The 71,879-nt window shown below is 45.1% G+C and overlaps 1 protein-coding gene across 1 annotated transcript; it reads right to left on the bottom strand.

Annotated features, from left to right (window-relative positions):
* Positions 1 to 22,088: 22,088 nt before the first annotated feature.
* On the bottom strand, positions 22,089 to 52,718 carry NOX5 (NADPH oxidase 5). The gene is made up of 17 exons (XM_039865196.1): positions 52,582 to 52,718; positions 49,175 to 49,298; positions 47,449 to 47,599; positions 43,630 to 43,840; positions 42,339 to 42,573; positions 40,889 to 41,042; positions 40,484 to 40,662; positions 39,596 to 39,778; positions 37,981 to 38,113; positions 34,807 to 34,949; positions 32,783 to 32,977; positions 31,107 to 31,151; positions 30,625 to 30,749; positions 30,246 to 30,330; positions 29,464 to 29,563; positions 23,883 to 24,049; positions 22,089 to 22,800 (listed from the first exon to the last, which is right to left on the bottom strand). Exons 1-17 carry the CDS (start codon positions 52,629 to 52,631, stop codon positions 22,669 to 22,671), a joined length of 2,412 nt encoding a protein of 803 aa, XP_039721130.1. The 5' UTR covers positions 52,632 to 52,718; the 3' UTR covers positions 22,089 to 22,668.
* Positions 52,719 to 71,879: the final 19,161 nt, after the last annotated feature.

The following is a 71,879-nucleotide window of genomic DNA, read 5'->3' on the forward strand; positions in this document are numbered from 1 at the left end:
AGGAGGTCCATGGGGAAGGAAAAACATCAATGATGAGTAATCCATACTACGATATGACCCCAAAAAAGAAGAAAAAATAATAATCAGCAGGCAAAAAGATGAATCAAAAAATGTTGCATGGAGCAGATGAAAATTCTAACCCCAAAATTTAAAAAACATTTAAATTGCCCCTGTGAAGAAAATGCACACGTTAGACATCAGGAAACAATGGGAGGAAACAAATCCTGAGCTGGCAGAACTCAGGGAAGGAGTGGAAGAAAAAAAAGACAGTAGTCCAAACGTCATTCTTAATATAAAAATCTAAAATCTGAAGGAGCAAAAGAGAGAATAAACACTGCTAAAAACTCAGCAAGAGATAAAAGAATATCAGTAAATTAAATAGAAATAAACGTTTAGAGAGAAAATGATGGATATAAAAGACAAAGATCTGTTCGTATATGCATTAAATATCTCTGCAAGGGCACACAAGAAATTGATAGTACGGTTTGCTTCTAGGAAGGGAAATTGGGTGGGTGTGTGGAGGGCAGGGTGGAAGAAAGAATTTTCACTTTTTCGTCTTTTAAATTTTTGACTTGTATGAACATATTAGCTCATCAAAAAAGTTCTAATTAAGGAATTCCCCCCAGCACACAGACACATTCACAAATCTGATTGTTACTCTCCTCGCTTAAAATCTTGAATCGTTTTCATTGCTGTTAGTATATAGAGCACACATCTTAAAATGGTTTAGTAGTAGGGCAATCATAGAAATTATTGTCCAACAGGGCACTTTTGAGGTTGAAAGCAGGTGCTACAGACTAAATTGGGATGAATGTCACTTCCTTAGAAGACTGGTCCTGATCTGGCCTCACCTTTTACCTTCTAGCCCAGGGACCCTCACCCCAACCATGCTCCAGCCTCTCAGCACACACTGCTTCCTCTGCACTGAGCATATATCCCCTCCTCCACCTCCCTCCCCCAGTCCTACATTTTGGCTTATTCTGCCAAATGTCCTTTGGGTCTGAGTTTAACTCTCAGCACTTAACATGTTTTATCACTTCCAAAATGCACATTCCTCCCACCCCATTTTCACATCTGAAATTAAAATAGGTCTTTTCCTATCACATTTTTCTTAGTGGCACATAAATTAATGGTACATCTTACATTACAGCAAAAAGTATCTTAGATTTGGTGACACATGTTATCACACTGTACTGTAACTATCTAGTTCCATGGCTAGCTTTCCCCTAACTGAGATATCTTTGAAGACAGGACTGTGTATTATTTTTCTTTGAATGCCCAGTGGCACTTACCAGAAAACAGTAGTTATACAATAAATAAATTCTGCAATACAACAGAAATTTTTAGGAAAAAAATTGGCTAGGAATAGGAGATTTTTCTCTTGAAAATTTCTGAAAGTTTTTTCCCTCAGGAACATTTCTACCTTTCTCTGGGTCTTCAAATCTCCAAATATCCGAACTTGACGATTAAATGAAGGAAATTAAGTTCCATATTAAAAAAACAAAACAAAACATTTTTAAGTTTCTAACGAAGGGACTTTAGATCTATAAAGGAAAATGAAATAAAATATTGTATATATTTCCATTTTCTTTCAGTTTCCATTTCATGCTTGACTTGGTTCACAAGGTAGAAGTGACAAAACACAAAAAACACATTCATTCATTTAACAAACATCGAGTCCCCAAGATTTGCCTGCACTCCTCTCCGTTCTGAGAACAACACAGTTAACAAGACGAAGTCCCTTCTCCCTTAGAGCTTACAATCTAACGATGGATGCAAAACAATAACACACTCACAAAAAGATAACATGTCAGAAGTGGTGATTACAATGATCATATGAGAATATAGCATTTTATTGCAGTTGTGGGCCTCCAAGCTTATCTGATCATAATAACCACCAGGGAGCTCGTTAAAAACACAGATTCACTGGCCCATGCCAGGCCCACTGAATCAAGATCTATGGGAGAGAGGCCTAGGTCTTTGGAGGATTTTTTCCAGCTGATTCTTGTGATCATTGGATACCTAAGTTGTATCAGAAGTTTTGAACTTCCGCTGCCTGGTAGAATCACATGGAGAGCTTTAAAGCACGTAATGCTCAAGTCCCGCCCTGACAGATTCTGATTTAATCCACCTGGGGTGAGTCCTGAGCTTTTGTATTTATTTAAAAGCTTACCAGATAACATTGGTAAGCAGCCAGAGCTGAGAGCCCAAGGCTAAACTGTCTCAGGGATGATTGGAGATCAAAATTAGGAACATTTTGCTCCTGGCCTATCCACCTCCATCCAGGAATCAGGAATTAGGCTCTTGCATACATGCCTGCCTGTGTCTAAAATTAAATGTCTCAGATCTACACTCACGGACAGACTGACGGCTGACTCAGGAAATGTGTATTTTGCACCTGGTTTTATACTTTCGCTTTGGCTCCTCCTTGGATATAATTCCTGTATAGAGCCAAGTCTGAGAGGTGACCCTACTATAATGTTTCAGCCTTGCCTGGCCTCAATATGGTCTGCGCACAGCTGCGACAACCTGGAACAAGGCTTCCAGTCACCCAGCACAAGCCACTTGCTCTCTATTAGCACTTTCTTTGGAAAGTCCGCAGTGACTAATTTCCATTAGTAACTTCGTTTTGAAATCCCATCAAATCTAGCAGGTGCAATGCTGGGAACCCAATAAACAAACACCCTAACAGCTCCTTCCTTTAAAAAAAAATGTTTTCCTCCTTCAGCTCAAAATTTCCAAAATCATTACATCCCTACACCTGGCCTCTGAGGGAAATTGAAGAGGGAGAAGAAAAGATGGGAGCCCCAAGCACTCCCGGCATGAGGAGCACAGCAATGCTCTTTTCCTGTGACTAGCCTCTGAAGTTCTTCCCACTCTGACATGAGGTTGAAGGAAAGCCCCCCTCCCCACCCCAAGTGGCCGCAGCTGGAGATATCTGACATCTGTGAGACTTGGTTTCTCCGTCTGTGTTTGTAAGGCTCGGTGGTGATGTAACTGAAGCAGCAATTACCGCACCTTGCACGTAGTAGGCAGTTGTTATGACCTCTTTTCTGCCTTCTGGTGTTTTTCTTCTAGAGAACTGATTGTGTTGGGACATTTTTATGTCATTGCACAATGAGCTGGAAATGGCAGCCCTGCTGATTAGAATGCTGGTTTGCAGGGAATGGAGTGGTAGTGTTGACATTTGCAAAAAGCTTTCTTGCTAAACTTTAAACACTTTGCAGATCTACTCCTACTGGCATTGCCTGTTAGTGATATTTCTACGGCTACGACGGACACACTGAGCTCAATGAGACACCTGGGGAAAGGGCAGAATAATTGCTTTCCCTTAGGGTTCCAGCAAAGGTAGGTGGACACCAAGTCTATTTTCGCATGAGAAAAACTAACAAGTGTTGAGTGTCACCTGTCTGGCCCATAGGAGGAGCTCAATAAATATTGACAAGCTGAACAATGTGAAAGAATGAATTAATTAATTGCATGTGCCAGAATGAACTGTGCATTTTTATTCTGTACTATTTGTTTTGCTATGTATAAATGGCTCATTTCAAGTATTGACGTATTTTTTTTTTAGCACAATGGGTGTGTCAGGCACCATGCTAGGTTCTGGGGATATAACTGTAAACAAAACAGAGACCTCTCAGTGCAGAGAGGGTGACAGAAAAGAACCAGGACTGTTACCAGTATTAGTCAGTTTAGGCTGCCATAACAAAGGCCCATAGACTAGGTGGCTTAAACAACAGAAATTTATTTTCTCAAGGTTATGGAAACTGGAAGCCCAAGATCAAATTCCAGCTGATTTGGTTTCTGGTGAGAGCTCTCTTCTTGGCTTGCAGATGGCTGCCTTCTTGCTATGATCTTTCCTCAGTGTGTGCAAGAAAGAGGATGGAGGGCGGAGAGCAAGTGAGCAAGCACTCAGGTGTCCTTAAAAAACACTAGTGCTACTGGATCAGGGCCCCATCCTGTGACCTCATTTAATCTAAATTACTTCCTTATTCCAAATATGGTCACGTGGTGGGGTAGGGCTTCAATATATGAATTTGAGGGGTGGGGGACCACAAACATTCAGGCCATAACATTAAATCCCACTATCAAAAAAGCACTGGAGGCAGCTAACCCAGCCTGGATGGGAAGCTGGGAAGGGGAAAATCAGGAAGGCCGCTGGATGAATGAAAGCGCAGGCTGGCTGGGAAGGTTAAGTGAAAGTTAGGTAAGTGGAGAGGGAGGAGCTTGCAAGGCAATGAGAACTCCTTAGGACAGGCCTGGAGGCAGGGAGGAGCTGAACCTCTGAGGAGCTAGAAACTGGTTAGTAAGACTGGTGTAGGAAACAGAGAGGAGGCAAGATGGAGAGAGGTGGGGGATACCCCAACTGTCTTTGCAAGCCTTGCCGGGTCATCTGATGGGCAGGCAAGTGAGCTACAAGGCAAGGGAAAAATGTGTTGTTGTCGTTGTTGTTGTTGAAATTATTCGATGGGGGGGATCAGCTTTTTGCTAAAGTTCCATTTGAGTATTGCTTTTATTTTAAATCACATCCGTGGTGGTTCCCATTAGCTATACAATGTTTAGGGCCTCTAAAGATCTTAATGAGGCTCTGATTGTGACCTCCTTAAGGCCACCGGAGCTACTGAAGAGTTTAAGCAAGGAAATAGTAACAGTAAGGCCACCTTTCTGCTTGTTCTATCTCCGGTGCGGTGCGGGAGAAGTTGGTTCAGGAAGCCTGAATGGGTGTGGCTGCGGATGCGGGCCCAGCCAGCCCAGAAGGAGACGGAGAGAAGTTGAGTGCTGGATTCTCCCTGGATTCAGCCCACCAAGGTGCCTCAGGTGGGCCCAGATGGGGTGGAGAGAAACAAGCAAGGCGACTAGGCGTCAGAATCTCAGAGAAAAAGGCCCGCTTCTCGTCCACTGTTGTCACGGCCTCATAAGGGTGCACACTGCCTCGATCCTCTCTGTGCTCCCTCCTCCAGTCTCTGTTTGGGCCCAGAACCCCAATTCTTCTCAAGGCCTTTATGCAGAATCTGCTGGGACTCCGGGGCGTGCCACTGTCACCACAGGGCATGTATAGAAGAACTCCCAGGGCAGCCGGGGCTCCGGGACACCCGCCCTGCTCCATCCAGGCTCACTGTACCAACCCTCCTCCCTCTCCCCCGGCCACTCTCCTGGGCCACTCTGCGCGCCTTCAGCCCTGCCCGCTAGGGTGTGGACATCCTTCCCACCCCAATACCCCCTCTCTACCCCAAACTCTACAAGAGGAACGCAGGGTCCCCGGGGAAAGGCGCGATCAAATCAAGCAATTAGCATCCTCCTGTCCTCAACAGTCACCCAACAGCCCTGTTGGCCTAGCAAGTGCAAGGTCACAGAGAGGCAGTTTCTTTATGTTGTTTTTAAATTAGGGACCTGTAGTAACAACTCAATGAATTGTCAAACGACTGTCCCATCCCTCACTCCCCACTACATACTCCTTCCTTCTATCTTCTCTACCTGCCTGCCCCTCTTTCTCTTAGGATCCTCCTTGTTTTACCACATAGGGAATACACAAATGCATTTTTGCTGTGAGAGGCTGAAACAATAAACGCATGAGATTAGGAAGCAAAATGTCATCATATTGCACTTCTGCGTGCTGCACCCCCCAGCAATTTCCACTTCCTTCCTCCCAGGTAGAATCCCTGCCAGCAGTTTGCTATGTACCATTTCATCCTTGCTCAAACATATATGAATATAAGCCACATATGCGAATATGGCTTTATTACAGATGTACATATACATGTGTGTATGTACAACTTTTTTGTATTTTTATGTAATTAAGGCCACGCCATAAGTGTTTCGCAATTTTCTATTTTCACATAATAATATGTTTTAGGGAGCTGTCAATGACAGAACATGTGGCACTTTTGCATATAGCCCTATCTCATTCTAACAGCTGCAAGCTCCAAACTATGGAAATCTCATGTTTTATTTAACCTCTCATCATTACCGTTTCTGGTGTTCCTAATTTTTTTTGCTATTACAAATAAAGAAGCAATGACTGTCGTATTAGTTATCTGTTGCCTAACACATTACCCCAAAACTTGGTGTCATAAAACTATAATAAATATTTATTATTGCTCACGGTTTTTGCTGGTCAGCAAGTTGGGAGCTGCTTTGCTGGGTGGCTTTGGGCTCAGTGATTTTTACAAGGATGCAGTCAAGTTATTGGCTGGGCTATAGTCACTGAGGTGTGACTAGGGCTGGAGGGTTCACCTGCTCATGGGCTGGCCCCTGGGTGTTCGCTGATGGTGGGAACCTTAGTTCCTCCCCACGTGGGCCTTTCTACCAGGCTGATTAAGTGTCTTCACAACGTGGTGGCTGGTCTCCCCCAGAGTAGGTCACTCAAGAGAGAACACAGCTGAAACAGCAGTGTCTTTTATGATCTAACCTCAAAAGTCACACATTGTCACTTGTGCCACATTCTATTCATTAGAAGTGAGTCACTAGGTCCAGCTCTTTTGAAGGGAGGCATATCAAAGAATTTGCGAACATATTTTAAAACCACCAGTACTGCCCTTACACATAATCTTTATGTACTTGTGTGAATATTTCCTTAGATTTCTAGAACTAGGATTGCTAGGCCAAGTGATATATGCACTTTTAAATTTGATAATTCTTGTTAGGTCAGAAACTGTTAATTGTCCCCCAATAGTCGTTGTCTCTCTTCTTCCTTTTGGCAATAGATCTCCTGAATTTTCGCTGGGCACAGCTCGAGAATATATTTCCCAGCCTCTCTTGTTGCTGCATGGGGACATGTAAGTACATTCTGGCCAATGCGAAATATTGGTGAAACTTCTGGGCCATGCCCTACTTCCTTTTTCACCCTGGAGAATGCTGTTTGGAGAACAGATGTGGTGAGAGCCAGCTTCCACCCTGTGATGAAGACTGCACCCTTGGGGATGGTGGGACGACACAAAGAAAGAACTCGGGTCCTTGGATGATCTTGTGGAACTGAGCAACCCTCTTCCCAGGACTTCCTACTAGCTCAGGCTTTTGTATGAGAGAAAAATTAAAATTCTGTCTTATTTAAGCCTCTGTTATTTACAGATTTGCCCTTTAAAAAGGCCTCGCCAACAATGTAAGAGTATCTCTTTCCCCCCATCCTTGACACACTAGATATTATCAGTCTTTAAAAACTGACCAATCTGATGGGTTCCCCCTTCACTTATGGCTTTATAATCTCTCTCATGTGCTGCTGTACAAAATGGTAGGGGCAGGATGAAGGATGTTGATAAGAAATTCAAGAGAAACTACCATAATCTGTGTTAAAACACAAAGATATAATGTTGCTTTTGAATAAGAAACTCCTACAACTCTAAAAGTACATATCCGTCACCAAAGTAGGCTTTGCAGAGATGCTGTGCCTGCCCTGCAAGACATTGCAGCCTAACTGGGGAGAAGAAACATCTGGAAAGAGACAACTAGAGTGCAAAGCGAAATGATCTGGCTGTCCATTTATTGATGCTGACCCGGGGACCTCGAGAAGAGAGCTATGAAGGAGGACATTAGCCTCCTAAAGGCAGCAGTTCCCAAATTTCTTATGCCGCTCTGGCGAGAAGTGGGGAGGAGGGAGTGGATGACCTAGGAGAAAGTTATGGCAAATGGCTAAGAGTGCAGATTCTGGGATTAGACTGCCTGCATTCATGTCCCGTCTCTGCCACTTCACTGTGTGACACACATTTACTGAGTGCTTCCTATGAGTCAGGCCCTATTTACGGTGCTGGGAATCCCATGAGAAAGTCCGCTGTATCCAGAGCTTTTTACTTTCAAAGGGCTGAGATGGACAACAAGCCAGGCTGGGTTGTAGTTCCCTCACCTAGAGTAGAGACAATACCAGCATGGAACTCTCAGGGCTGTACTAAAGACTGAATCAAATTATATATGTATCAGATTGTGCCCACAGCACCTAGATGTAGCAAATGCTCAGTACAGGCAGCTGTTATAATTAAGAAAAGCCATGAAGGAAAGTCTCCAGGACCCCCGCCCACCCTGCGAATTTCCTCTCTGTACCCTTTTGTCTCCTCACTGGTAACTCCCATAAACTTTGTTTTAAGGCCATTCTCCCTCTCCCAAAAAACCCTGCTTTTGTAAAAGATCTTATAATTCTCACCAAAGTGAAATGGTTGGTATAGTTTTATGCACTACTTCTCCTGTTATGTTTACACTTTAGTGCGGGACATACTGTGTTTGATTAAATCTCAGGAATGGAAGTTTTATTATGAATTTTCAGGCATCAGCAAAGCTAAATGGTGGAGCATTTGACTCAACTGTGAATGCTTCACTGATGATGTTGAAATCATAATTTTTAGGAAGCTAGTCCCAATCTCTTTTTCTCCCGGCCCACCTCTCTCTCCTCTCCTCCCCTCACCTCTCCTCCTCTCTCTTCTCCTCTCCTCAGTATTTTTTTTTTCTGTCTTTTCCTTGCTTAAATGGCCATCTGAGTCCCTGATGACTCAACGTGATTATGTTTCCATAGGCAGGTGTGTGTCTTGTTTAGTCACATTAAGAATAAATCACTTGGCCACACACAGTTGATGCATCAATTTGTTACATTCCTCTGCTTTCCAAGAACAGATCCAAAAAGCAAACGCTGTTGGGTGAAATTTGAGCAGGGAAAGGAGTGAGATGAAAGTGAACAGAGCCCTTGCAAGCTTGTACTTCAGACTTCCCACCAATCAGAAAGGGAATTAGTTCTGCTTACAATTATGCCAATCGCACATGCTGCATTCTTGGGACCAATGACAGTGAGCTGTGGAAGAATAAGGTTTGAGAGGAAAGGTGGGGCTTGTGTTTACTAAACACCTACCTACTATGTGCCAGGCCCTGTGCTTGCTTTTGCATCTGTTCCCTTGTAAAGGAGATCAGGACCCTGGCTAAGGGACCCTGGACAATTTTGCCTTTTAGAGTCTCGTTTCTTCAGAGACACATTACCTCATTCTCTAATAATTCTTTTTGGTATGATGGAGAAGTCTCAGTGTGAGACAGACATTAGCTCCACCACCGTGGGCAGATTACTTAATGACTCTGAGCCTCAGTTTCTTCATCTCTAAAATAGAAAAGGAGATCAGGATCAAATGAGATAATGTGCTTAACATACCCTATAAATAGGCAGGTAAAAAATGATGGTGTTTAATCTTTCCTTCATAACATACACACAAATTCACCCTCTTAAAGATTTTGTAATTTTACAGATTGAGGCAGCAATGTTCCATGAGCACTGTGTGTGCCGGTGTGTGTAGGGGGGCGGCGGGGAGGCGCAGGGCTTCTTATTCTTGGTGAAAACAGTCTGAGGGAGAGAAAGCCAAGTCCTTTGTAGAAATCTTAACCCTTCAGAAAAGCAGACTTGCCTCAATAAGACACTGTTGAGATTCGGTCAGGGAGTAGTGAGTGTTAGAGACATTCCCAAGTGAGCCAGCCTCCCCACCTCCCCACAGTCCCAACCGGTGTGGTCTCCTTCCACATTGGATCTGGGCTGGCCTGTGACTTGTTTTAACCAATAAAATGTGGTGGAAGTGACATTGGATCAGTTCTGGACCTAAGCCTTAAGAAGCCCAAGAAGCTTACATTTTTGTGCTTTGGGGGGTCTTGAGCCAATATGTACAAAATTTGCTCTCTGTGTTACACTGTAGAGAGAGAACACATAGGAAAAGAAAATATATGGCAAAAGAGAGTCCCAGCTGTCCTAGTGTCCCAACTGAGCCTGGCCTTCCAGCCACCCCTCCAAGACACCAGCCACATGAATGACCCATCCTGGATGCTCTAGCTCAAGTCAAATGGCTGTGTGTCCAGCAGGTATCATGTGCAACCGAAGAACTGCTCAGCTGATCCCAGTCAACCTATGGACTCATGATAGTCCTCAATGATTCCCTTAAGCTATTAACTTTTGGAGTGTTATAGTACTCAGCAATAGATCATTGAAACAGATAGCAATATTTTCAAACTTTCTCTGTGTACCAAACCATGAACTTTCATTGTGAGAGATACAGAGGAACTTAGTTTGGACAAGGAGATTGTACATAGGCAAGTATAAAGATTTGAGGCATTTACTAATCCACATTTAAGTGTATGCTTAGAAGCACGATGCAAACAAACTATTTAGGGAGGGTGAGGCAGGGAATACTTTCTAGACAAAAAGGGTTTTGATCTGGATTTTGAAGAAAACGGCAGATGACATTTCTGAGAATGGGGGTGGCATTGCTAACAACATGGCAAGGAAATTAGGAGCATGGGAAGGAGTGGGGAAATTTCACGTTTGATATTAACTGGATATCAAAGTAATGAGGCTAAAAAGAGATCTCACCAAGTCAGTTTCTAGGCCTACAGTGGGGACTGCAGGAAAGCAGGTTATTTCATGATCTTTACTGTCTCCTTCCCATTCGGTAAACATCTAACTTGTGAATGGCAGCATCTCTTCCCTGTTGAATTATACATGCTCATGCTGGCAATTGTGGAGTCTCTTGAGGGTAAAGTTTCTTTTCAGCACCTACAGAAAAGAGCTTAGGAGGACGTGCAGAATCTGTTTACAGAGAATTCTTTAGGTCTCTCCCAAGAACAGCTTGGGAGAGAGGGGCAGGAAGTGAGGTTGGCAAGGCCCCTCTGAGTAGCTGAGGAACAGGAAACTTAAAAGTCTGTGAAAGCAGCAGCCTCAACCAGAGCTAATTGTTTGGTAATTAGCAGGTTAACAGCACACTTCAGGGATACTGTAAGGCCGGAGCCATGTGGCAGGAAATGACTTTAAAGTGTCCCCTCTTTCTTCCTTCCCCTCTTGGTGTTTGGTGGGACTTTGACACTCTTTTACCTGGGAAGAGCTGGGTCCTGTTTGCCTCCTCAGCTCGGGGAGTCAGGGCCAGGCCAGATGGCTAGCACTAAGAAACAGTAACTCCTAAGAAAATGAGAGACTCTGCCTTTCTCTAGAGAGACAGGGAGAGGTGAAAGTGCAAGTTTGAGTGGTGAGAAGGGCAAGTGTTCCCCGCTCTGGGCAAAAAAAGACTGATGGTTAGGGGACCAGGTGACTCATCACAGCATCTCTTCAGATTTTAGGGTGGCACCTGAGTTTGTGGGTCTGCCCAGTTTATTCCATTTATAATCTTAGCATACACTGTTATTAGTTTTTACAGATACTGAGTGAATCAGTTAGGAATGCATTTAGTTGTAAGTAACGTGTTAGTTAGGTAGCTCATGAGACGTGAGTGACGGGGGGAACAAAAGAATGGCGGCCCAGCCCAAAGACCGCCCAGAGAACACCCTATTGGTACTTAGAGAATTCCTCCTGCATCCTCAGAGACACAGGAAAGGAGGATCATAGTCTTAGCTGGCCTAATCCAGCTACAGATGCCTGTGCAGAAGGTACTACCCTAATCTGCCTACAATTTAAGCTTCATTATAGTAGTATGTTTATGCCTAGAAGTTCATGAATCTAATTGTGACAGACTGCATTCTGGGTATGCACATGCGCACTAGACAAAGAGTTATAGAACAGCCAGGTGTCAATCAGAATGACCTCACTTGCCAATCACCTAGGAATGCCTTTGGAACCACCCATCGTGACCCAGATATAATGCAGACATTCCTACTTCTGAGCCCTCTTTTTCGTGGCCTTTTTGTGTTGGTTATAGCACTGAGACCATGTGTCTCCTTGGGGCATGCTTTGTCTTTCTAAAATATACTTTTAATAAATCTTCTCTAAATTTTAATGACCTATGATTCTTCACTGCCTCACTTGAGGAAGAATGGAGGGAAAATGCTAACTACACTTCTCCCTCCCTCCTGCCATTGGGGAGATGCTGAACTCCTATGGGCCCCAACGGTAACAAACACATCTCCCAACTAATGGTGGCCTAAGTAATACAGACGTTCCCTCAATGTGCAAAGAATTATTGAGAGGTGATCATGTGCCACGCACTGCAGCCCAGGTGAAGGCAGGGGCTTGACACCTCCCTGAATGCCTGAATGATCTGTCTTTCGCCTCCATGCATCCTGTGTATTGGCTTCTGCCTCACAGCCATTGGATCATTTAGGATGTCCAGGAATCTTGGTCAAGACAGGAAGCAGGAGATAGAAGTGACATCAGTCCCACCTGTTCCTTTACCAGGAAAACAAAGCTTTCCCAGAACCCTCAGCAGATTCTCCCTTACCATCACAGGCGTGGCTATATCAGAATTTTTATGACTATTAATTTGGTCCTTATTTATCACCTGGGGTTGCCCAAAACAAAGTCAACGTTCAAGTTTGCACAGGAGAGGGAGGAAAGATAGTGGGGTCAGGTGGCCTTGCTTCCTCCCAGACACTGACAGAGGGGAAAACGCCATGGGCAAATACCTGACTACAAATCTTAAGTAAATAGTGAAACTACTTGATAATTACATTAGATACAATCCAAGATTGGGCAAAGAGTCTTTATTGAGTGCCTACTGTTTACTCCTTTTCAAGTGCTCAGTAGGAAATGTGCAGGGGGAAGAAAGGACCCAGCCTCAGAACCAGGCCAGCCAGAGATGACACATGCAACATATAAAACAACCTGTGACCATGAAAGAGTGAAAAAGGCTTTAGTTGGACTTGGAAGCATAGGCATTAAATAGAGGCCCAAGTAAAGGCAGTCGTAAGAGGCATTCTCATGCCCTGTCCTGCTCACACCCCTTCTAGAGAATACGTCACAGCTCCTAAAGGGGTAATTCTATGATATCCAGGCCACGTCCTACCCAGCCATGGCTGTAGGACCTAACATGGACCCTGAGCTACAGGTAGCCAGTCTGATGCAGGACAGGGCAAATTTCCCCAAGTTGGGGGAGACTAAATCCTGCATCGAAAGAAGGGGGTTCTTTGGTGGAGTATAGAAAGAATTCAACACACACGCCAAAGTTAGAGTCAAAAGGAAAGTTTATTGGAGAAGGGGTAACATTCCATAGAGTGTGGTGTCCTCTCAGAGGCAGAGTGAGAGAGCCTGAGAGAGACTCAGAGGGACAGAGACAATAGAGATGAGGACAGTGAGAGAGATGGAGAGAAAGACCCTGAGGAGGACCCCTAGTGTCGGCGAGACTCAGTTTATATATCATTCTTCCGTTTCTGTGAGTTATAAAGACTTTGTTTACCCATTTTCTTTGATATGGACATACGGTGAGGAAGGGGAAGGGGAAGAGTATGTAATGAAAAGACAAGAATATGTAGTATGAAAAGCCTGCTGGTAGTTCCCAGCCTTGAATCCACAGGTTCCCTAAGGTTTTGGAAAGAGTTTTGTGTCTCAGCCATAGAGAATGAATAATTTTATTTTGTGTAAGGCAGCCACTTAAAGACTCTGTTTTTCCTGTTTCCCCTTCACAGGTGTGGGAAATGGGTTGTTAGCAATCCCAGCGGAAATCTTCCTTTGTTCTGCTGGTGTCTTCCTGGCCTGGCTGCAGGGCTGGTCAACATATTGCAGTCTCTGAATGTAGCTTTCTTTAATACTTTAGTTTTCTTGCCTGCTCTCTACATTAAATCCGCTGTTGGCAGGCAGCAAGGAGGTGAATCGAGCCACTCAGATGCTGTCTCTTGAAAATCTGCAGTAAGAGACACAGACTACTATTCCAGTGTGAAAGGTCCTGGTACTATGTGGGGCCGTATCAAGAGGCCACACATGTCCTCAAGAAGGAAAGGACAGCCTCACTTCCGACTTGGGTCCATCCTGTCCTGGGGTTGTGGGTTGCGCATTCCATCCTGACCATCAACTTTTCTTTTCCTAGAGCTGATTGGAAAGAGTTTTGTGTCTCAGCTTGAATAGTCTTGGTGTAGGAAGACTTTCTCCTCCCCTCTCCGCCCTCCCCCTCCCAAGTCCAGGTCTTCTTCCCCCAACAGCTCTCCCTGCGTTTGCTCTCCCTCTCCAATTTATTTCCCACATCTTTCTAACATGTCACACCCTTGCTTTAAGCCTTTGAGTGGCTCCTCATAACTCAGCCTCCAGGCGTATCTCCCACAGCTAGTCTCCTGACCCACTCTCCAGCTACGTCAAGATAAACAGTCATATCTCTCTGCCTGTGCAATGTCCGGACTCCTATGCACAAATACTGGCCCCCCTACACACGCATACTCCTGTTTCCCACTCCTTCAAGACCAAGGTCAGAAGTCATCTCATTCCCATCCTGACCTTGACTCTCCCCTCCTTTGGCCATCACCACACGTTGTGAAGCCTCACACTGGCATCTACCTTATTGTACTGACATTACACTTGGTATCCTCATCTCCTGGCACAAAGCAGACATTCGACAAATGCTGCAGGGTGAATGAATGAACAAGTGATTCCCTAATGATGAACTAGTAGGCTTTAGCTCGTGATAGGGTTTTCCTGGGCACAGTAGGGGCATGAGGAGGGGACTTTCCTTCCTTAGTCCAGCCGGGGTGGGGGAGTCACAAGCTTTTTGAGGCCCTCCTGCCTCCTACCCCCAAAGTCCCCTCACCCAATCTCCCCCTTCTCTGGGGATGGGCTCAAGGAAATTGGCCTTCCCCTTCTCAATACCAGAACACCCCAAGCCCCAACCCCAGGAGCATTTCCCTGTTTTCCTTCTGGAGGAGAGGATCTCAGAGCCAAAGCCAGAGGGAGGGGAAGTGAGGCTCAGATTTGATAAACAGGCAGGTGATTTCAGAAGCAATAAGGGGAAAAAAGAACATACATTATCCCTGGAATTTATAATGCAGCGCTAATGAGCTGGGGGAGCTGTGATTTGATCCCCTGCCTCCTGCAGCCCAAGACTAGCAAGTTTGGGAAAAGAACAGGGAGGGTTGCTGTCTACTGCAATGGTGTCCACACAGCATGACCAGGGCTTCAACACAAAGGAGGGGTGTGGTGTTGCTGACCAGGAGCCTTGCGGACTCCCTTGGGAGAGGAAAGCATTTATTAGATTCCTAAATGTGTCTGATCATAAAGAACCTGAAGACAAGGGGCTGCAGATGCCTCTGGCAGCAGTGGGGCAACCCAGAAGAGGGTCCTCACCAGAACTGCACCATGTTGGCACCCCAACCTCGACTCCAACCTCCAGAACTGGGAGAAATGAATTCTGTTGTTTATGAGCCACCCAGTCCACGGTATCTTGTTATAGTAGTCCAGATGGACGAAGAGAGAATAACAAACATCTACTGAAGCTTACTATGTGCCAAGCTCTGTTTTAAGCACCTTTCATATATTAACTCATTTAAGCCTTATCATTACTCTATCTAATAGGTACCATTTTTATTATTGTCCCCATTTTGCAGATGAGAAAAGTGAGAGCAGGAATCTTGATTCTTCCATCCACTGTTGAACTTCAACACCCAGGATGGTAGGAATTCAACAAACTCCTCTACTTAACACCGCGATGTGCTCTAATGTGGAGCCTGAGGGCCAACAATCTTCCAAGCGATGGCATACTGTGACCTAGAGGTGGACTGAGGCCCTGAAGTTATTCAAGAGGCTCTACACCTCCCTCCTATCCTCTTTTCTCCCATATTTATTTTTCAAGGACCTCCTAGATGCAGAACTTAGGCACAGTGAGGGATCAGATTTAGTTCCTGCCCCTCAAGTAGATTATAATTACAATTTAAGAAGCAGGAATAAGCTATGCATAAAAATTATGGCAAAGTAATAAAACACAAAAAGAAGCAGAAAATTTGCTATGCTAGTTTTGTCATCTATCCATCCATCCACTCAGTCACTCATTCGAGGACATCCATAGCTAAACCCTGGGATGCAGGACTCAGTGACTTAGGCCCCGCTTCTGGTCAGATGAGGCAGCGGCAGCCTCCCGCAGTGTAGCAGAGGCTTGAGGGGAGCAGCCCAGGAAGCCCACTCCAGGCCTGGGACCTGCCCCCCATCCCTTTCCTCTCTGCTTTGAGGGATGCTTTCCCCAAAGCTGATCCGGCCCTGAGTAGGGCCTCCAGTGAGAAAAGCAGGTCAGAGAGTCTTTGGGGTGACCATCTTCTTTCAGTGTCCCTGGTCTCCCTCCCTCCTTCCCTGCCTTCCTCTGTGGTGGCTGGCAGAGGGCCCCAGGCCCCTAGCCTGGTGGTTCACATACAGAGCAGTCTCAGACATCCCATGGCCGCTCCAGACCTCCTGTCCCTTCTCTGCGGGGTGATTGATGGGGCCGCTCTCACTCTGGGTCCCAGAGAGCTCCTTCGAATAATAACTTGGCAAAATGACTCTCTCTTTTTGCTTTCTCTGTTTCTGATTCATTTGCTATTTCTAAGTCATTCATCTCTTTTGAGTCCAAAGAAGAAGAATGAGGAAGAAGAGAAGGAGGTGTCACAGAGGCACAGTTGAGCCTGAGCCCCACCTCCTCATTTTACAGAGGAAGCCGAAGACAGAGTACCCCTCGGCCATTAGGAGTACTATATTAGCCTGACCTCCCCTGGAAGAAAAAAAGCAAGTGTGGGAGGTATGGGAAGTGGCGGGAGGCAGGACTCTTTCTAGGGCCCCTGAAGTCACATCTTGAAGGCAGCTGCCCACTCTGTTCACATGTAAGGCTAGTCCTATGTACCTGCAGGATGTTGGTGGTTTCTCCAGGAAGGGGAGAAGCAGAGAAGGTAGGGAAAGGAAGGAGAGATGGGAATTTAAGTGAGTCACATCAGTTCACTAACACTTCCATTGATCACTTCTTCTGTACCAGGCACTGGGGAGAAAAAGCAACAGATGCCGACTGCTCTTGCCCTCAAGAAGTTCTCAGACAAGTAAACAAGTAAATGCACTACTTGTCATAAATGCTCTAGTACAGTGGTCCCTGACCTTTTTGGCACTAGGGACCAGTGCTCTTATGAGAATCTAATGCCCGATCATCTGAGGTGGAGCCGAGGCGGTGATGCTAGCGCTGGGAGCAGCTGCGAATACAGATGAAGCTTCTCTCACTCTCCTGCTGCTCACCTCCTGCTGTGTGACCCGGTTCCTAGCAGGCCGCGGACTGACACTGGTCCAGGGCCAGGGTGTTGGGGACCGTCGCTCTAATAGTAGGTTCCATGCAGTCACATGAAGGAGACTGTTTATTCTGTGATGAGAGGGACCTGCAAGGAAGTCTTCACAGGTGGGCTGATGATAAAATATTCTGAAATCTGAAGGTGAGGAAGTATGCGCTAAATGTCAGCTGCTGCAGAGGCAAAGGCTAGAAGTTGTGACGCTACGTGGTGTTCTGGGGTAATGTAAGTTATATAGGATTTTCGTAGCATGGAGAGTGACATCGGCAAGACACAAGAGGTAGGCAAGGGCCAGGCATAATACTGGTTGTAATAATAACGGCAGATCCTAATCAAGTGCTTATGTGGGGGAGGCCTGTGTGCCAGTCTCAGGAGTTTGACGACAACAATAGAACAGTTATCCAATAGAAAGTTGTGTGACCAGATACGCTATGGTGTGGAGGATGGATTAGAGCCGGAAGAGGCTGGAGAAAGGAAGACCAGTCAAGAAGTGGCTACCATAGTCCAGGCAAAGGATGATTTAAAGGCTGAACCTAGGCAGGGCCAATAGGAAAGGGAACGGATTTGAGAAACATGTAGAATGTCACATTGACAGGGCTTGGTGATTGGGTGAGGGAGGAGAATGGGGGAGATAGAGGAGTCAAGGGCTTCTCCTTGTGCCAGCAGCTGACACAGGGCATATTGCAGTAGCAACATTCGTGAAACCCTGTCAAGCATCTCACAGAGATGCAGAGACAAATAATTCATTTCCCTTGAATGTTCTTCAGGGTTATTTAAAGACAAGCTTCATATATGGACTCATATCCAACCAAATTTGGGTGAATCTCAGAACTTTTTTCTTTGATCAAAAAATGCACTCTTTTCTCCCATCAACTGGGATGATTCAAGATGGCCCCATTTGTCTGTGGGTAGGATCAGGGCAGCCCATTTGGGTCCGTTGCTGCATACCTAAGGTTGGGAGCCTGGAAGCTTCTTTGAGAGTCAAGTCTCTTTCCCACCATGTCTGTCATTTAGCTGGAGTATTTTTTCCCTTGGGATGGATTTCCCTATAAAATAAATATCTTGTCTGAACTAATCTTATTCTTAAAAGGAGAAAGTCATCATATTGTAAAGACAGATCATAAAAAGATGCATCAATCTGTCAAGAAGCATAGTTAACATGACTATTTGTTTAGCAGAGACAACGTGCCCTGAGGTGTCTGGACTGTGAGGCTGGGGTGCTGGGCCTAGCCCTGTGCACGCAATGTTACCTGGATGTCGGTGGCCTCTGCCGTCTCTCTGGACCAGCCTCAGCCTGGAAGGGGCCTTTGTTTAATATTTAGACTGTCTAGGGCCAGCAGCTTTGCATATTGAATACTGAAGCTGTAGCAGCCTCGCTTTTCAGAAGAGGACAGCAGCGCCCCCAGCTGGAGGGGTCGTCCTATGGTCCCAGATGTGTCTGAAACACTTTCATCTGAGAATTAATCAATATCAGGGATCTTAGACAACACCCCAATCTCTCCATTTCGTCTTATTCTTTTAAAAAATGTACCCAGGACATACCATCAGTACATAGATGAAAAAGTAACACATCATACAAGTAATAAGTGAAGTGTGTAGTGTAAAAATTCCACGCCATGAAAAATTACGTGGGAAATACATAAATGTATAAAATAGTAAAGAAAAAAATGTCAGTCCTCCTCTACTTCCTCCACAGTTGACCATGGTGAACTGTTTGATGTGTCTCCTTCTCACTCTCTTCCAATGCATTTCTACCTATTATCCTCTGCATAATATACATACACTGTTTATTTTTGTTACATGAATAGAATCTTATCAAAACTTGGTAATTTTTTTAAAACAACATTCTATTTTGAGTTTCTTTTAAAAACACAATGACAAAACTAATACATGTTTATCATAAAATCTTCAAACTTTATAGATGGGTAGAAAAAAGTAAACCCCTATCCCTAAAAAGCAAAACTATTGCCTTCCTGTTCCTCCGTTCCCATTCCTCAGAGCAAACAGATAAAATAAACATATCTTTGTGTATCTTTCAAAAACTGTTTATGCATATGCTAACGTTTAAACACAGACGTCCTTCATGTTCATTTTATAGATGAGGAAGTGAGAGCTCAGAGAGGTCGCAGGTATATCCAAGGTCACACAGCTGACTGAGGCAGAGGCAAATGTGGAGCCCAGTAACCTGACTTCGGAGGGCAAAGGCCTTTTCCACTGCACATCTCCATGGCATTTGCCCAGAGCCAGACTTGGCTGGTATCTCTAATCTCACCTCAACCTGGTCTGCAAGGCGGTGACACTTCTCACTATTGCCCATGTCACCCTCCCTTCCCAGGAACGCTGCTGGCTCTCGATGTATTAATAGACTGCACTTGTGCCACTTGTCCTGGGGCCCACCTAACCGTTTGTTTCACTAAAGCCTGCTGTCTCTGGCAGAGCTGTCATTACAGCAAACCAGCACTGTGGAACCTGGCAAAGTGACTTATTCAGTGGGCTTGCGTTTGCACCTTCAAATGGCAGTTATATGTGCCAGATCCTTCTCAAAGATAATTCCATTTAAGTAACCCCTTGGCCTAGCGGGAACTGACGTCCACGTTAGGCCTGATGTCCACTGATGTGTCCTTCCCTCTGTGCTAGATTCTGGGGCCACAAGCCTAACCCTGAGGAGCTCACAGCACACACTCTCTGTCTGGAGTTAGCCTGTGCTCTCTGCTGTGTGTATGTGTCAGCCTTAGCCATCTTGGGCCCAGACGTGTCTATAGCATTGCTAACATCGGGTTGAAAGGAGAAAAGTCAGCCAGCCATATGGATGCATTTGTTTCTCGTTGACAGCAGGATGGCCCATCTGAACATCTGGGAAACATCCAGATGGACAGACTGGATCAAACATCCAGATGGACAGACTGCATCTCTACACCCACATATTTGGTCCAGCCAACTATGATGATATGAGAAGGCTGAGCCCAGACCTAAGAACTCTCCCGTAACCAGGCCTGTCCTGACCTTGCAGGTGGACAAGAAGGAAGCCCAAAACCTGGCTCGCAGGTACAGGAAGGGAGGTGTGTATGTGTGTAGCTGTATGGGGAAGGCAGTGGGGGGAGGGGGGTTGTGCATGCATCGTGTGTTAGGGTGAGGGGCTGGCAGCTAGAGAAACTCCGATCTTGAAAATAAACTCTTATGAAGTCACAGTTCTACCCAAGACAGCCTAGAGGTGTTGCCTTGAATTGGGAACTTTGGGGTGGGGCACAGTCTTCTCTGGCCAATCTTTGATCCACCTCCACTCAGGAACCAGTCTCCTTCCCAGGAAACGACACCTGCCTGGATCCCTGATTCTGCAGCGCCCTCCAGTGGGCAACAGTAATGCCTGGCGAGAAAGCCTTCTGACACGGTGGCCGTAAGTCAAACACATGGGCAATGGATTTTAAAATCTAAAGTTCTGCCCCTTGCTCCCACCCTCTGCGTAATGTAGAATTCTAAATGAGCTGTTGGCTGTTACGAAATCTATTACGAGAGGGCAAAGGACTGAGGATTGGGGCTCCAGTGTTTTAGGACAGTATGGACAGACTAAACAAAATGTAAAATGGTGACTGTGTGTGTATGTGTGTGAAGTCCTGTGCTAAACAGACTCTGCTCTGCAAGTTTCCAAGTGACCTTGGTGCATCCTCTTGATATACTCCAGCTCTAAATCAGGACACCTTCTTTACTTCCTTGCTCCAGATAGTGATAGTTTTTTCCAAGCCTTTCAAAGTCTGATGAAGAGGGGAAAACAAAGGCTCAACAGGAGGAAGTGGGTTCCAAGACTGTGACTTCGGGCTTGTAACGTAACCTCTCCAGGTCTGAGTTTCTCTGTATGAGCCGCACGCCTACCCCAGGCTTGCCGGAAATTAAACGCGATCATGGGCGGAAGACCCCCAACACCAAGCCTCCCAGACATGCTGGCTGCCGACGCTGGAGAGGCTCGGTGAGACCTGGTCTCCTCGCTTTCGCTCCCATCCTGGGTGTGGTTACCACCTTCACCATGGGGCTGACAGCCGAGTCCCACTCTTCCTCGTGTTCTCCTCCTGCTCTTCCCGCATCTTGGATATGCTGTCCTGTGTCTCACCTTTTGTTTGTCCCAGTGCCCACAGTGTGCTCTGCCCTCTCCCACAGCTACTTCTTCATCCACCACCCTCTTTTCTCACTGCTTCTTTTTAAAGAGAACTTTTCCCTCCGGCTTTGTTTCATTGTCAGCCGCAAGATTCCTTCATGGGTCCTCTCTGCTTATCCTTTGCACACCACCCCCCTCATCTGGCTCCCCAGTTAGGCTCCCAGCCCGTTGTCACCCAGCTTCTTTTCCTGTTCCACCCCAGCGACCTCCAATCTGTGGAAAAGAAAGGCATAATCTACAATCCCATTGGAAAGTACTTGATTCCCATCCTCTGAAGGCAGTGTTTGAGACTGTCATAGAAAAGACAGAACCTGGCAAGACCGGCTACAAGGTGAAGGGTGCCCAGGAACTGTGAGATTCACAGGGGTTTGCAGTATAGGGCAGCTCAGATCTGAGAGGATGAGGCCAGTCCTCCCACCCCTGCCCACAGCCCAGGGCCTCTCCTCCCCCAAAGTGTCTCCTAGGAGAGCTTTTGCACCTGCCATCTCTGCCATCCACTCCTGCCTAGAGAGTGACAGATGCAAACAGAGGCTGGGACACAGAGATAGAGAGAGCCACTAGAGAGATGCAGAGATACAAACGTCTGGAACAATAAAGAGCCACATAGGGATGGAAGATGAATGTCCTGAGCACTTACACTTCATTTTCAGCTGTGACTAGGAGATGTCATCAATCCCATTTTTGAGATGAAGAAACAGACTCAGAGGGATTGCCATGGTCTTATAGCTGGGGCGTGGCTGAGCTGAGCTTCAAAGTCACAGGCTATTTGATTCCCAGGATATGGCCCTCTATAACCCCATGGACACAAGGGTGCTGTCTCCATCTTATTTCTCTGATAATTCAGTGCACGGAAAACAGGGAGAGAGGAGCATGCAGAGCAATGGAGGGACACTCCCGGGAGGGGAAGAGAGAGAGAGAGAGAGACAGGAGTGTAGGGGGAGGGAGGGAGGAGAGAGGCACAGATAACTAGAGAGATGATCAGAAGACAGTGAAATAGAGAAAAGAAAAGCTGTTTATGTCTCCCTATGAGAATGGATTTTGGAGAAAATGCACTTTCTAGATCTCATCCCCAGGCATTCAGAATCAGAATTTCTGGGAGTGGGACTCAGGAATCTATATTAAAAGAAAGTTCCTCTGAGTGGCAAAGTGTGCTTTGAAATGTATCAGAAAAGTAAGATACATTGATGAGTGGATAAAGGGAGGGATAGATGGATAATATGTCCTAAAGCAAAGGCAGCAAAATGTTAACTGAAGACTCTAAAAAATGAGTAACACTGTTCACTATACAATCTCTTAATTTTCCGTATGTTTGAAAATTTTCATAAGAAAATTTTGGGGGAGAAAGTTCCTAAATGATCATGATGATTAGGCAGGAGGAGGCTCCCTCAGAGGACTTTTGGAGGAGCTGATGCCTTGGAAGCCTCTCCTCGTACCCCTTTTCTGAAGGAAGTCCATCTGCCCCTTGGGGCTTCCTATTCTGTGTGTGGAGCAAGATTAGATGGCTCATCTGGCTTGGTCCCTGTGGGGCACTTATAGCAATGCGATCCAGCGGGCCAGCGGTATAGATTTGGGCGGAGCTCAGAAAGGTGTGGCTAGAAGTTCTCTTGGAAGAATTTGAAGCTGAACTGCTCACAGTGGCCCTTGAGCACCTTGGCCAGGGCCGGGGAGCCACAGAAGAAGACTTGCACCTTGCCTTTCTTCTCAGCAGCCACTTTCTGGAACACCTGGAGTCCACAGGGGTAGGGAAGAGCAAAGGGAGGTGAGGTAGGACTGTAGGCACACCCAGAGACGATGTAGTGGAGCTGACAGTGTAATGGGTTGGCAGTGGCAGTGATGGCCATCTGTCCATCCGCATGAGGAACTCCAGGACGCAGTTCCTTGGCTTCAGGGCAAAGAGTCCAACATGCAGCCATTTGTTTAGGAGCCATTCGCTCCACCCATAACCTGGCCCAGACTCTGGGGAGTGTCTGAGCCAGAACTATATAAGACCCAGGCCCTTACTCAAGAAGCTGCATCTGTGGGGGAGATGCGTACCACACTAGCTGCAGCGTCAGTGGGCAATGGCAGAGCCCCGCGGGCATGCTGAACCCCGATTGCCTGAACCTTATACTAGTCCTCCGGCTGGCCACATGCCTCCATTGAAATGTCGTCTCTTTCCTGAAGTCGAGCTTTTATTTTCCCCAGTGAGAATCCTTTAACACCCCAATTCTGCTTAAGAATTGCCTTTGCTGAAAGTTCTCTTTGGTGTCTAAGCACCACTGGCATCTCGTGCCCCGCTTAGTTCTCACTATCTAGGCCTGGATTTCCAACAGCATTTTGAAAAGCAGTCCATCCTGTGTCACTTCATGAAACTCTAGACCCCTGTCGGTAAGCACTCATGGAAGAAACATAATAATAAAACCAATCTGAGAAATGAAATAGGAAGATTGCAAACTATTTCATGTCTCTGGGCCTCAGTTTCTCCACTTGTGCCCGGAAGGGATAAGACTCAGTGCTTCCCCAGGACGCTGCCCACTGGAGCCCTCTGACTCTGGTTTGTGGGGAATCATGTCAGGGGCAGGCCCTGGAGGCTAACTTTCTCTCCAAACAGATGGAGAAACTGAAGCTAATGATGGCACAAAGTGAGCTAGTGATGGATCCAAAAGTAGGTCCCCTGCTTCCTGTTCTAGCCCTGACTTCCTGACTGGACTCCAGATGTTGGCCTCCTGCTTTGCCCTGGCTGCTTGGCCCTAATATCCTTGACTACCACCTCAAGCTCTCAGCCCTACTGGTCCCTGCAGGCTGCATGGCTCCAGTTGGTCTTTACCTTGTTCCAGTCAGGCCGCCCAGGCTGGGTGCGTGTCTGGAGGCCTGTAATGGAGTCCTTCTTCTCCTTCTTGGCCAGGAGGTCGAGAGCCATCTGCAGGCCAATGGCCTTCATGTCATTCTTGCCCAGCGCAGAGGTCATGTACATGTGCAATTCCAGGAAGCGGCCTATGTGGTGGGAGGAGAGGGTACACTGAGGGGCCAGCATCCATGATGGGGACAGGGCAGGATGTCAGCCACCTTGCTGTGGGGCTCGGAGGGACACCAAGAGGGTTTGGAACTGACACCTGCTGCCACCGTGTTTGCCCAGGACCCCCATGTAACCAGTGCTGTAGAGAGAAAAGACGCCCACTGCTTGAGCTGGGCCTACTCTGTGCATGGCATACACAAGTTATTTCATATTCATGATCTAATGTGAGCCTCACAACTACCCCACGAGTAATATTTCTAGAGGGGAAATGAATCCCAGGGCAGCATGGCAATCCTTGAGCTCTAAAGCACATGCCCTTTCATTATATACAGTGTCTGCTCCATCAGGTTAGGGACATAAGCTATGCACACATGAAAACATAACTGAGACCAAAGGGCCAAGAATTGAGTGAGTAGATCAAATGGCAAATGCCATTGATATACAGGGAAGGGCTGGAGTAGACAGAGCTGCTTCCTGGGAGGGCAGGGATTGAGTTATGTCTTGGAAGAGGGGTAAGATTCAAAGGAAAAGGTGAATGGAAGATAACTTAAGAAAGAGGAATAGCATGAGCCAAGGGCAAGAGGCTGGAACAAATGTAGTGTTTGCGGGCACGATGTGACTGCCTGGCTGCGTCAGAGGATCCTTGAAAGGAGCAGCAGGAGAGGGGACTGGACACAGAGACTGGAATACAAAAGGTCTTGGATGCCCAGCTGGGAGATGGGGGCAGGTAGAGGGTCTCTGAGCAGGGCATGACAGGATGAAAACAGCTTTCAGGCAGAGTCAGAGGACAGAAGGGACAGGGCAGAGGCTGGCATCACAGAGACTCATTAGGCCCAAGCATCCTCAGTTCTGTGCCTGCAATGGGACAGGTTTGCTAAGGTGCTGATCCATTCAGCCCTCAGGGCAATGAGAACTTCCAGGTGGGCACCTCTGTGTTCAAGCTGCTTCCTCTATTTCCCCAGATATGGCCTACAAACATTATCGTTTTCCATGTGTGCCATGATGGGGAAAAGACTTGCAAGTGCTGCCTTAGACCTGTGCCTCTGTGCAAGTTGGAAGTGGCAGGGCCTGAGCTGGGACATTGGATTCATGGGCTGATGATCACTTCATCCTTCTCCTCTCTCTAGACTGAAGGATTTGTGCTGTCCCAACCTGCTCTCAGTCATTTCATATGCCACCATTTAGCCCATTTTCCCTTTGTCTTATAGTCATAGTCACTGTTAAAATGCAAATGGCCTTAGAAGGGACACCACATTTTATTTCATATATCAGTGAACTTAACTACTGCTGGGTGGTTTGGGAGGGAGGGTGATGTACTATAAGGGAGGCCTACTTGCCAGAGCCCTGGCCCTCTTCCCCCTTCCACAGAGTCACCATACTCCAGAGAGGTCGGTAAGAGAAGACAGGAGGAGATACCATGCTTGCAAGATGACCTGACGTGGCTTCGCCATCTCCGAAACAGCTGTGTTTGGGAGACTCTGCTAAGGAAATCATCCAAAGGAAGGAAAAATAAAAACTATGTGCACATATATATCAATTCCAGCTTTATTTATGATAGTAGAGAATTAGGAATAAATAAAATGTCCAATGGTAGGAGCTTGGTTAAATAATATGTGGCAAATCATTAACTGTATCATTCATCATACAGCCGTTAAATACTACTACTGCTATTGCTAAATTTAAATACTATTTTTATTACTGTTAAATGTTCCGAGCCATTATTATTATTACTACTACTACTGCTGCTATTACTTCTATGATGACAACTACTACTATTACTACTAAATTTACTCAGAAGTCATTAAGCTCCACTCACTGTTCTAAGTGCTGTAGAGATGATACCTCATTTAATCCTCATGAAAATCCTGTGAGGTAACTACCAGTCTTATCCATATTTTTCAGATGAGGAAATTGAAAGAAAGCAGTTAAATAATGTGTCCATGCTTCTATAGCTATTAAGATTCAAACCAAACAGAATGATTAAGCTTGAGCTACAGAAATTAAAAACAATAAGTCGCAAAATTTTTAACTCAAATCTTGGCAAAAAATTAAAATTGAAATCAGAGACAACAAGTTTCAGTTGTAGTTAATGAGAAGCCTTGGTAGAAATTTGAGGTAATAAAGTTGTTGACTCAAGTGGCTTTGAGAACACGAAGCACTGGGTTAGCTGTTACCCTTTATTTACACAGATTAGGAAGAAGTAAACACCAAATATTTATAGACAAGTAACTAGAAATTAGAATTAAATATAAACTTTTGCCCTAGCTTATCATAAAATCGAGTTTCTAACGAATTAATATACGTAAAAGCATTTAGAACAAAGTCAGTGTTATATAAATATTTACTATAATTGTTATTTACAAGAAAGGGCAAGGAGCTTTACTGCAACATTCCAAGGTTTAATAATCTTCTAAAGAGCTTGGGCTTTAAGGCTTTGAATGTTTGTTATAGTAAGCTACATCTGTTTGAATGTTTTTTGTAGGAAACTGTTGATTACTTGAACTTATAAACTGTGTTGATCAGAGGAATTTGAATTTACTCACAGCAACCTTATGATAATTAAACAGCCAACTAAGACCAAGATGAACTTGACCAGTATAAAAAAGCATACCAATTCTCTTGAAGTTAGAAACATATCTGAAGATATTCTTCCTTGATAAGTTATTCCACAGGTAAAACAAAACAAAACAAAACAAAACAAAACAAAACAAAACAAAATAATGATTCTAACAGATTAACTTTAAAACGTGGGACAAAACCTCAGTATCCCACAAAGATGTCCCATGAAAACTGTGATGTAACCCAGAGAAACATGTTGTCATACGTACTAAGCATTGGTTTAGTAAAAAATGTAGAATGCCATACTCAGGTAGGGTGGGGAAGGCTGCAGGGGCTGGAGGAAGACATTCAAAACATTCATTTTTGATGAAAGTATAAAAGAAGGGACCAAAGAGTAAAAGAACTCACGTATGTTACGGCGTTTAATCTTTATCGTAGACCATTCTCTAAACTTTTTGACTAACACCATATCACGGAAAATATTGAACATTCACCCCCAATAAATAGATATAGGTTTGTCTTTACCAACAGATTATGCACATTAAAAATGTATATTGGATAAAAAGAATCATATTTACTTCCTCACCTTAAACAACTAGAAAAATGGACAAAATATATAAAACAATGGTTTCCAGACATCGGTCAGCAGTTGCAGGACTGTAATTACCAAAAGAAGGAAACAAATGAAGTGAGCCCTGCAATTGCCCCCACCTGGTCCGGGTCTCACTGAGTGGGGAGACAGAAGTTGGAGTTCAAGGTGAATATGCAGGCGCAATATACGAAAAAGGAATCTGCAGACAGAAAGAGAGAGGGAAGGAAGAAGAGAAAAAGGAAGGGAGAAAGAGAGGGAGTCAGGGAGGGAGGAAGTTAGCTCTGGAAATCTGCATAAAGTTTTCCCCTAAGCCTTTGGCTGAGCATTAATCTGTACATGTGTGAAAGAAATTTTCCAGACAGCACTAGGCTGATCAGCAAGAGTGGGAAGACCTTGTAATACACAGAGCAGTAGACAGCGTCAGAGGCATAGCATCTTAGTACTGGGACTAAATTAGTCCCACAGTAAAGGCTGCTCTGGGCTTACCCTAACAAAAGTTAAAAGTTAGTCTTGGAAGGTTCCAAATTATCCTAAGTAATGTAACTGCACCAGAACAAAGTAAGTACTATTTAAGTACCACAAAATCCAGAACACGACAACACACAATTCACAATGCCTGGCATCCAATAAAAAAATTATCAGGCATGCAAAGAAGCAGGAGAATGCAATTCGTAATGAGGAGAAAATCGGTAATTAGAAAAAGATCTGAGATTTTTAGATAGGATACAAAAAGCATGAAGAATAAAAGAAAAAATATGATCAATTGGACATCATTAAACTTTCAAAATTTTGTCCTTCAAACAGTTTTCAAAAATGAAAAGAGAAACCACAGACTGGGAGAATTTATTAGTAAGATTTACACCTGACAGTGGACCTGTTTCTAGAATATATAAAGAACTCTTACAACTTAATAAAAAAGACAGACATCTAGATTTAAAGAGTGGACAAAATATTTGAGCACTTTACAAAGAAGATGTACAAATGACAAATAAGAACATGAAAATATGTTCAATATCATTAATTATTAGGGAATTGCAAATTAAGAGCACACTAAGATACTCCTATATACCCACTACAATAGCTAAAATTAAAAAGACTGCCAATATCAAATGTCGGTGAGTTGTGGAGCAACTGGAACTCTCATCTATTACTGATGGAAATGCAAAACGGTACCGTCACTTTGGAAAACAGTTCGATAGTTTCTTAATAAAGTTAAATTTAACACATACCATAGTATCCAGCAATCCCACTCCTAAGTATTTACCCAAGAGAAATGGAAACATATGTCCCCACAAAGATTTGTATGCACATATTCATAGCAGTTTTATGCAAAATAGCCACAAAGTAGAAACAACTCTAATATCCATCAACAAGAGAATGGAAAAACAGATCGTGGTATATCCATAAAATAGGACACTACCTAGCAATAAAAGGAATTAACTACTTACTGATACATGTGACAATTTAGATAAATCTCAAAGATATTATGTTAAGTGAAAGAAGCAAAAAGACTATGTATCACATAATTCCATTTATATGAAATTCTAGAAAAGACAAAACTGTAGTGATAGAAAGCAGATCAGTGGTAGTGGGGGGCTACAAATTGAGGGAGAGTGTTGATGAAAAATGAGATGAGAGAACTTTTGGGGGTAAAAGAAATGTTTCTTATTTTGATTGTGCTGATGGTTACACAATTGCACACATTTGTCAAAATGTCTTTGTGTTAGCTGTACAGTTATATTGGTAAATTTTATTGTATATAAATTATCCCTGAAAAAACTTATTTACAAAAGGGTGTGATTAAGAATCATCTGAAAAGCATGTTAAAATGTATGTTTCTGGGCCCTCTTCCCAGAGAATCTGCTTTGGAAGTTCTCGAAATCTAAATTCTTAACCAGTATTCATTCTGAATTAAAAAAAAAAAAAAAAAAAGTCTTATAAAAAAGAAAATAAGAAAAAAGGACATACATGTTTATAAAATGTGAATAAGAAAAAACATCAGAAGGCAAGTCTTTCAAAAAGCTGAAATAGTATGGATAGATGAATGGGATTATGAGTGATTTTTTCTGCTTAATTTTTCATTTCACAAAATATTACATTTAAGTTAAAAAAAAAAAGGCAACCCTCTCTCCTCCACATTTTTGAAAGAAATGGAATAATCTAAACATCTTCTTAAAAAGCCCCTGACACTAAACACTCCTGCCCTGTTTCCATCCTCCTCAGGCCCTGTCCCTCTCCTACCCTCTTGAGGCTCCTCGGCCTGGTCCATCTCCAGTTTGGTCAGCAGGCTCACAAACCACTCAAAAGACTTCTGGTTTTGGTTGATCCAGATGAAATCCACCTAGGGAGAGAGGCCCTTGGGTTCAGAGGTGGGGTCTACCTTGTTCACAGCATGCTCATATTGTGATCCCCAGGGTCCATGTGATCACTCTGGTGTAAGCAGGGCACACATTAGTATCTTCACTTAGCGAAGGGGAAAACTGAGGCTCACAAGGGGAGGAGCCTTGCCCAGACCAGAACCCAGGTTCCTGACTGCCGGTTCAGGATTTTATCTAATAATCTATTGTTATAGCAAGCAATGTTCTACGATCTTAAGGTTAGGACAGTCAGATAAACATTACTTATTTTTTAAGAAACTCTTTGAAGTGGCCTATACAAAATAACGAATTTTCAAAAAGCGAACATGTTTTCATTTTTAAAACCACCATCAGGTGATGGCTAGTAAGTATCATAGCTGTAATGTATCTAGACTGCCTGACTTTCAAGCTCCTGGGTCTTTAATGAGATACCACTTTAGGGCATCTCTCAGAGGTGACGAGGGGTGTGGAGGAAGAGGGAGGCCTGGACACTTAGAAGGCACCAGGAGAATTCGAGGCACTGAGTGAAGTGTACGTACCAGTGGATCCCAGCAGGGGAGAAGTCACCTGTTCCTTCCCTGCTTCTGCACAGGAGGGCCTGGCTTCTGTTCCAGGTGGTGACCCAGAGAGAGGGTCCCAGGTCTGCCTACAGGATACCCTGCTCACCTTGTGGAGCTTCATGTCGTCATCCTGGATGCCGTCCCTCCATGAGTGCTGGCAGTTGGGGCAAATGTGCTTTCTCTTCTGGTGCCTTAGGGGAGGCAGGAAGAGGAGTCTTGAATTTGGGATGAGTAGGAGACTTTTTAGGACCTCGGAGAACAGTGCAGGGACAGAGAGGGAGGGTGGGCTGACAGAGCCCACCCTATGAGGAAGGAGAGGGATGAGACCCAGAAAAAGAAAAGGTGGAGGAGCAGGGAAGGGAAGAGAGAAAAGGGGGGAAGGAGACAAGTGAAAGGAGAGGAGGGAGAAAGGGGGAGAAAAGGGGATGGCATCTCTTGGGACTCTGCCCCAGGATGCAGGCCAGGGCCTCAGCCTGTGCACCCACCTGTACATGATGCTCTGCAGGATAGAAGCAAAGGGGGTGATGCCAATGCCAGCCCCAATGAGCACGGCATGCTCAGAGGCGAAGATCCTACGGGTGGGGGTTCCATAAGGGCCATCAATGTAGCACTGTGCACCGGAGGGATTAGAGGAAAGAGAGAGGTGGGTGGGTGAGTGTGGGGAAGAGCTGGACCCGAAGGCTTCAGGACCCCCCTTATACACAGGCAGTTGTCTCCTGGGCTGGACCAGATCTAAGTGGCTCCCACTCCTGTGCCCTGAGCACATGTCTGGGAGAGCCCTAGAAGGTCAGAATGATGAGAGCAGGGCCCAGCCAGCATCTCTGTGTGCACCTATGATGGGAGGGTTTGGTTTCTTTCTGTAGATACCTAGAAGTCAGTCCGGAGGACTTGAGGGGCTTGGGCACTGACAGCTGCAGCAAGCCCTCCCTACAGGCAGGTTGGGGCAGGGGGTCCTGGAGCCTCTTACCTTGATGTTACAGAATTGGTGGTTCTCAAGGGACATTTCAGAAACCTGTGGAGAGTAGAGAGCTGTGGGTCTCTGGGAGCGGGCATATCGGGCATTTCTCAGAGGCTTCCTAAACTTTGCCTGTCTGAACAACTTTACAAAAGGGGAATTGCCTTTTCCGCCCCAACTATTCCTGAAAGCATGGAGCCCTTTTGAGGGAGAACATAAGTGGTGTTCTGGAAAACTGACTCTTCAAAAACAATAACAACAACAACAACAACAACAACAACAAACTCCCAATTGCTAGTGTTTGTTGATTTCTGGTATAAATGCTGCCATCACGGCTCTCACCAATGATTGCGTTTAATAACTAGCCCTCAAAATTTCTGGAAATTTTATAGTCGGCTCTTGTGGTCTGATACAATTCAGCTTCAGGATGTGCCTGGACAGCACTCACCTCCAGTCACATCTTCGACTCTGTCTCCAGCCACTCCCAATAACTTTCATGTCTCTAGATACATCCCCTGACCTTGAACATTCTTTTCCCTCGACCTAGAACATCCTTTCCTCTGACCCAGCTGGCAAATTCCTGTGCATCCTTCAGTGTCCACCTCCTTTGAAGTGGCTGCTCCTCCTGGAAGTTTGCCCAGCTGCACCAGTGGCTGACCTGGCTCACAGCTCCACCCCATTCTTGGGACCCTGCTCTGGGCTAGCTGACAGGGAGCAACCTGAAGACAGGGTGCAGGCCTGCCTGACTCCTCTGGGTCTGAGCAGGGGTAGAAGTTCCGACCAGATTTATCAAGGTCAAATTCTGGAAGGTGAAGGAAATGGACCCCCAAACAGGCTGCAGGGATACATCACTCTCTGTTCCAGAAGGCAGAGTGAGGAGTGACCTTCACAGTCATCCAGGCCAGTCCCTCATTCCACAGGAGAGAAGCTAAGTCTGAGAGCCCAGCAATGAATCGCCCAAGTTCTCCCAGAGCCTGCGCCTCTAGCTGCCCGTCCAGGGCTCTTCACATTCCTCCATGTCACGTCTTTGTCTGTGTTCAACTGACCGCTATGTTCCCCATGGTGTTGGACGTGAACTACTGGTGATTTGGGGAGACATGCTGTGAGTGCTAGTGATCCCTTTCGATTCTTCTTTAATCCTTCTGATTGCAAAGAGAAAGCCTTACATCACAATTACTTTATCTTTAACCCTTACTATTCTCTCCTCTTTTTTTCCTTCTAATAAAGTGAGAAAGATTGAGGAGGAGAGAGGGCGTGAGCACATGAGCAGTGGAGTGAGCAGTGAAGGCTCAGCGCCTTAGCAGGCAGAAGCCTCTGGCAAACATTCAATTACATTGGTTTTCAGTGTTTTTACTTTTAGAGCTATCTTCTGTTTATGGCACATGCTACTAGTTTTCCATTAAAGATAGCCATCGAAAGAGTCCTTTTTAAATACAATTAAGTTTAAAATAATGTTGGAATGTAAAGAAAAATGTTAGGTAGGAAATATTACCACTGGGAAGTAAATATGACAAAAGTTATAAAGGTGATACACAGATGACTGGCTGCAGAAACACCATGCAATGTGCGGTGCTTCCTGAACGTGGCCTGCCCGTGAGGCCCTCTCTTCCAAGTTCTAAAGACCTGCTGTCCCTGGGGAGACAAACCACTGGCTCTCCAGCCTCCAGCCCCAGCTTCCTCAGCCTTACCAGAACCTGGTTGCTTGCTGAGGTTCCCCACTGAGCCTGAATCCTGTCCTTTGTCCCCGTGTGCACCAGGCCTTCATGTCCCTGCCACGGAGTTCCCTCAGGACTGTAGGATGTCAGCTCCACCGTGACATCTTTTTGGGAGGACACTGCTTCCTGTGCCAGGGCCCCAGAAAAGAGGGGCTGGGGTTGGAAACCCTGTTTGGTTTCGAAATGAGAATTATTTTATTATTTAAATCACAAAATTAATGCATGCTAATTTTAAAGATTCAGGTATTACAGAACGTTAACAAATTAAATGAAAAAGTGCCCTGAATCAGACAACATAACTTCTCTAAACATTTTCTCTCTGTCCTTCCAGTCTCAGTATCTCTCTCTCTCTCACACGCGCACACACACCACACTTTTACATAAATGAAAACACTGCTTTGTTACCTGGCTTTTCCACTTACTACATCTTGACTAGCTTTCCATGCTTTCCAATGCAAACATTTTTCTAGGTGACCTATTATCCCATTATAATGGTAATCAGTCATTATTTAGCTACTTCCCTATTGCAGAATTTTGATTATCCTCATTTTCTCATTATTGTTAACAATCACCATACATAAAATAGCACCTTTTCCATCTCTATCATTTACTCTGATTTATTTTTCTCCATAGCATTTATTATCACTTGACACAGTATGTATTTATTTTGTTTGTTGTCTATCTTTCCAGAACATAAGCAGTGACTGTGTTTATTTTGCTTATTGATATATTGCTAGCATCTAGAACAGTACTCGGAAAACAGTAGGTGCTGTGCTCAGTAAATATTTGCTAAATGAATGAATGAACAAGGTGATTAAAATACTTCTTGTGCACCTGTCCAATTAGCTTTTTAGGATAAATCCCTAAAAATGGAACTGCTGGGCCAGTGGGTATATATATTTAAAATGCTGACACATATGGCTAGACTGCCAGAAAGATTGTGCCAAATTATTCTTTGGCAGAAGTACCTAAGGTCCCAAGGAAACACAGCTTTTAATGGATCTACCCACCAATTCCCAGTGGGCCGTGACCCGCCTGGTTTTGAAAGTCAGCTTCCTCCTTCAGAAAGTTTCCCCTGATTAACAGTAGAGAAAGCTCTCTTGTTTCTACTTACTCTTCCATTTCCCAAAGCTTTACTCTTGGCACCGTTCTAGAAGGGTCCTTTAACCCGGCCAGGCAGGATGCCACCTGGTTTTCCCACCAGATTTTAATTTCTGCTAAGGTAAAACAGGGCTGGGCCAGGTCCAGGGTCTTCTCTTTTTTTGACCTTTAGCAGGGTTTCCACACACGAACCTATCTCCCAGCCTGGTCATACAGCCTACTAAGTGTCCAGGCACCCTCAGCCTCCTTCATCTACTCTTACTTCCTCAAGTGCTGTTCTTATTTTCCTGTATTCCTCCAAAACCCCCCTAGAGCCTGTATTCACTCTAGGCACTAGCAACTTGTCAGCTTTGTGGGTTTCATCAGGACTCAAAAGACAACAATGGTGATGCTAATATTGATACTGGTGATGATAATGGCGTTGATGGTGATAATGAATGGTCCACCAGGATCGAGCTGCCCAGTTCACTCAATATTCTACGGGCATTCATTCCATTGGTCTTTAAAAGAATCTTGTGAAAAAAGGAAGCCGAGGATGGGAATTACTCCTAATTCATCAACGAATAACCCGAGGCTCAGAGAGGTTAAAGGATGAGCCTATGGCCCTACAGTCAGCAAACACTGGAGCAGAGACACAGAGTCGAGTTCTTCTGATCCCAAATGCCCTTTTTCCCATTGGCCCTCACCTTCTAATGAAGGACATGGACTGGGGAGGGTCTGGGGTGCTCAGGCTTCCGAGGACCACACAGCCTGCAGCTGCCTTGTCCCTCATGCTGCCATCGAGCCAGTGTACACAACTGCTGCTGCTCAATATTTGGTGCCCGCCACCTCAGAAGCAGCTTGGTCCCAGTGGGTTTGCCACCACTGTAGACTCTTCCTTCCCCACAGCCACCAACCTGAGGCCTCCTCTGGCTCCTTCTCATTTTCAAACTCCTCGACAATCTCTTGGAGCCACAGCCCACTGGGTCTGATGCCTTGAAAGACTCATACAGCCTGTTTGTCCACTGGCCTTGGGACCGGACGTGTAGCCAGATGGTGTCTGAGCAAAACATAAGGGTGGGGTGAATGCTGGGCTCCAACAAGGAGCAGGCCTGTCTCCCCTGGGTGGTTGGGGCTGGGTATCCACTGTTCAAGTCCCAGGTTGGATGCTCTTCCTCAGATCCGGACTGGCAGCCACAGTCACAGGACATGGAGATCAGATCTCTCTGGTGCAGACCTTGCAAATTTTCTCAGTGAAGTCAATCCAAACCTACACAATAAGGGTTCAGTCTCCTCTGCCAGGGCAGGCGTCAGAGCGGCCCCGAGTGTACTAGGAGTTCCCTAGGGGTGGGGGCCCTGCTTCTTCCATCAGGCTAGGGTTTCACCAACATGGGGACCATCTCCCTCCCACATTCAACCAGGTGCCTGTCAATGGCTCTGCACATAGTAGGTGCTCAACAGGTGGTGGGACCAACATCTTTCGTAGTGCCCAGTACCTGGGATGTAGCAGGTGCTTACTAAGATTCTCTGCTGAGTGGATGACTGGCAGAAAGGGGATGTGGGTGACTACGCCTCTGCTGACGGGGACAGAGAGAATCCACACATTAAGGTGAGGAGGTCCCTAAGAGTTTTCCTAGTCTGGGGTTCTTACCCCTTTTCTTTTATTTTAAACCATGAATTATTTGGGGGCAGTTCTTTGAAGGCAATGGATAAATTCCTTCTCAGGATAAGGTTTTTAAATACATAAAGTAACATACATAGATATTATAAATGAAACCAGTTATGAGACAGTTATCAAAATATTAAACAAGCAAATGTGTGATTTAAGAATACAAGTGCTTCTTTGTTAACACGTGAAATAATGAGATCCAGAGGGAGTCTCGTGGCCCCTGGAAATCTGAAGCAGTGATGAGGTATCGGCAACATCTGTCATGTGATATAAAGGAATCTACACTTTTTATTTCGAGAAGTCACAAGTATTGTTAACATTACTGTGGTTTGTTGTCTGCATTCATAATTGAAGAAAAGGCTGAATTTCAGCTAGAGGTTAGTGAAAATAAAGATGTCACTTTTTTTCCCCTTATCCAAGTTCATGAATGAACTTGTTCAACCCTGTAATACAGAGGCCCGGAGTGGTGTGTATATACTCTCACAGCTTTGTGCGGAGTGAACTGAAAAGTCAAGACTGCAGCTCAGGTCCTCGGACCTCTGCTCCCACATACCTCTCTGAGGCATCTTTCCCCTTCAAGGTGCAAGTGCCAGGAAGGTTGAGCTATGCCTTGTCTACACGAATGCAACCTGAAGTCCCTCACCCAGTAACTCATATGTAAAAGGCCTCCATAAATGTTGGTTGAGTTCAATCGGCCACAGCTGCCAACCTGATTCCCATTCTTGATTTCTGTAAACAAGCTCTGTAAACAGTCGGAATATTTACCAGTCCCCATACGGACTCACTAAGCTTGTTGCAGGAGACGTGGGCTCAAGAGATAGGCAAATTCCAAGCCGAGCCCCTGAAGAAACCCCCTCAAGAATTGGTCAGATAAATGACCCATCATATAGTAAACACAGCCATTATAATCAGAGTCATAGCTATATACTGGAATACTATGCAGACATGAAAAGGAAAAGTTCTTTTTTTTTTCCGAAAGAACTGACATGCAAAGATCTTCACAACATACTGTTCTCCAAGAAAAGTGGGCCGCAAAACAGTGTGAACAGTCTGATCCCATGTGTGCAAAACTATCTCTGTATCTGATTACCCATGTAGATATAGAGAGATCTGGAAGGCTGTTCAGCAAAAAGAATGACAATAGTTTTTTTTTTAATTTGAGGGATTTTAATTTTCTTCTGTACATATTTCTATATCGTCTGAATTTTCCGAGAGCACATTATCTTCTTTAGAGAACAGAAAAGGGAAGAAAAATAGGAAGAAAATAACTCACCCTCTCCAACCCCCATGCTTACCTTCATCCCGTTGCACATCCAGGCCACCACTCAGGTGATTCCAGGGCAGGTGGTGTGCAGCCTAACAAGGAGAACCTCCACCTTGGGTCTGTTCCCTGAGCTGCGGGAGCTGGGTCCTGCTGGGCTCCAACTCAGAGGCATCCTGAGTGAAGCTAAAGCTTTTAATGGGGATGGGTCAGAGAACTCCTTTACCCCTCATGATGCCAAGCAAGGGTCTCACTGTAACAGGCCACGGAAAGCCTTTCCTGTCACAAGCACCAGTAAAGTGGGTAGGCCAGGAACACAAGGAAAGTACACTCATGGGTGGGGGTCAGAGGACAGATGGGCGAAGAGAGGGTCTGCTGAGCCGTTCTGTGGGTGTGGGGAACCCACAGAGAAATGAGAGTGGTACAAGGCTGTGGGAGAAGGGTGTGAGGCAGTCTGCTGCCTGGGGGTCCGCAGGGCTCATGCCCACAGGGAGCGGGGAAGTCCCGGCTTCTCGTCACAGCCTCCTTGAAAGTGCTCCGGTACCCCTTTCTCTGAGCCGGCTAGTCCTCTGCTTAAGATCTCTGTGGGCTCCCAACTGCCTGTGCCATCCAACTTTGCTTCCGATCTGTATTCCAAGTCTTCCTTGGTCCTACGCTGGCTCTAATTGGCTTTGCCAGCCACATTGTCTGCCTTTCAATCTTATTCTGACTCTCTTTCCTGTTCTCCCATGCTCTCTCTGTCCCTCCCTTCCTTCCTCCCTACCCCACCCCCACCCTTAACTCTAACTTCAGACTATTCCATGTTTCCAGGTTTTTATGCTTTTGCCTATGCTTCTCCCTCTGCCTCCTCTCCCAACTTCCTAGTCCAGTAAACTCTGACTGATCTTTCAAAGTTCAGCTGAAATGTCACATGCCTGTGAAGCCTCGCTCACTTACCCCACCATGCCAGGTCCTCTTCTGTGACCTTGGCAGCACCTGGTACAGCCCTGACCATACCATTCAGTAAGTGTTTGCCTGTCTGCCTCTTTGTTTCAGAGGGAGCTTTCGGAGGTCCACTTTGCAACTGTGGTCTTGTTTACCTCCATGCGCCTGGTTCCCAGCCCGTGCTTGGCACACGGCAGAACTCAGTACCTGTCTGAATGACTGGAGGAGTTGGCTTACCTCTCTGCTCTGGAGCACTGCTGATGGTGAAGGGGTGCCACTCGTAGCGAGCAATGGTGGGGATGTTCAGATACAAGTAATCGCCAGGTCTGTAGTTGAAAAGAGGGGGCCTCTTGATGAGAAGATGAGTCACCTGGGGAGACAAGGAGATCAGCATCATTTGTACAGACCCAAAGCTGACAGGAGGGCAGAGGCTGGGCCATTCTCCACTATACACCAGGCCAGCCCAGATAGGAGATCCTTCTGTGCCTGTGAGTGGGGGCCACCCCTGCAGCACATCTGCCAACCAGGGATGGGCAAAATTCAGAGAAGGGAAGAGTCAGGCTGTGTCTGGAGTAAGGATCATGGTTCAATCCCACTTATGGTGTAAATGCTGTTTTTCAGCAGTCCCTTCCTCTGTGAAGTCCCGCTGACTGCTCTAGCCTCTTTCTTGGAACTACTGTAGCACTTGGCCAGCATTCCAACCACTAATGGACACCTCCCCTGAGATAACAACATCCTTCCAGAAGATAGCTTCCGTTTATTCAGCACTTACTGTGTTCCAGAGCCTTGTGGAGTACTTTCTTACTTCTGGTTCTCACGGTAACTCTCTAAGATGAATGCCATACTTTTTTCACTTTATGGATGAAAAGCTGAGGCTCAGAGAAGTTAAACAGCTTGCTCAAAGCCACCAGGTAGGAAACCATGGGATCTGAATCCAATCACAGCTGTCTAATGCTAGAGCCTAGACGTAAACCACACTCTCATTATTTAGCTTCTATATCCTTACACTTCAGTTGTCCAGGGCCTAGTCCACCCAGAGCTGCCTTCCCTTTCTCCATAAATTTGTCATTTGGACACGTGGGAGTCCTAGCCTCCATTCTCTCTCTCACCCCAAAATGTAACCAGTTACCTCCTGAGTCTTTCTGTGATATGCCCTCTCCTCATCCCACAGCCTCTGCCCCAGGGTCGAGTCCTTCATGAGCCCTCATCTACCTATGTGCAAGAGCCTCCTAAATGGTCTTCTCCAAGCTGTCTTCTTCAAAGCAACTAAAGGATCTAGCTGGAATATAAACTATCTTGATACCACCACCCTTCCTCCACCCTGCTCAGGGGTTCCCCATAGCCTATAGAGTGAGAGGCTCCATTCATCATCAGGCCCTGCCCATCCCTTCAGCAACACCCTTCCCTGTCTTATCTATCCAACAAATTCCTACTCATCTCTCAAAACCCTGATATGGCATCTCCCACATTCTGAAGTCTTCTCTAACCTCTCAAAGACAAAGGGACTCTACTTCTGGGACTCTACTTCTCTCACCAACACAGCCCTGCACTGTGATGAAAAGGCCGACTCCCTGCTAGCCTGTGAACCTGTGGAAAGCAGGAGAGTGCCTGAGCTTTCTCTGTGTCTCTGTCACCTAGCGCAGGGCTTGCCATCTTGCAGGTACTTAATATATGCTAACTGAGCATGTTCTATGCAGACCTGGCCTTAAGTGCTATCCTGCCTACCTGTCATTGCCCTTCCTATGGTGTCACTCCTGAAGCACTTTGCTTATCTCCTCCACTGTGCTGGGGTTCCCTGTTTCCTTGGGCATCCAGCTGCTGTACCCTACCACCACCTGCACTCCCTTTGCACCTTGGAGGGAAGGAGATTGACTTCCACAATGCATAGGGCTGTCATGCGGGACACCACCAGTCCGATGGCCTTCTCCAAGAAGAACAAGGTGCCAGGGATCAGCAGCCACTTCCAGAAGTTGGGTCCATGTAGGATGAGCAGGAGCCACATAGGGAGGTAGGACAGGTGGGTCCAGTAGAACACCTGTGGGTGTGAGGGGAGTGAGCTGCCAGAGCTCAAGGCTTGGGGTGGAACAGAGCCAGGGCTCAGGGCCATCCTTAGAAGCACATTGCCCAGAGCCTTGGCCCTACACACCTTCTCCTGGGGACTAGGCTGGGTAAAAGGTTGGGAAGCTTCCTTGTTTCTTTGTTCTGGGGGCCTGGCCCAGGGAGCCTGTAAGGGAAGATTCCCGGTGCCAGCAGCAAACATCTGAAACATCTGCCTGAGGATGTTCTGGGCAAAGTGGAGCACCCTCAAAGGGTTCATGAGCACCAATGGCCCATCACACTGACCCTTTCTCAGGGAAGGGGGTGGGGGATGAAAAAAAAGACAGTTTTCTGGGAGGAGAGAAGAAAGAGCTGAGTGCTGAATTTTAATGCCTGCCCTGATACTAGCTTGAGACCTTGGCCTGATATATTACTTTTCTGAGCATCAGATTCCTCATTGGTTAAATGAGGATGCTGATTCCTACTTTAAAGGATTGTTGCTGACCCAGAGTAGGTGCTCTGTACATTTCTGATATGATCAGATTAGTCCAGGGGGCAGCCAGGGTTCTAATTCTCTGTGACTTCCTGTGTCTTGAGGAGGCTAGAGAGAGGAAAGCAAAGAGGAAACTAACATGTTCGGAGCACCTATGAAATGAAGGTGGGAGCCCAGCCTGGGAGAGGCAAAGGGGCAAGGGCAGGGCACCTCGAAGTGGCCACTCCTGCGGATGCAGGGGCTGGAGCAGACGAACATGAGGAGCAACAGCAGCAAGAGCGCCACGCCGGTCGGGGATGCCAAGCCATGGACCCAGCCAATGCCAGGCCTTGTGGTGAGCAGCAGTTCCCAAAACTGGAAGGGGCTAGACTCAGACTGAGCCCGGAGTGCTGGAGACAAGCACAAGACAAGCTCTTTCCACTCCACATGCCCTCTGTGGTCCCCACTCCGCCCCCATAAGAAACCCGTGTACGCAGGGACTTTCATCCAGAGCACCGGCTTATCCAGGCACCCCTTTTCCACCCACTGAGCAGGAAGGACACATGAGGGCCGGATAAATGAGTGGTCTGTGAAAGACTCGGTTCCCACAATCTCCCCAGCCCCAGGGCCACTCACCGAAGTTCACAATGTGGGCCACAGTGTGCACGAGGGAGAGCCCGACAACCACGTAGCCCATAAGCTGGTGGAACTGGATGTTTTGGTCCAGAGGCAGGACCTGAGCCAGCCATGTGGCCCGCAGCCATGTGAGGCAGCGCCTGAGCATCAGCACCTGGCAGGCAAAGCAGCAGAGAGCCTCAGCTGGCTGTCTCGCTGTCCTGTCCTCCAGCAGTTGTCTTCCTGAGCTGGCTGGGCTTCCTGAAGGGGCCCCATCACCATCCCCCTCACCCCCAAGCCTGGGCCCACAGCTGGGGTCTCTAAAGTAGGGTCTCCAGAATTAGAGCAGGAAGAGAAAATGTTACAGAACACTTGCCAATATTACTTTTATCTAAACACATGAAAAGCACATGTGCTTTTACTAATATTTAATATCTATGTTGACATGGTGCCCTCGTTTAGTCTATATGTCAGATGGGCACATGTCACTTATGGTTCTCGAGGTGTCCTGGAGGAAGACCTGGCTTTTTAAGGGACTTTTGATGAGGAGTCCCTCACTTGCTCTTTTGCTTTCAATGTAATTCTGCACACCTGGATGTGTGGATGTGCAGATTACATTGTCAGGTTTTAATTTAACTAAGCTAATTGCTCCTCACAGAAAGCACAAGTAGCTTAAAAATGTTCACTGCAAAGAAAGTGCAGATTGAAAATAGTATTAATAATGCAATAGCAAGTGACCAAGAAAATGAGTCATGTGTCTCCCACTCCTGGTATGAACTTTTTATAGCCAGTTATGAGGTTAAAAATACAATCCACACTAATCAGAAGCTGATAGTATCAAGATGAGTATTTGAACTAGAGATGTACATCCCTGATCATTAAGAACAAACCTTGCCTTATAGTTATATTGTGCCATAAGTCTATTGGTTAATGATAATAGAGCATGCATATAATTATAAGTAAATGAACATATATTAGGTTATTGGAAAGGTCTTTGTTTTCTGTTTGTTTTTGTTTTGTTTTGTTATAATTGTAGGAGTGTGCAAAAATGCTCGGTGACCTCACTCCCTGGCCCAGAGGATCAATAACATTGATTCTCTAGTCTGACATTTGAAGCCTCTTGAAGTGCTCCCTCTGGTTGGAGCCCTACCCAGCAGCCAGCCCCACTTCCTTGGGATCCACCACAGGGTTGTTGTGCAGATCAAATGGAAGGTGCTTAGCATCCTAATTAGAACATAGTAAAGGGCACAACAATGCTAGCTGTGCTATTTACGAGCTGTGTGATTATGGACAAGCTACTGTCCCTCTCTAGGCCTCAGTTCCCACCGCTGAGTGTCACTGCAGTTGATTTCTAAGATGTCATCCTGCCCTGGCACTCCAGGTGTCCACGCCACGTGTGGGTCGTTTTGTCTATGAGGAGCCTACATCAACCCCCTGCCCACTTCCCTACACTGGGCCCTCAGAGCCCTACCGCGATGAGGCTGCAGTCAAAGTTGAGGCATTGGCCACAGCCCTTGGCCACCATGACGCTGACGCCGAGGGCCCGGTGCGCACTAGCTGCCAGCGCGAATAGCAGCACGTGGAGGCCCACGTAGGCAGTCAAGCAGAGGAGCTGGCTGCGGTGGTTGTGCCAATAGGCAGAGGTCAGTGGGCGAGGCCGGTACGGGCACAGCTGAGCAGTGGGGGGCTTCAGCCAGTGGGCAGCGCTGCAAGAGAGGGGCTCCAATCAAGACGGATGGGGTGGGGCGTGCTGGGGTCGGAAAGAATCTGGATGGGGTCTGATGGGACCACTGGAATCTGAACCTAGAGACCCACTCCCTCTGTAGCCCCCTAACTCTTTGGATCCTTGTAGCAAGCGGGCCCCTTCCTTTCAGAGTAGAAAACAGCTCAAGCGACTTGCTTAGTTACACAGCTGGGTGAAGCTGGGATGGAACTCTGGTCTGTCTGATGCCACATCTGTGGCTATTTTTATTACCTCTCCTTACTTCCCAACTGGGGAGGGGGGGAGGGAAGGGGCCGGGAAGGCATTGGAAGAGGATAGGAGAATTTGAGAAGTGTTATGGCAAATAACCTACAAGAAAGTTAATACACAAAGAGAATGAACTACAAACCTGGCACTATTCAGAGCTTGGAGTCAGACAAACTTGAGTCTATTACAACCTATTTATATTATTTCTCCACAGCCCTTATCATATTTGTATTCCTTTAGTTATGTATTTGTTTGATATAAATTACATGCAGCCCCAGCAGGGCACCGCCATTATTCAGAATAGTGGCTGGTACACAGTAGCTGCTTGACCAAGTTGAATAAATGACTGCCTTTTCAAATTACTTGTGTGATCCTAGGCATATTCAGGTGAAGTAACTTTAATTTCCTTTTGTAACTTTCATTCCTTTTATAACTTTAATTTCCTTTTACAAATGTACCAGTTTATGCCCTGCACATAGTAGGTGCTTAATATTGAGTTGATTCTGAAGCGACACAGTAGACAAGGGAGGTATGACAATAGCCACCCTGCAGGATAGACCTTTGTCCCCTATGAAAAAGTGAGCAAGACTGGGCTAAGCTGGTTTGGGGCACGGTGGGGTAGGGCGGGGTTGGGCTGTAGACCCGCTAGGCTGGGCTCGGCTGAGCTAAACTGGGCTGAGCTGAGCTGGGGCAACCCGGCGGGACTGAGAGATCGTGAGTGAGTTCAGGGCACTCTTCACACCTGGAGTGTAACCCAACGCGTGCAGTGCCCACGTCGGAGACCGGGCTGTACCTGATGGTCAGGTTCTCCATGACCCCGGGGAAGCGCTGCAGTTCGTCTCGGAGCTCGTCGAAGGTAATGGTACCACTGCAGTCCTTGTCGGCCGACTCGAAGAGCGCCAGCGTTAGTTGGTCCAGCTTCTCCTCTGGCAGCGAGATGGCACTCTCCCGCAGGCACGACTGCAGCACCGTGCGCAGCTCGTCCGCGTCGATGGAACCGCTGCCTGTCCCAAGTGGGGATTAAGCTGAGTGTGGGTGCCTGCTCCCGGACCCCACTCTGTACCTGCAGATGCCCCTGCCCTGCACAATCATTGCATGGAGTGATGAACTTTTCCTGATCGCCCACCTTCATCCTCCCGCCAACCAACTCCCTTCCGCCATATAGACCAGGCAGTCAAAGGACCCAGGCAGTCATAGGACATGTGTCACTCTCGGCTCACAAACTTTCCATGGCTTCCTACTGCAGAGCTCAACAGAAATTAACGCCTTCCCAAGCACGGACAATCTTGGGCCTTGGTGCACGCCTTTCTGCAGAATCTGCAGCCTCCTCTCTAAGAACCATGGAACATCTAGGACCAACTGCTCAGAAGATACACTTGCTTGCTTAATCTACAAGGAGCTGTGTGCCCAGAGCCTCAGCTATCCAGAGGCAAATCGAATATGAAGTTGTGATGAGGGAAAGATCCCTGTTGTTCCCCAGCTTGTAGCAGACTCTGCTCATCGGTATTGTCCTGACAGGCCACATCTGGGCTCGCAAGTACAGCATGTGGCCTTATGTGAACATGAGTGGCTGAAAGCGATGTGAAAAGGAAGCCAGAACTATTAACTGAGATGAAATTTGGGGCATTTTTTTTCTGTACATATTTTCATTCTTCAGGAGCAGGAGGACCCATCATTAATGATTCTTTGGCCTGCTTTGGATATAGACATACTTGTGGCAACATTCTTCGGCTTCATATTAGCTATGTGATGCTGGGCTATAAGGCATTTAGAGTAGTGAAGCTTATTTTGCTTGTCTCAGAAATTGGAATAATAATTCCTCCTTTTACGAACTGGTTCAAGAATGAGAGATAATTAATTACAAAGCACTTAACGCAGAATTTAGAAGAAGGTAGTTGCACATAAATGCAAAGTCTTCTTACTTTTGTGATCATCGTTTGGGTCAAAGCCAAAGTCTGTAATCCAGTAGAGTCTAACATATCACTCTCCAGCCACACCTCCTATCCTCAACTTTCCTAGTCAAGAGCCACCATGCAACAGGTTTCTGACCACATCCAGAATGCCAGTCCCTCCCTTGCACCCTTCACACCCTCTTGTCTGTTGAGCTTTATTCTCTCCTTGGGCAGTGCAAATCCAGGGTCCTCCTTCACAATTATCCTCATGCATACATTCTTCTTCCTTATCCCTCTATCCTTCTGTCCCACTGGCCTTAAATATATCCCATCTCTGGGTGAATTCAACCACCTGTTTTCTCCTTTCCTACACCAGTCCCCGAGAGGGCAGGAAGTATTTGATCCCCAGCCACAGCAAGACTTGCAACTTGCCGGACAGGCCTCTTCTACTTCTCTGTTAAGGTCGCTCTCACATTGCCTGCAAGAAGCCCTGTCTTCTTCCCCACCTCTGTCTTCGAGAATGTAAGTGGGCTGCTTCCTCCTGTTACAAGCCAACGTCTCCATCAAACCTCAGGTATGAGCAAACTTAGTGGTCAGAAAACAGTCAGTGAAGAGGATCCCATGATGACTGGAATGGGGTCTGAGGAGGATGCTTGGGAAGCAGGCATGGTGAATTGCCCATGGAGTGGGGGCGGGGGGAGGGGCGGGGGGTGCGAGCAGGCTGTCAACTTAGGGAAAAGGGTTCCAGGAATGAGGTCTGGCTAGATTGGGAATGGGAGCCAGAGAAACCCCACAGGCCAGAAGGCCTTGCCCAGGAGCAGGCCTGCAGCTAGGCTGAGCTTTTCAGGATGGAAATCCAGCCCTGTGTCTCCCCTGCTCGACACTCTGTGATGGCTCCACATTGCTCGCTGCACTGAGATTGGGGCCTGTGTAGTCTGGCTTCACTCGCCATCCTGGTCTCATTGGGTGCCTCTTTCCCATTTCAGCTTCTTTTGCTCTGATGAGTCCAAGCCTTCTGAGAACTTTTAAGCTACCAAAGATGTAAACACCAGAATATTCATTGCAGCATCATTTATAATGCCCATGCCCCCTACCCTCAGAGGGGGACAAGAAAGGATTTCTCCATTTTGGTAACAGGGTCTGTGTAAATAATGATAAACAGCTGATATCTATAAAGGGTGTACCTATACTAGGCACTGTTCTGAGTTTACATAAGTCAACTAATTTAATCTTCATATAAACATCATGATTATGTAGTATTACTATGACCATTATTCTCATGTAATACATGAAGAAATTGAGACATGAAGGAACTTGTCCAAGGTCACCTGGTTAATAACTGGCGGAGCTGAGATTTGAGCCTAGGTAAACTGGCCTCAGAGTCAGAAATCTTAACTACTAGGCTGTGCTACATGGAACATGGCATCAATACATATAGTGGGGTATGATACAGGCACTAAAAACAATGTTATAACTATGTTGACTTACCATTTCACACCCACTAGATTTGCTATTATAAAAAAAAAAAAGTCTGGCAAGGACATGAAGAAATTGGAACCCTTGTGCATTGCTGGTAGGAATATAAAATGGTGCAAAAAAGTATGGCAGTTCCTCAAAAAATTAAAAATAGAATTGCCGTATGATCCAACAATTCCGCTTCTGGGTTATATGCCACAGGAATTGAAATCATAGTCTAAAAGAACTATTTGTATACCTATGTTCATTGCAGCATTATTTGCAATAGTCAAGAGATGAAAACAACCCAAGCATCCACTGATAAATGAACAGATAGACAAAATGAGATACATATATACAATAAATTATTTGTTATTCAGTCTTCAAAAGAGTGAAATCTTGTCACCTAGTACAACATGGACCTTGAAGACATTATGCTAAATGAAATAAGCTAGTCACAAAAGGACAAATATTGTGTGATTCCACTTATATGATGTACCCAGAAAAATCAAATTCATAGAGACAGAAAGTAGAATGATGGTTGCCAGGGGTGGGAGGAGAGTGTAATGGGAGTTAGTGTTTAATGGGTACAGAGTTTTAGTTCGGAAAAGCAAAAAAGTCCTGGAAATAGATGGTGGTAATGGTTGCACAACAATATGAATATACTTAATGCTGCTAAACTGTACACATAAAAATGGCTAAAATGATAAATTTAATGTTATGTATACTTACTACAATAAAAATGATGTTATAAAGCAGTACAGTCTTACATGAACAAACCTTCATATTGTTTAGTAATAAAAGACAATATGTATAGTATAATCCTCCTTTGTTTTAAAAATGTGCGTGTGTGGTCAGTTAGAAGACAGTATAGAAAAATATCATGAGTAATTTTTGCTTTCTTATTTAAATTACTCTATTATTTAAAATGTTCACTGTGGGCTTATATTATTATTGTTATAAAGGAAAAGCAACAAAGAGATTTCTTTTTTCAAACATAGAAGAAAAAAAAGGAAAGCTCTGGTTTCTGGTGAGTTGAAACAAGGGCATTTGTCTCCTGGGCCAGAGTCCTCTCTTCTCCTCCAGTCCCCACAAAGGGGAGGCAGGGACCAGACAGAGAGAATGTAGGTGTGGCATTGGATACAGAGAGAAAGAACTGTCAGCCTTACCTGGAGAAAACAGCCCTGTGCTGGGCACGGCACAGAGATGTGCTGATTCACTTTTTCCCCTCCCACTGAGTCCCCTCTCTCCCAGAGAGTCCTTACCATCGATGTCATACACCTGGAAGAGAAATTTGAGTTTGTCCATGGGGTTGCCGTGAATGAGCAGGTTCAGAGCCTCCTTCAGCTCCTGGAGGGTGATGGTGCCACTTCCATCTGAGTCAAACAGGGCAAAGAACCGCTCCGCAAAGAAGGGCTGTGATGGGAGAAGGGTGGAGACAGGGCGGTGGGATTCAGACAGGACTCTAGTGCTATCCGCCAACAAGGCCACACCACGACTTCAGTGTCCATGGCCCATCCCGCCTGCTAAGAGCAAGTTTGGGCTCTGGTAGAAGAACTATTCAGAACTCTACAGTGAAGATGCACTTGTGTCTGGGGCTAAGGCCCCCTCCTGGCCCCTGGGCCTGGGCATTTGTATAAGCTCTGTGTCCCTACATACCATCATCTTCATCAGCCTTGCAGTCCTGACCTCTGGTGGCCCGTTACTCAACAGGAGAAAGGGTCAGACAGAGGATCCCCCTGCAGGGTCTCCCAGGTCCTGTCTATCCCCCTTAGAGTGACCTCTAGAGAAAAGTAAACCCTGAGAAGAACTTATAGAGTAGATGTCACTTGAATACCTGTGTCTTTTCCTTGTTGTTTACACTGCCTACAATATACACTTAAGACTTATTCCTAAATGCCAATTCACTCTTTCTTCCTCCCTCCCTCCCTCCCTCTCTCTCTCTCTCTCTCTCTCTCTTTCTTTCTTTCTTTCTTTCCTTCTTCTTTTCATCATGTCCTGCATAGCCCCTCCTTGCCAGGTCTGATGTTAGGCACTGGAAAAGCAAATTAAGAAAACAGGCTGGGTCACTTCCAGCTCTGCTGTGCCCTGAATGCTGTCCTCCAGGCAGGGAGAGAAGCCTGCAGGGATTTTGTGTCTGACCTAAAGAAACCATGAGTTCACATGAAGCATGAAGTCCAGTGTGGACAGTCAAGCCTGCTCTGGCTTTACTCTTTTCCCCAGATCCATTGAATATTTGTCTTTATTACTCTCTACCATCCTGAATGGCCTCTGTCTTAAAACATTTCACAGCTTCCTGTTATGATGGTAACGTGTTGTTAGGCAGAAAGTCTTTTTTTCTTTCTCTACAATTACAATGGAAGGAGGCAGAGCATTTAGAGCCCTTAGTGGTACCGCAGGTACCAGCAAGTGAGAGGTCCTCCAATCCAAACAGGGGCATTCAAATGCTTGTTGGCTCACCTTTATCAAGGATACAAGCCACCAAATGCCATCCCAAAAGACAGTTGGGGAGACAAGTTGGCTTCTGCAGGCTCACTCCTCTGATCTCTCTGCTAATGTCACCATTGTTTTTCAAGCATGCAGACTATTATGGAGATGGGCAGAGGACCACAAAACTGAGGACTGGGAATAGTGTGATGGTGCGAAAAACTTATTTCCTGGAAGGAGGCTTACATCATAACATCACCTTTGCCCCAGAGGCCAGTGGAAATTGTGAGGTCAATAATATTTCTCAAGATTTGACAAGCTACTGATTTCCAACTTCATGTATTGTTTTGAAGATCATAGGAGGTATGGCAAGCAAGAGAGATGGAAGGGCCCCAGTAGCAGAGACAGAAACACTTCGATTCTGCTAGCAGTGGAGCCTTAAGCCCGGAGGAACTCCAGGGACCCAGAGGGAACCTTTCTCTCCTTGTGAGGTACTGCATCCTGGGAACCAGATTGCTCTTCCTCTACAAATGCAGGGGCCCCACTTTTGAAGTAGACACTTGCCTCTTTCACATTCAGGGCTGTTTTGAATTCTTGCAGGTTGATCTCTTCGTTTTCTCCTGCAATGGTCTCAAACTGCTGTGTCACCCACTGAAGCCATTTGGCATCCTCCTTGGCACTCACGGTGCTGAGAGACAAAGGAGACAGGCGTATGGGGTTGGCGAAGCCAAGGGCTTACAGTGGTCCCAGATCCTCTGCCTCCTTCTAACTAGGGCCTCGGGCCTCCCATGGGGTTGACTCAGCACGGCCATGGGAGCAGAGCCTCCCCACAGCTGCTGCTTTATGTCTCTAAGTCACTGTCTCTTCCTTCCGTCTCCCATTGGTTGGCCTAGATTTGTGTTTCTTTAGGTTCTGGAATGACAGGGCCCCAGTGAGATAGAACCCAGACTGTGGAGAGAAGGTCAAAAATGGCACACTCCGGGAGTGCTGTCAACATGACAACAATGACTTTCCCACTCACATTTACACAGCTCTGTACCATTTTCCAAATACTTCCTACTCACTACTTCATTTGGTCTCTGTGACAATCTGATGGGCTATGATATTTTACAGGGAGAAAATAGTCTCATAGCAGTTGAGTAATTTAGCAAAATTTATTCAGCAGTTTAGAGACAGAGAGAGACAGTTCAAATCCAAGGCCAGCGTTTTTTCCATCACTCCCCAGAGCCCTCTGCTTGAACACTTATAGCACAAGCCATGCCAGGACTCAGACTTGGGGTCTTGACTCTGCAGGCCCAGGGCTCATTCTACAAAACCCCAAGGGTATCAGCTGTCTAAAACCATCACGGGTGAGCTATCTATCCAATGATCTGAACAGAGGTTAGTAATGAAATGAGAACACCACTTTCTTATGCATCAGGACTCAACAAACCAAAAATGAGGCACTGAGTGAGGATTTATAGCATCCTGTTGCTATAAATTTTCCTTTGAGAGAATGGCTTTGCCTGTACCTATGAGTTTGATATAACTTTAAATGATTTAGCAAAATCAGTCCTCATTAGTTGGAGATTCCGTATTTGCGAATTCACCTACTTGCTATTTGTAACTCCCAAATCAATACTTGCAGCATCTTAAGCAATCCTCGTGGATATGAGCAAAGCAGTGATGAATTTTGAGTCTCCTGATGCACACGTTCCCAGCTGAGGTTGAATAAGGCAACATTCTGCCTTCTTGTTTCAGTTCTCATTGTGAAAGAGTGTCCTTTTCACGATCTATTTAGTGCTGCATGTTTCACATTTTTGTGCTTTTGTTGGTGATGTTGCTCTTTAAAATAGCCCCCTAGAGTAGTGCTGAAGTGCTGTCTAGTGTTCTAAGCACAAAAAGGCTGGGATGTGCCTTACAGAGAAAACACATGTTAGATAAGCTTTGTTCACATATGAGTTCTAGTGCTATTGACTGTGAGTTCTATTTGTTAACTTTCACAAATCAAAGTTAAAGGTGTCTTTAAATAGAAACACATATAAAACAAGATTATATATTGCTCGTTTGATGAAAAATTTGTGCCCAGATGTTGGCAGGAACCAAAGGCTGTATTTTTCCCTAGAAGTAATTATTCAGAATTCTCTACCTCAGTGTTTACAGTGACTTTATAGAACATAACAATCATAAATAACAAGAGTCAACTATATTTATAAATAAAGATTAAAAATAAATGAGTTAACTTTCATTTAAAGGACTAGAAAAAGAATAAGTACACACATACAGAAGTAGAGAGATAGACTATTAAATAGAAAATCTAAAATTAAGGAACCAGAAAACTAAAAAAGATCAAAGTGATAAATTTATTTCGATTATGATGATGGTTTTACAGATATATCTATAAGTTGAAACTCATTAAATTGTTCATTTTAAATATGCAGTTGTACATTAATTATGCCTCAATGTAGTAAAGAAACAAATTAGTTCTTTGAAAAGACTAAATAGAAAATCATGAAAAAAGAAAAAAAGTGAAAAAAATTATAACATTAACATTGAGAAAGTCAATGAACTCCAGAAAATGGAAGGTTACAGAAATTAGCCTTTAGTGAACTTAGAGAAATTAATTGATTTTAAGAAGTAATTACCTGAACTGACCAATAATCATTTAAGAAATTAGAAAGGCAGTTAAATATCAACCATTTAAAATAATGTCAAGCCCAGCCTGTTTTTATAGCCGAGTACTATCTGATCTTCAAAGAATAAGTCCAATGTCAAACTATCTCAAATTGTAGAAAATAATGGTAAGGTTTCCAATTTATTTTACCAAGCTAGCATTACCCAATCTCAATGAAGATAACACACATGCAAAAGTAAATTCTAGACAATTTTAACTTATAGAGATGCAAAACTCAAACCAGAATATAACCAAATTAAAACCTAAAGTCTGCTTTAAAAAATAATAATCTACCTTTATCAGGAAGGACTTATTCCAGTAATTTAAGGATAGTTGACTATTAAGAAATCTATTGACAACCTTCTGCAACCCAACAGTGCAGTCTGCTAAAGAGTAGTGGTTCTCAAACTGATACATGCCTGTCAGAAACAGAGGAAGCTTGCTAAAACACAACTTTGGGGTGGGACCCAAGAATCTGAACATTTAATCAGAACCCTGGATGTTTATGAACCACGCAGTGTGGTCCAGGCTCACACCTGGAGAAACACTGCCCTGAGGGTTAAACAGCCCCCACTTACTTCACCTCTCACACAGGAAGGTATTCCATAAAGCAGAGAGAGCTCTGGAAAGTGAGCTGCAGATAAGTGCTAACCCAGGGAGAGTGGGGATTGGGTGTCTCAGAAATATGTGTTGGCCTGCAGAATGAGAAAGATATCTCTGGGAAGGTGGTGGAGAAGAGACTGAAACAGCTGGAGAGAGGTAGGCGGTGAGGGCATAGGAGGTGGGAAGGGAAGAAGGCAGTACCGAGGGAGATATAAGTCCTGACAAGGAACTAGGGATCTTCAGATGCCAGAGTTCCAGGGAATAATGTGCTCCCAGAGGCTAGAATTGTCCCCAAGAGGCCAGAATTTTAGGTCCAACCTTGCTTTGTATTAACCGAATAACTCATCCCACTGCACTATAGTTTCCTCATCTATGAAATGTGACAAGCATCCCTCCAACCAAGGGCTGCCCTTAGGACCAAATGAGATTCTATTTGGGAAAGTACAACTGACGAGTACTGTACCAATGCTAGCTATTGTTATTAGTGTGAGTTGGCCATTTCCTTATTTTACAGATGAGAAAACAGGTCCAGAGAGAACTGGTGGCTTATGCAAGATTGCACAGCTTGCTAGTAACCAAGCCAGAGCAGAGCTCAGTTTTCCTGACTTCTGTCCCAGGCAGGCATAGTCACTCTTTGTAGAGCCCCACCAAAAGCAAAGAACCCTTGCCTTTCCTTTGTCCCTGGCATGGGAAGCTTGACAAATGAACCACTCACCCTCTGTGGCCTTCAGGGTCTGGCTGGGTTGGGTCTCCTGGTATGCTCATCCTTTCTCCTGTCTTTCAGACCACAGGTCTCAGAGAAGCTGCTGCCTGTATAGCAGTCTCTATGGTAAAGCCCACGGCTCACCTCTCCCCAGCTCCTCCTCTTCCAGAGTTTCTTAAAGTGCCGCTCACACCCACAGCCCCTCTGCCATCCATGTGTTGACTGGTGGCTGGCTTGATCTAGAGAAATTCCAACCAGGAAGCCTAGTGCAAGGGCGGGGCAAGAGTTTCACTGGGAAGAATACTGCCTGCCTTCAGGCTGCCCCCATATCTTCTACTTTCCTTCCCTCAAGGAGAGAACGCAGGTAAGAGATCTAGAAATGCACCATGAAAAAAATCACCAACAACTCAAGGCAGGCCCTGCTCAGTGCCAATGAGCTATGTGAGACTTATATGATTGCACTAATGTCAATTACCAACAAAAATGTTGATGTATTTACTCTGAGCTGAGCCCTGTACTAGAACTTTACACATGTTGTTCAATTTACTACATGATGCGACCCTGCCTGGTGGACATTAACAGTATTATTTTATGAATGAGAAAAGGGAAACTCAGAGGGGTAGAGTAACATGTCCAGATGGCTTGGCAGGAATCAGCTATGTTGTGCTGACTCTGGAGACTGCATTAACTATGCAAGATGCTAAACTCGGCCCCAACCATAAAAAAATATACTGGAACAGTCATTTGTAGAGGTTCCTGGTCCAAGGGATCCAAGGAAGGACAGAGATCTGCAAGTTCTATTGTTAAAAATGTAAGAGAAATTATACAATTACTTAAATAAAGCCACTCTGCAACTAAAATTCTAAGTGCTTATTATTTTTTGTCCTGCCTGGTAAGAGATCAGCTCGGGCTGATAAACCTGGACATTTGTTGAAAATTAGGACTTCCTACTAGTGATCTTAGAGGTTCCTGGTTTATTTCCAAATGAGAGAAATAATTTTTGTTTTGTTTTGTTTTAAAGCAAGTTGCTAGAGTTCACACCTGTCAGAATGACTATTGTCAATAAATCAAAAACAACAAATGTTGGCAAGGATGTGGAAAAAAGGAAAACTTCATGCACTTTTGGTGGGATTGCAAATTGGTGCAGCCACTATAGAAAACAGTTTCAAAGTTCCTCAAAAAATTAAAAATAGAACTACCTTATGATCCAGAAATTGCACTTCTGGGTATTTATCCAAAGAAAGCCAAAACAATAATTGGAAAAGACATATGCACCCCTAGGTTCACTGCAACATTATTTACAATATTCAAGATATGGAAGCAACCTAAGTGCCCATCAATAGACGATTAGATAAAAAAGTTATGGTACATATGTACAATGGAATATTACTCAGCCATGAAAAAAGAAATCTTGCCATTTGCAACAATATGGATGGACCTAGAAGGTATTATGCTAAGTGAAATAAGTCAGACAAAGACAAATACCGTATTATTTCACTTATATATGGAATCTAAAAACCAAAATAAATGAACAAACAGAACAGAAACAGACTCATAGATACAGAGAACAAACTGGTGAGTGCCAGATTGGGAGGCAGGGGGATTGGGGAGACTGGGTGAAAAAGGTGAAGGGTTGAGAAGTATGAATTGGCAGTTACAAAATAGTCATGGGAATGTGAAGCACAGCATAGAGAATATAGTCAATAATATTGGAATAACTATGTATAGTGGCAGGTGGCTACCAGACTAATGGGGGAGATTATTTCTTAAATTGTATAAATGTATAACCACTCTACTGTACACCTGAAACTAATATAAAATAATATTGAATGTCAACTCTAATTGAAAAATAAAAATTTAATATATATATATATACACACACAAAATTGAAAAATAAACAATTAAAGCAGATTGGTAGAAGAAATTTCTCTAATTCTGTGGCCCACATGGGATACTTTAAAGGGCTCCTCAGGTGGTAGTCATGTCAGGACTCTGGATCTAACAGGGGCTCAACGGAAGCCTCTCTGCTGTCACTAACATATTCCTCTACCCACAGGCTCAGCAGTTCTCATTTAGGCCAGTCCCAAGGCAAGATAAGGTTTGCATAACTGGGATGATCTGATGATGATATCCAGAAATATTCTCATTCTTACTTGGCAAGAGATTAAATCCATTGGGTCCAAATGGTTTAAAACAGAATTCCAGGGAGGATGAAGAACATTTGCTTTGTTTTGTTTTTCTCCCACAAAGGGAACTGCCCCAGGGTTTGCATTGAGATGATAGCATTTTAGGAGGTCAGTCTCATGATCTTAGTTTAGGCTTGCCTTGTTTTTCTTAGAATCCGATTTGGAAAGCCCTTCAAGGTTACAGAGTTCAACCAATCTTTTTTTTTTTTTAGCTTCGATTCCTCTTCCATCCTTCCCCAGCCATTCTTGGTGGTCACCAGTTCTCACTTGCATGCCTCCAGTCACGGGATGCTGACTTGCTTGGGAAGCAGCAATTTGGGGGGATACTTTGACTGTTCAAATAGTCTTCCTCATACTAGAGTGAAGACAGAAATAATAAAGAATTGTATTAAACAGTTTCCAAATGAAAAAATGTTTTGAAGAAACGAGCCAAGTAGTAAATATGAATTATGATTTCAAGTTATGGCCAATTAGGAGAGAAAAGAAAGAATGAGAAGAGATGAGACAGAGTTACCTGTATCCTATTGTCTTTGTAATTATCTGTGTGTCTCTCTGGCTACTCCACCAGACATGAGCTCCTTAAGGTAAAACCTGTGTCTCATTAATTTTGAATCCAGGAAACCAGCACTATGCTCAGTACATAGTGGGCATTCAGTGTATAGTTGTGGAATGAATAAACCATCCTCCATCCAACTAATACTTATCACATGCCAAGCACTGTGTGGGTATACAGAGATGAGCATCTAACATGATAAAGGCAGATACAGAAGTACGTACATGGTGGAGAGAGAGCGCCAAGAAGAGAGCATCAGGAGGACTTCTCAGTGGAAGTGACTGATCTGAGATGGGTCTTAGAGTATGAATAGGAGTTTTTCAGGTGGAAAAGGAAAAGGAAATTCTGAGCAGCAGGAAGATCAAATACAAAGGCATGAAAATGAGGATGCTTCTGTGTTTGGGGAACTATAAGCAGTTCAGGTATAACTAAACAATTACATGAGATGGAACAAGCTTGAAAGCAGAACTAGAGTGGGAAGTAGGAGTCACATCATGAAGGGTTTGGCATAAGGCAAGCAAAAAAGCTAGGACTCAGCTCTGGGAGCTGGAGAAGGAGAAACATCAGATGCTTGCCAAAGTTCAGACAGATTAAAGTCTAGTTTGTACACTAGTACCTGGACAAAGTGCAAGTTTTTAAAAGGAAGATGATAAACATTGTGAAAATTAATTTTTAAAGGGGTCTTCCTTTTAACAGACATTCTAGAAGGACAGAATATTTTTCCCCATAACATTTTTGCATGATTATAAAAGTTATAAACATTAATTATGAAAATCAGAAAAATATCTAAAAGCTCAAAATATGATTTTTAAAATTCACTGTAATTCACCCACTCAGATAAAATCTCTGCTAAAGTTGAATATTTATCTCTAGTCTCATGTAGAAGGTAAGCCAGTATGGGATCCGCGTGGGGTCGTGTCTGATGAATTCATCCACAAGAGCTGGTTTGCCTGCGGGAAAGAAGCCACTGAGGAGAATGGTGTAAGTGGAGGGCTTGGGGTGGCACCTGAGAAGAGGGACGGGAAAGCATGGGTCTGTTCTTTAGCTCTGCTCTTGGACTCTGGTCTGAGCTCTCTGAAGAGAGGGGATTATCAATCAGTTTTGACCAACAACTGCAAAACAAACAAAAGCTTTATTTGGGGGTCTTGAGAATTGTGATTGGAAGACAGATTTGGGCAGAAACCCAACTGTGATCTGAAGAAAGAGTCTATAAAGACAGAAAAAGGGGGCTTGAAAGGGGGCTATACAAGTTATTTTGAAAGAGCTTGATTGGTGCTGGCAAGCTTATTCTGTGCTCAGGGGTCCCCAACCTGGACTGGTAGTGATCCTTGGCCTATTAGCAACTGGGCCACACAGCATGAGGTGAGCGAGTGAAGCTTCATCTATATTTGCAGCCACTTCCCAGCACTAACATCACCACCTCAGCTCCACCTCAGATCATCAGGCATGAGATTCTCATAGGAGCCCCAGTCCCTGGTGCTAAAAAGGTTGGGGACCACTGCTGTATATCATTGACTGCTAGGTGAAAATTTTATTTCTTTATAGAGAGTGCAGCGATGCAGAGCCAGTTCCAGGCACTGTATCAGGGTGTCACCATTCGTAGTTTAGTTCAGTTTCACAGGGAGGGGTATGTGAGCTCAGCTTCCTAGATGCCTCCTGGCTCCATTTCAGATTGCTCTCTTGACAGTATCAACTCCATTTTGCTGTTTTTATTTCATGGGGTGCTCTCTCCTCTTTTGCAGGGAATTCACGTAGCTCTGGTACTGTTTGGACTAAGGGTTCTTGAATATTTGGAGGCCCAGGAGATCACCCCTGCACTGTGAGGTGCTTTCCAAAAGGACACCAGCTACAGACAGTGGGAGGGGAGATGCCCTCAAATGGCTGCCAGATGGTAGACAGCCCCATGATACCAGAGGGGCCAGAAACTGAGCCAGTCTGGCTGGTGAATACGAGGCACCCAAGTGCCCACACTGAGAAATGCCTGGGGAAAATTGGAAGTGGAGTAAGCGATGCCGAAAGCAAAAGGTGTACATAAATGCTAATGACACTTCCTTCACATCCACAAGACAAAGTCAGAAAAGTAAGAAGCTGCAACATAGAACTTCTGGCTAAGATGGCATTAAGTTCACTTTCTGATGCATCCTCGTCTATACCACATACTAAGTAATGATAGATAAAATATTTAGAAAAAGTTTTAAGCTGCTCTCAAAAATAAGATAAACATTTCTCTTGACCAAAGATGAAGCAGAAACACGCAACAGCAAATGAAATGGAAGCTCTAGTCCTGCTCAGCTCTGGGTGCAGAGGCAAGCAGAGGCTTCTGGGAGCTCCGCTGTGGGGAAGGGATATGAACCCCTCGGGCTGAGATGGGCCCCGCTTATGGGAGAGGGGTGAAAAAGCTGCGACTGACCATTGCCAGGGAACTGTGATTTGTATTTTGTACTTAGAAGAAAAGGAGAAGTTGATGTAGCATCCTAGCCAAGACCTGGGCAAGGACTACTGCTGCTTGGTGACTGGACCCACGTTATCGTCAGATTCTTATGGACCAGAGCGCGAAGCCACCAAAGTATGGCCAATACTAAATTACAGGAATCAGTAGGCTGGGCGGAAGCAACCACAAAACTTCCAGAAATGGGCCGAACACGCACACACACACACACACACACACACACGCACGCACACACACACACACTTCAAGATGAGTCAGCAAGTCGGTATTCCAAAAGACCCCAAAAGAATGAATGCTATGAAGACAGCCAGTCAAACCAACAATAGGGAGAATTCACTCTGTGAAGAGTGAAAATAATAGACTTCAAGCATATTTAGAATCCTCTAAAGGAGAAAGGAAAGAAAAACATTCATTTAAAGAAGGATAAGAATTTAAGAAATAAAAATAGGCAGAAATGAAATCAACCGCAGTTGGTGTTATAGAAAATACAACTAGAAAAAATATGGTGTTTAAAAATATTTAATTATTCAATGAATAGGACAATTTTTAGATTAGGCATAGTTGAAAAGTGGATGTATAATCTCTAAGATAGTATTAAATGATTCACTTGGAATCATTTTGTAACTTTTTTCACTTAAGAACATATTTTAAGCATTTTTCCCTATTATTAAATATGAATATGTCATAATGTTATAAACTAGTCATGTTTGGACAGCTAATTTTCTTATATCTATTCCATTAACAGTAACTTAATTTCTCAAATTTGGGAGAAATCTTGTGATTACATCTTTTTCCAACTTTCCAATGGTTTCTCTAGACTGAATTCCTCAGAGGAATTACTGATCTCCAAAAGTATGAACTTTTCTAAGTCTTTCCATATAGCCAGATTGCATCCCCAAATCTTGAGCCAATTTTCATTCCCACCCATGCTTTAAGAAAACGTCTGTTTCACCAAACTTGTGAAAACTAAGGATTAGCCTTTAAAATATTTGTTGATTAGACAAAAAATGATACCTTGCAGTTTTTATTTGCCTTTATCTGATTAGTAGTGAAGTAAAACATCACCATGGAAGGGAACCTCATGACATCCTCTTTTCCTCATTTCTTGGGTGAAGTAGAGCATGTTTTACTGTACAGGGACATGGTGCTTCTTTTCCATAGCCATGCTACCAATAAATAGGTTGCTTTTTTAGAATAAAGTATTTTTTTCCTACTTTTTTTTTTTTTTTTTTTGTCAAAGACATTGCATGTTTCACTTGAGCCTTACATCAGAGTATTCATTATTCTTAGGCCTGATTTTAGGTCTAAAATCTCTGAGTCTGTAGCCCATAGAGTTCTCCTGCTTGCTACAGGGTGAAGACCATGCTACGGCCACGTTCCTAGGCCAGGATGAGCTGGGAAAGGCAGCTGAGGTGTGGACAAAGACAGAGAAGAAGGAGTGTCACCTGTCTGTGCTCCTGCCTGTGGCTGCCTACCACCTTGGAGCCCACATCACCTTACCCACTCAAAGATAGTGACCTGCAATTACCCTCTTCCTTTCTCTGTCATTTTCCCTTTCTCTGCTTGATCATTCTCTAGCTGTTATTAATCAGTCTCTCCTTAATAGTAAAACTTCCTGAAAGAGTTGCCTATACTCAGTCTCCACTTCTTTATTTCCGTTTTTGGGAGGTAATCCACTCCAATCAGAATTCTGTCCCCCATAGAAACCTTTCTTAATAAGATTACCAATAACCTCCTCATGGCCAAATCCAGTGGTCATTCTCAGTCCATAGCAGCATTCGACAAAGGCGAGTACTCTTTCCCTCTAGAACCTCTGTCTTTACTCGATTGCCAGGATTCCACCCTCTTCTGGTTTCCTTTCTAACTCCCTGACTCCTTCTCAGTGTCCTGACTTATTGATACATCCTGTTCTTTTATCTGACCTTTGAAAGTTGGGCTGAGTCTTCAAACCTCTTTTCTATCTAGATTAACTTCCTCATTAAGCTCATCTAGCTCCATGATTTTCAAGTGCATCAACGAGAGCATGTCTCCAATCCTAACATTGGCCCTGAACCGTAGTCTAATAGCTCCAACTGCTTATTTAACATATCCACTTGGGTGTCAGTATGATCTCAAACTTAACGGTGTCTCTAACTCTGAGCCACCCTCGTGCTTCTGTTGTGGTGCGATCAATTCTAAGACCTACAGAGCCAATTGAGATGAATTATGAGCCTTTATTAGCCGGCTGGTGACTGACTCTCTACCACGCAGGGTTCGAGGAGATCAGCCTCGAGCTCCCAAAAGAGGCAGTTTATAAAGCCTAGCCACACCCTAGTTAACGTCGAACAAGCAAGCAGATTACAGAAGCAGAAGTTGGCCTGGCATTAGCATATCTTTGCCCAGAACCACACCCTTAACACTTCCATCTCAGTGAATGACCTCTTCCCCATTCGCGCCTAACAAGAACCATGGAGTACTCAGAGTACTCATCTGTTTCTCTCTTCCCCACATGCCTGACATCCAATCCACAAGCAAATCCTGTTGCTTCTACATTAGAAATAGATCCATAATCTGTCTGCCTCTTTGCAGCTACCACCCCAGCCAAAGCTACCATCGCTTCTCACCTGGACTATTCTGACAGCCTCCTAACTCACCTCGCTGTTCCACCTTCAACCCCTATAAGTGTTATGGAAAAATCCCCAAAGCTCCAAAAATCAGACCAGCGAAAATCCATGCAGTAACCCAGAGAAAGAGAACTCAGTTTTATAGCGCCAGCGGTCCCAGAAGAGCTAGTGCTCTGAAAATCTGGGCGCAGAGCTTAGGGGCTATTTCATTTTTATACCCGTGTTGTTACAGTTGGCGTGGGCTGATTTACAGACCCCTGAAATTGCTATGGGCCATGGGCAGTTTCTAACAAGCACTAAAGCCATACTTCTTAAAGGGAGGGGATACATCTGTCTAAACACTAAAAGCACTAAACACTTAAGGGAAGGGTTAGTTCTCAGTTGACCCTGAGATTTTTGGCCTGTGCAGTAAGCATGTATACAGAAGCAGAACAAAGGACTGATTAGAAATGTTGGCCATTTAAGTGGGAAATTCTTCTTCATAAGCTATTCTCTACTCAGCTGTCCTGGAGATTCTATTCAAATATAAGTTAGATGAGGTCACCCCTGCTTAACACCTTCAGATGCTTTCTCATCCCACTCAGAATAACCACCAAAGCCCCCTCCTAGTCCTCCTCCATGACTTGGCCCCATAACTTGTGTTCTCTCCCTCAGTCAGCCCCAGCCACTCTGGCCTCTTCAATATTTTTGAAAATACTGAGACAGGACATCACTTGTAAAATTCTTAATCTTTTAGCAGGAAATAAAATAGGACATCTCTTGCAGAGTTAATCTAATTTTTAGTTGCAGAGTTAATCTTTTTAGCAAACCTCGTTTTCTTCCCTCCTTTCTTTGGGAAAAAGGCCCTTTCCCTCAAATCCTAATAACTGCCCTGGCGACTCAGATCCTCAGGCTATTGATAAGGGTTATCAGCCTATCCTTAAGCAGAAATGGTGTTAAGCCAGGCAGGGCCCTTAGAGTCTGATGGGGAAGGGGACTTTAAGCCAAAGGTCTTTCTTTTTACTGTTTAAGAAACATATTAACCAAGCCTGTTTTCCTTTACTCACTTAATAGGCAAATCAATAATAGAAATGAATAGATGTATGATTTTAATAACAGTTTGTATTTTCTTTTCCTTGTCTAGGGACTGAGGTGGCACTTCAGCAGGAAACCCAAGACTCCACCTTGACTGAGGCAGAAAAAGAAAGAGCTCCATGAAACCCCTGTAGGTAGGGACTACGGCCATTCTCAACAGGAAGCAGATAGGGAAAAAGAGACCTCCCATCCCTCAACATCCATACTAATAATAAGGAAGTTCATGGCTCTTAGAAAAGAGGTAGGCAGGAAAATTAGGGGGTTTCTGGTCTGCCTGCAAAGACACTGAGGTCATCCTATCTTAGAAGAGATCCGCCCTAATCCGTCCACAATTAAGCAAGCCAGAAGGCATTTTTTAACTCACAGGAAGAAACCAGTAGGCAGAGAATTAGGTACCAGTTTAAGCCAGTCACTTGCACCTGCGCAATGAAGAGCCCAACAACCTTCAACTCACCTGAGCCTCATTATACCATCATTATAATATGATGCATCATTATAATATGAAGTTCCTTAATATCATTATAACAGACTGAATTCTGGGAACAAACATGCGCAGAAAGCAAAATGATGAATCACTGAGTCCTGTCAATCTTAGTTGTCAATCAAGGAAGCCCGCTCCTCTAAGAAAAGTAACCACCCACAGCAGAAAGAGATAAAAACCCCGAAGTCTTTGCTACCAGGCACTTTGAGCCATGCTTCTCTTATTCGGGCTCACTTCCACTTCTGGAAGTGTGCTTTCCTTTCTAATAAAACTTTTATTTTTTACTGCATTTCAGAGTCTTGCTCAATTCTTTGTTCAAGACATCAAGAGCCTGGACAATGCGCAGGGAGAGGACCCCACTCTCTGGTAACAATACCAGTCACACTTCTACCCCAGGGTTTTTGCACTGACCTATTCCTTCTGCCCGAAACACTCTTCTTCAAGAGATCTGCCTGGCTAACTCCCTCACCTCCTTCAAGCCTTTGCTTGTCTCAAACCTTTTCATTGAATTCTACACAGAGCACCCTATTTTAAAATTGAGTCTCAAACCACCCCAAACTATTCTTCCTCATTACCCTGCTCTACTCTTTTCTTTCCAGACATGTACATTTTCTAACATGCTCTATAATGCTTCTTTATTATGTTTTTTGTTTTTTGTCTGCCTCCTTTCACTAGAACATCACCTCTATGAAGGTGGGGACTTGTGTCTGTTTTATTTGCAAATGAATCTCAACTAGAATAGGGCTTGGACTGTAATTGTCACTCAATATTTAGTGAATGACTAAAGCGGGCTGGCTACCTCAGCATCCCACAGAGGAAGCTCCCCACTTCCAGTCAATCATTCACAATGCCTCACTGCAGTTCTAAGGAGTGTCAGCAGGAATAGAGGACAAAACATCTCCAGCATTAATCAGGAGAAGAGGTTTATACACCCGGCCTAACTCACTGCATGGCCTGCGAAAGTCACCTCTTCTCCAGGAGTCAGTCCCTCATCTGCTCAAAGGAGATTTTTTTCTCTCTGCTCCCTGTCTCATGACATAGTATCACAGCAGATAGGAATATATATTTTTTAAGCCAAAAAGCTGTCCTCCACACTATGCAACTCATGTCTAGGAGAGAGGCTCACAAGTGCTGTTTAGGGGCCATTTACTCAGGATTATTTCCCCCCTGGAGGCCTGTCCACTGGTTTGGTTTCCCTGGGGTCAAGAAAAATAAGCACAAGCTCTTGCTCATGTAACCAGGAAATTCTAATGAGAAGAAGTATTGTCATCTCCCTCCCTTCCAATCCCAACCCAGAAATGATCTTGTGAAAACAGGGCAGTTAAGGTCATCCAACATCATTCTAGCAAGTTCCGTTACCATTCCTACCGATATATAAAATTTCAAAGGACATGAAGTTTTCGCCAGCTTTTTGTATCTCCTATTTAAGCCCTGGAAGGCTGGGACACATCTTCCTCCTCCCATATCCCCTACAGAAGCACCTGGCACAGAACAGACATTCAAATTCACTTTCACTCATTCTGAATATTGTTTTGATTATTCTCAACCACCTCCTTTTGTTTCCCAAGTTCCAAAAAAAAAGAACCCTAATTAGTCCTCTTGAAGCAGAAGTAGCTGAGTGTACATGACCCCCAACTTCCCACCCAGGAGTCATGGTCCTGATGATTCAGGGAAGGGCAAATTTCCCCGAGTGTGAGAGAAGAGGATCCTTTGACAAAGAATGTAGAAAGAATTCAACACATGCCAAAGTTAAATTCAAAAGGAAAGTTTATTAGTAAAGGGTAACTAACATTCTACAGACAGAGTGTGGTCTCCTCTCAGAGGCAGAGAGTGAGAGGGACAGTGAGAGAAAGAGTGTAAAGGCACTGAGAGGGACTCAGAGTGTTCAGGGAATTCAGTTTATAAGTCATTCATTAGTTCCCATTTCCTTTGACATGGATATATAGCGAGGAAAGGACAGAGTACATAGTGTGAAAAGGTAGAGTAAAAGGCCTGCTGGCAGTTCCCAGCCTTTAACCTATATGTTCTCCATGATTTTAGCCATAGGGAATATGACTCTTGGTTCCTGGTTCCCCTTCACAGGTGTGGGGAATGGGCTGTTAGCAATCCCAGCAGCAATCTTCCTTTGTTCTGAATAGAGGTGTCCTCCTGGCCTGGCTGCAGGGCGGATCAGCATATTACAGTCTCTGATTGTAATCCTCTTGCCTCCTCCCTACATTACTGAAACTACAGCTCACCTACCATCTACAGAATTGGCACTTAGGTCGCTATTTGATGCCTGAGGCCAACCTGGTTCCTTTCCCTGTTTCTCATTTTTCTTACCTGTATAAAGGGGTCATTTAGACCTAAGTCCATGAAGTCGTTGGGCTGCTTTGAGATACCACAAGTACACCCCTAGCAGGTGGAACTGGAGCCATGCTAGCTCTGTCCCCCTTTCCTTTTCCTTCCTGGAAGTGTTGGTTTAATTAGTATGGGGCTGAGCTCCAAATGTGGGCAAGAACGTCTCATCTTGGCCTCCCACTCCCCCCCGAGCGCTCTCTATCTTTAGCACAGGGCCCACTTATTGTTGCGGCCATCAGATACACATGCAACAAGGCCCAGCTGTCGCTGCCACCACCACTCAGTTCAGGAGACAGGTGATGTGTGTGAGACACACTCCTTTTTGTAAAAGAGGTGAATGGTAGGAGGAGGCTGCTGTGGGGGCCCAGATGCAGAAGGAAGTCTACTCCCTCCTCCTCATTCTACCTCCACTTTGGGTCTTGGAGAAGTCTAGAGATGTATAGAAATTAGGTCTGGGTGCAGTCTTGGATATTATTTATTCCTGTGGCTTCTAAACATTTAAAATTAATTTTTAGTTATGTGGGTAAAATTTTAACTGACCCCCCCCCAAAATGTAGATAAAGTTTTTTTTTTTTTTTAAATAAAAGATGTAGTGCAAACTTTCTTTTGTAGATAGAGAGACTGAGGCCCAGAGAGTGGTTGTGCTTCCTGGAAGTAACTCAGGAACTGGTTGACCTGGGACTAGAACCCTGGTCCCCTAACTCAGGCGCTTTCCACAGCCTCCACACTAGGCAATGACTATAGAATGTTACACTCAGCTCTGCATTCCACATGTAAGGAAGAAAAAAGCAGGGTGGAGTACGTGCAGTGTAAGTGGAAAAAACATCTTAGGCTGATCCAGGAACTCTGTCAATTTACGTCTTAATCTGATTTCCTAAGAATTATTTTTTAGAATAATGTTAGTAGCTATAAATTTATACTTTTCGTAGGAAGAAATCAAAATATTATTCTTGCCCTTTGTTTTTAAGAGATACCAAGAACTATCAGGCTTTGGGAGTCCCAGAGGAAGGAAATATGAACTTTGTGGATGAAAAAAGGGCTTCTATGGAAAATAACCTCACAGAGTGATCTGATCATAAATTCCTAACTGAGCACTGTTGTGGCGCGAATGATTCTGAGACCCAAGGAGCCAACTGAGATTAATTATGAGCCTTTATTAGCCGGCCGGCGACTGACTCTCTACCATGCAGGGTTAGAGACGATCAGCCCTAAGCTTCTAGAGGAGGCAGCTTATAAAGCCTCCTACTACATCCTTGAATAAGCAGATTACAAGAAGCAGAAGTTAGCCGTATGGGGAACTCTCAGATGAAACGGGGCCTAGTAGACAGTTTTATCATCTTCACCTTGCAATGTTGCACTCCTCCTGGGGCTGGCGCCTGGAGATATCACCTCCCTGTAACTGAGTTACTGCTTTCCCTGGGGGCTGGCACCTGGAGGTAACACCTCCCTGAAACTGGAGAATTTCCACTGTTACATTCCCCACTGGTTTGCAGGGGAATTCAAACCATTGAATCTTCAACCTGGAGTGGCTGGTAATGAGTTCTGAGAACCAAGAGTTTTGTTGCCTGTACCCACTTCTTAACATAGGCAGTTATCCAATTAATTACACAGGGCCCGAACAAAAGGCCCAAGAAGACTAGAATAAGGGAGCCTGTAATGGCTGTCAGGAGAGTTGTTAACCAAGGGGTGTTATTAAAAAGTCCTTCATACCAAGATTCTCCATGCCTAAGTCGTTCTTCTCTGTTTTTAACCCTCTGTTTTATTAGTGCTAAGCTGTCTCATATAATTCCAGAATGGTTAGCATAAAAACAGCAAGTTTCACCTAGTGCTATGCAAAGACCTCCTTGTTTTAGGAACAGAAGGTTTAGTCCTCTTCTGTTCTGCAGGACTACTTTAGCCAGGGAGTTGATAGAGGTCTCAAGGTGATTGATAGAATTTTCAAGAGTTGATAGGTCTTCATTTATTTGTTGGCTTAAGGCCTTATAGTTGGAACTTCCCGTAACAAGGGCTGCTGTTCCTACTGCAGCAGGTCCTGCTACCCCTATTCCTACTAAAAGGGGAACTAAAATAGGAACACTTTTCATTCTGGCCTCTAGATATTGGAAGTGCTTTTGCCCCCACCTCACCAGAGTAAAAGTAAACCTGAGGAATGAAATGAACTAGGACACTAAATCCAGCATTTTTTCTCTAGTAGTTAAGGTTGATGAGGATTCCCTCTTACATTATTAATAGCAATTAATCTAATTATAATTAAACCCGGGAGAGTCTTATCTTGAGAGGGTCTCCTGTTGGGCGGACACGCCATTTCTCAGTCTCTGGTGGTGGTTGAGCAGCCTTGATGTGGGTGTGATGAATCCAATGGCGTTTCCCAGCAAACTTGACCACGGTGGGAGTGGTGAAGATGACAGGAAAGGGTCCGTCCCAGCGGGGCTCAAGGGCAGCTGGCTGTGTCTTCTTTACCCAAATCCAGTCACCAGGGGAGTGGCTATGAGGTTTAAGTGATTGTCCAGGGCTCTCCCGGGTGGCGGAGATTAAGTGTTGAATCTCCTTCCTTGCCGAGTGTAGTGCCTGTAAGGACTTAAGTAGTGAGAAATTGTGAATTTCAGTTGCCTCTTCTACCCCTATCTTGTGCAGAAGAGGCGACGGTCTCCCAAATATGATTTCATATGGGATGAGGCTTTGGAGGTAAGGGGTACATCTCACCCTAAGAAGGGCAAAGGGGAGGAGGCTCACCCAATTTTCGCCAGTTTCAAGTTTAAATTTGGTTAAAGTTTCCTTTAAAGTCCTGTTCATTCTTTTTACCTGGCCTGAACTCTGAGGTCTATATATACAGTGTAGTTTCTAATTAATGCCTAATATTCTGGCTAAGGTTTGACTTGTTTTGGCAATGAACGCCGGGCCATCGTCAGACCCCAATATTAATGGCAAGCCAAATTGGGGTACTATTTCTGATACTAATTTCTTAGCTATTACCTGACCAGTTTCTCTCCTAGTTGCGAAGGCTTCAGCCCATCTTGAGTAGGAGTAGATACTTAAATCCAAAAGTTCCAGGGCTTACTTCTGTAAAGTCTAGTTCCCAATGTTCCCTTGGGGCTTGGCCCCTTAGTCTTGATCTAATTTGCACTTCAACAGGAGGCCCAGGGTTAACTTGGGCGCAAATATAACATCTTGTTGTTACCTCTTTGGCATAGTCCTGGGATATAAGTCTCTTTTCAAAGGTTCAATCAACTTTGTTCCTCTTAGGTGGGTGCTCTGATGGACTAGTGAGATTAGTTCCTGACCTAAGGCACCGGGTACTAGGGTGCATCCATCTGGGAGGCGAATCTACCCAGTGGGTCTTTTTACCCCCTTTAGCTTACTGCATAATTCAAGTTCACCCGGGGTGTAGATGGGTGAGTCTGGAAGCGTTCTGTGGGGCAGAACTGGAAGAATGTCAATGGGCCCCACTGGTTTTGGGGCGGCTTCTTTTGCAATTCGGTCGGCAAAGGCATTTCCCCGGGCTACTTCAGACTCAGCTTGTTAAGGGTGGAAAATTTTCAAGTGAGCAAACTAGCTAAGACAGCTACAGGGAAGAAATATCTTTAAATATCAGAAGTTGTCCTACTTGCTTGTGTGTGGTTTAGGAAGTGTATTGTATAAAATATGTAGATGGCCAATGTCTGCTTCTGTAATCCATTTACTTGTTAATTAAGGGTGTTGTTCAGGGCAAAGATATGCTAAAAGCCAACTTCCACTTCTGTAATCTGCTGGCTTGTTCAGGAGACCACCAGGATATGGTCTTGAGCTTTATCAGCTGCCTGCTCTGAAAGCTCGGGGCTGATCTCCTCTAGCCCTGCGTAGTAGAGTCAGTCGCCGGCCATCTAATAAAAGCTCATAATTAATCTCAATTTGCTCCGTGGGTCTCAGAATCGTTCGCGCCATAACAAGCTCTCTGGTGACCTGGACAGTGTATGATAGATAGCCACTTTCTTAGGCAGCCAGATGGCTTCCAGGAGAGCTAGGATTTTTTCTCTGTTCCTGATTTCCTTCCCCACTGAGGTGAGTAATCCTCTCTCTTTATAGAGTGCCCCATGAATATGTGCAGTAGCAAAGGCATACCTGCTGTCTGTATAGATGTTAACTGTCTTCTCCTTACCCCATCGGAGCACTTGAGTAACAGCGATGAGTTCGGCTCGCTGGACTGATATTCCGTGGCTCAGGGCCTGAGGCCAGTCCCTCCGGCATACTGCCGCCCCAGCATACCTGACTCCTTCTGCAACAAAGCTGCTTCCATCAGTGTACAGTGTGGCATCTGGCTGTGGCCACGGGACGTCAGTCAGGTCTGGCCTGAGGCAGGTGATGTTATCCAAAAGCTCAAGACAATCATGTAATGGCTGCTGAGGGTCATCATCAGGCAAAAGGGGGGCTGGATTAAGAACAGAAGTTTTCAAGAATTGTACTTGTGGGGGATTAAGGAGAAGAACCTGGTATTGAGTGATCCGTGCATTTGAAATCCAACGATCAGGGGGGCTGCGGAGCATGGTTTCCACTGCATGGGGGGCTATAATCTGGATAGTCTGCCCTAAAGTCAACTTCAAGGCTTCTTTGGTGAGGATGGCTGTGGCTGCAATGGCCCGCAAGCAATTAGGCCACCCGGCTGCAACACAGTCCAGTCTTTTGGAGAGGTATGCAATGGGTCTCTTCCATGGTCCTAGAGTCTGGGTGAGGACCCCCTTTGCTATGCCTCTAGTTTCAGTTACAAAGAGTTGGAACGGCTTGTCTAAAGTAGGCAGAGCCAAAGCAGGGGCTGTGGTCACGGCTGTTTTTAGGGCCTCAAAGGACTTTTTTTCTTCTTTCCCCCAGTGCAAGTCCTCAGACTTTTCCCCAGTGCTGGCATACGGGGGCTTGGCTAACTCTACAAACCCTGGGATCCAGAGCCTGCAGTAGCCTACGGCTCCGAGATACTCTCAGACCTGCCGCTTAGTGGTGGGTTGGGGTATTTTTAAAACGGCCTCAATTCTGCTTGATGAGTCCGGTGGCCTCTTTGCAGCTCATATCCTACATACGCAGCCTGGGAAGTGCAGAGTTGAGCTTTCTTAGCGGATACCCGGTATACCTTAGCCTCTAATTCTTGTAATAAATCTTCAGTGGCCCGCTTACATCCTACATCTGTTGTAGCGGTTAAGAGTAAATCATCCACATATTGTAGAAGAACAGTCTCTGGATGTCTCTGACGAAAGTCAATGAGGTCCTGGCTCAGGGCCTTGTCAGACAATGTTGGTGAGTTCTTAAATCCCTGTGGCAGTCTAGTCCAAGTCAATTGTCCCAAATACAGTTTTTCAGGGTCCTCCCCTTCAAATGCAAGTAGTGGTTGACTCACCTTTGCTAGGGGGAGAGTGAAGAAAGCGTCCTTTAAATCAAGGACGGTGTATACCTGGTGGCTAGGCGGCAGTTGGCTGAGGAGGGTGTATGGGTTGGGAACGATGGGATGTATGGTTTCAACCTGCTTATTTACTTCTCTGAGGTCCTGTACTGGCCTGTAGTTTTGGGTACCCGGTTTCTGAACTGGAAGCAGCAGGGTATTCCAAGGCGAATGACAGGGGACTAAAATCCCTTCGTTTAAGAGCCTCCGAATATGCACTGCGATACCGGATTTAGCACAACAATAGGTGGATGATGGGCTGCTAATCCGGGTGGGTTAGTCTCAGCCCACACCCGAGGGATCCTGCACTGCAGTTCTTTTAACAGTGATGCATTAGGGGAAGGATCGAAAACAGGCTCCTCTAATAAAAGGTATTCTTCAGAGAGGGGGGCAAGTGAGCATTATTGCAGATGGAGTGGCCCCCAGAGTTAGTTCAGTGTGTCCTTCCTTAAAAGAGATGGTGGCCCTTAATTTTTGTAGTAAGACTCTCTCTAGCAAGTGGTATGGACATTCAGGCATAACCAGGAACGAATGAGTGATAGTCCATTTTCCTAGGTCGGTAGGGGGCCTTTTGTATTCTGCAAGACCGAGTACGTAGCCCCTGTGTCTACTAAAAAGTTTACAGATTGGCCTCCAACTTGGAATGTTACCTTGGGCTCCTGGGGGCTCATAATGTAGGATCCTTGACCTCCTCATTCTGCATCCTCTAACACAATGAGTGGGGCCTTTTTCCCCTGGGCCCTGGCCCTTTTCGGGGCATATGTTCTTCTAATGTCCTTTCTTCTTACAGTATGCACATTGGTCCTTTTCTAAGTTATTTCGACCCCGGTCCCGCCTTTCCCTCGGGGCTTCGGCTTGGCCTTTGGCTGTCCGTCTCGTGACTTATCCTGTCCAACAAACATAACCTTCTGGACATCATCCCTGTTGTTGAACACCTTCTGGGCAATCTCGAGAAGCTTAGATAAGTTCTCTCCTTCAAATCCTTCTAGTTTCTGTAATTTCTTTCTGATATCTGGGGCCGAATGACTAACAAAGGCTAGATTAATGGCTCCCCGATTATTTGGGTCCTCCGAGTCAATGGAAGTATACAGTCTATAAGATTCTAGTAACCTCTCTAAGAATGCTGCAGACGACTTATCTTCAGTCTGAATAACCTCACTTACTTTGGATAAATTAACTGGTCGGCGAGCCGCTGCCCGGAGGCCTTTCAGTAACAACTGACGATACCTTAGGAGAGCCTCTTTACCTTGATCTGTGTTGGTATTCCAGTCGGGTTGGGTGCTGGGAAATACAAGTTGTACCCGTGCGGGGTCAGTGGTGGGCTGCCCAGTGGGGTCTGAGACCCCCTTTGCAGCTTCCCTTAGAATGCGTTCCTTCTCTGTAGTGAACAAAACCTGTAAAAGCTGCGGGCAATTATCCCACGTGGGTTGGTGGGTGAAGAAGATGGATTCTAAAAGGGAGGTCAAGACTTGGGACGGAGTTTGCAACTTCCAATTATACAGATCACTAGTTGAAAAGGGGACATACACCATGAAAGAGGTCTGGGTGTCTCCCCCAGGTGGGGCTATCTGTCGGAGAGGCGCCAGGACAGCTGCAGGTTGTGACGAATCGGGGATGGGGTCCGGATCCTGTGGAGGGTAGTAGACAGCCCCCGTCCGAGTGTGTGGTGGGCTCCGAAGAGGGGCTGCCTCCCGAGAATCAGGAGGCCTAAAGTGGTTACCAGGAGAGCAATAGGGAGGGGGATTGGGGATCTCCGGATCTTCCGGAGGGTCTGTAAAACAGGTTCAAGGGATTTCTGAGGTGCGGGAGTGCTCCTTGGCCCTGCCAGAAGAACCGTATGAGAGGCAGGCGCCGGCAGAGAGTCTGACTTACCCTGACAATCTTTTAGATACTCAGGAGCATCAGACACAACATCTATGCCAACATTTATGTATGGAGCCTGATCAGGGTGACCAGGGTTCCCATAAACAACACTCCTGACTCTGAAGGCAGTCTGCAAATCAAAGGAACCCTCAGATGGCCGTCTAACTCCGAAGGCTGGCCAGTCTACCTGGCAAAGCCTCTGGAGATCGAACGGAGTGACTGACGACCCATAACTTCGGGCTGTATCCTGAAATCCTTAAAATTGTTCACAAGACACCGCAAGGGAGTGGGCTTAGAAGAAGCTTGTCCCATGGCAGTGGGGATGGATGTGAATAAGAATAAAAGTCCTGAGAAAGATAA

The sequence above is a fragment of the Pteropus medius genome, unplaced genomic scaffold, assembly GCF_902729225.1.
Source record: "Pteropus medius unplaced genomic scaffold, Ma_sr-lr_union100, whole genome shotgun sequence".
Taxonomy (NCBI): Eukaryota; Metazoa; Chordata; class Mammalia; order Chiroptera; family Pteropodidae; genus Pteropus; species Pteropus medius.

Excerpts from the sequence above, each read along its gene's own strand:
- NOX5 (XM_039865196.1), bottom strand. The coding sequence starts at position 52,631 with ATGAGCATACCAGGAGACCCAACCCAGCCAGACCCTGAAGGCCACAGA. Across the intron at positions 30,331-30,624 it reads CTGCAGAGCATCATGTACAG|GCACCAGAAGAGAAAGCACA; the intron begins GTGGGTGCACAG and ends GCCTCCCCTAAG. Across the intron at positions 22,801-23,882 it reads GGCGGCCTGACTGGAACAAG|GTGTTCCAGAAAGTGGCTGC; the intron begins GTAAAGACCAAC and ends TGTGGACTCCAG.